At 38.3% G+C, this 66,019-nt stretch overlaps 1 protein-coding gene and 1 pseudogene across 1 annotated transcript; one reads left to right on the top strand and one right to left on the bottom strand.

Annotated features, from left to right (window-relative positions):
* Nucleotides 1-20,580: 20,580 nt before the first annotated feature.
* LOC149836087 (U2 spliceosomal RNA) lies at nt 20,581-20,677 on the top strand (annotated as a pseudogene).
* A 25-nt stretch (nt 20,678-20,702) lies between these two features.
* On the bottom strand, nt 20,703-52,270 carry LOC149836088 (SPX domain-containing membrane protein OsI_21475-like). The gene is made up of 11 exons (XM_090008967.1): nt 52,105-52,270; nt 44,106-44,180; nt 43,778-43,898; nt 43,283-43,594; nt 43,043-43,147; nt 42,402-42,859; nt 35,063-35,364; nt 34,773-34,963; nt 30,648-30,838; nt 29,885-30,018; nt 20,703-21,175 (listed from the first exon to the last, which is right to left on the bottom strand). Exons 2-11 carry the CDS (start codon nt 44,156-44,158, stop codon nt 20,937-20,939), a joined length of 2,106 nt encoding a protein of 701 aa, XP_089865093.1. The 5' UTR covers nt 44,159-44,180; nt 52,105-52,270; the 3' UTR covers nt 20,703-20,936.
* Nucleotides 52,271-66,019: the final 13,749 nt, after the last annotated feature.

Raw genomic sequence — 66,019 nt, forward strand, 5'->3', positions numbered from 1 at the left:
TTAACCTCAAACGACATCGGACACAATGCTGAGCTTTGGATTTGCGCAAAAAAACAGTACTTTCACAAAAAAAAAACACGCTATCTGCTGCCATCAATGCATGATCAGCCAGCTGCGGATAGAAGTCCGATAACTATATTACTGGATCATCAGCTTTTATTTATACAAGAAAGAGAAACGTTAAGGAGAAACGAAGCATGAGGAGACCAAGAGAGAAAAGATCATTACGCATCTCAGAGTAGCAGAAGCCATGGAAGCAGAAAATCCCCAGAAGAGCAGAGAGGGTCAACCTCCATAAGGAAGCCATGATTGCATTGAACGGACACTCTTGTGGACTTAGTGATAGGCGGTGTTGGAGTTGAGAGGTGGTGCTTAAATATATGGAAGGAAGGGACCGACGGTAGGGGCGGAGTTGCATGCAGTTGGGATGGGCCTACAAGAGTGGAAATATTGTAGCCAGCACCAACGCTCATTTAAAGATTCAACTCCCAAGTCTTTGATGAAATGCATGTGGTGTGATACCAAAAATTAAAGGACAAAAGGCAGTTCAGGAAGGAAAATAACAGCAATATGGAAGGTTTAGAAGTAACTCCATAAGAGCAATGGAAAATTAAAATTATCTGATGTCACCATCGTATTTAAAGCAGTCTTCTTAGTTGTTTCAATTATTTATATGTTTTAGATAGACCATTAAAACTCACCGAAGAAGTGTTTTTTCAGGGCTGCCTTTTTCCAGTCTCGAAGGGTCGTCTCCTTTTAGATACAAAATGAAACAAAGGATAATTTAGGTGTAGGGGACTGTACATATTAGGTTTAGTAGCATTCACGTCTCAAATATTTAAAGAAGATGTGTCAGCTTTTTCAGAATTAATTGCTTGGTTTGGTTGGCTATCCTTTAAAATTACGCATTTGCCCTTAACTTAGTTAAAAAGTACATTTAAAGTGCATTCGATAGGTCTGTAAAAAAACTCTGCTTACCAACCGGTGGTGGCTCCAGGAGCAGTTACTACAAGTCACCTTGTGTTGGAATGTTGCAACTTCGAATCACAATGGTATGGTTTTATATGGAAAAAAGAAACTCAGCTTGAAGATTTTCCATTTTTTTGTGAGCCCTACATGTGCAACAGAATGCTCCTTACCCATTTTCTCCTAAAAAAACAGAAAAAAAAAAAATCAAACGAGCCTCCACAAAAACTTTACGGTGGTTACGACCACCCCATTAATAATTTAAAGAAAAAAAGAGCTAAAACTGTTATTTTGACTTGGTAATTATAGTTTTTTGTTGATAGAGAAAACTGAGGTTAGGCATACCCCCTATCAGTTATACAACTATACCCTTTGAGGTTCCAACTTGCAATGTCCCGAGATAGAACAAGCGAAGCCCCCAGTTGGTAGGTAACTATAGTTAGATGTACAAGTAAATCAAGGGATCATCTGTGTCATAGGCCTATTTTCTTCAATTGATTAGCACAACGTGACAGTCATTTCTCACCACCGCAAGCTTACTTATCGTTTGCTTGCCAATCGTGAAAGCTTGTAATCAGAGTGCAAGAAAACAATAAAGAATAGAGGAAGAATAATTGCAATCACATGAAGCAATTACAACGAGGGTGAACAAAAGAAAACTCAATGCATTTGATTCATTCACAATTTTAGCCCATATGCAATGTCCTGAGATAGGACAAGCGAAGCCCCAGTTGGTAGGTAACTATAGTTAGATGTATAAGTAAATCAATGGATCATCTGTGTCATAGGCCTATTTCCTTCAATAGATTAGCGCAGCGTGATGGTCCTTCCCCACCACCACAAGCTTACTTATCACTCGCTTACCAATCGTGAAAGCTTGTAATCAGAGTGCAAGAAAACAATAGAGAATAGAGGGAGAATAATTGCAATCACAAGAAGCAATTACAACGAGGGTGAACAAAAGAAAGCTCAATGCATTTGATTCATTCACAATTTTAGCCCGTAGGCCTCTTATAGTTTAAGTATACGAGCTACTCCTTCGCGGTATTGATTAACCTGAACTGGGCAACTTACATTAGAGTCAACAAAAGCAAAAAAGACTCTAAACACAACTTTACAATATAAGTCATAAGGGAACATGCTCCCATCTTCAAATCATGCACTGTCCTCAGTGCCATCTGTTTCATGGTGAGCCCTGACTTCAGCCGGGTAGCAGCTATTCATCCAAAAAACTGGCTTCCACGTAGGTTCTGTTATTTTATCCCACTGCACTAAGTATTTCTTCACTTCACCCAAGTAGTTGATCTTGTGGCGAAGGATCTGACTGAGGTGCTTCTCGCCTCGTTGTGTTGCTAAGGCCCTCTGCATGATGGGAGCGCATTGTGGCGTGCTACGTTCTGGATCTTCATCATCTGTATAGAACTATTTGAGGTTGCACACGTGGAACACCGAGTGCACCTTAAAATCTGGGGGCAACTCCAGCTTGTACGACAGTTTGCTCACCTTCTTTGTGATGGTGAATGGTCCTTCATATTTTTTGATCAGTCTGTGGTGTCCCCCTTCAAAAGATGCATGTGCGATCAGGATAAAACTTCACTAAAACTTGGTCTCTACTTAGAACTCAGTGAGTCGATGCTGCCTGTCCACACACTTCTTCATTCTCTTTGCCGTCTTGTATAAGGATGCTTTTGCCAAGTCATTCTGCTTGTGCTAGTCTCGAACAAACTGATAGGCGAAGGATGACTTTCCTTTTTCTTGTGTGGCAAGAGTATGCAGGGTCAGCGGCTACTGCCCCGTGGTTATTTTAAATAGGTTGTAGCCTAAAGACTCGCTTTTCTATAAATTGTAACAGAATTGTGCCACATCAAGGTGCTTCACCCAATTTTTTTGATTGACACTAACAAAGTGCCCAAGGTACTGCTCAAGTATCCCGTTGATGCACTTTGTTTGCCCATCGGTCTACGAATGAAAGCTTGTTAAAAACAACAAATCAGAGCCAAATAGCTGAAATACTTCATACCAAAACTTTTTCGTGAAACGAGCATCGCGATCACTCACAATGCTCTTTGGTATGCCCGAGTGCTTCACCACATGCTTTATAAACAACTCTGCAGGGCACTCCTTAAAGCTGAGATGAATGTGGCATATTTTGAGAAATGATCAACCATCACAAGGATGGAGCTGGTGCCATTTACCTTTGACAGACTAAGAATGAAGTCTATAGAGATGCTTTCCCAAAGACGTTCTAGAATCGGTAGAGGCTCAAGGAGACCGGTTATCTTCTGATTGGTTCTCTTATCTTACTGACAAATGAGGCATGCTTGCGCATACCCCCTCCACATCGTCTCTCATCTGCAACCAATAGTAGCCACACTCAAGGAGTGCTAAGGTTCGCTCCTGACCAGGATGGTCGACCCATAATGTATCATGGAATTCCTTAAGCAATTTTTGATGGAGGCTTCCCCACCGTGGCGTAAAGATACGTCTCCCTTTTGTCAAAAGGATGTCATTTTGTAGCCAAAATCATCGAGTCTTCCCTGCCTATACCAGAGAAACAAGGTGTTAAACCGCCAGATCTTGTTGCGTACCTTCACGAATGTGGCTTAGCAAAGTGCCCTCTAAATGCACTTCAAAAGGTTCCGCACACGCAGCAGCCAATTCAGCCCTGCGGCTCAAGGCGTCCACCATAACATTGGTCTTCCCAACCTTGTACTCTAAGGCAAAGTCAAACTCAGACAAAAACATATGCCACCGAGCTTGCTTAGGCGTCAGCTTCTTCTGTGTCTAAAAATAGTTTGTGACAACATTATTCATCTTAACAACAAACTAGGAACCCAGAAGATAGTGTCATCAAGTCCTGAGGTAATATGCAATGGCTATCATCTCATGTTCATGCATCATATAACGCCTCTTTGTATCTTTTAGCTTACGACTCTCATATGCAATCAGATGATCATCCTGCATTATAACTCTGCCAATGACAAAGCTTGAGGTGTCTGTGTGGACCTCAAAGAGTCTCGAGTGATCAGGCAATCACAACACTGGCTCTGTCACTAAGTCTTTCTTCAAGTCGTCGAAGGCATCTTGGCATGCTCCTATCTAGAGCCATACCTGATTCTTCTTTAAGAGGTCAGTGAGGGGCACAACAATGAGGGAATAACCTTCAATGAATCACCAATAATAATTTGTCAAACTAATGAATGACCGCAACTCTGAGACTTTGCTTGGCGGAACCCATTTCTGGATGGCTCTTATCTTTTACCCATCCATGCGTAGCACACCATACCCCACAACGTAGCTGAGACAACTGATCTCTTCCTAACCGAAGAGACACTTCTCTCGTTTAACATAGAGGTCATTCACCTTTAGTACCTGAAATACTGTTCGTAAATGCTCGACATGTTTCTCTATATTGTTGCTATAGATCACCATGTCATGCAAGTAGACTACCATGAACTTGACTAAGTAAGGGTAGAAAATCTAATTCATTAAGGTCGTGAACATGGCTAGAGCATTCGTCAACCCGAATGACATTACTAAGAATTCATAAGCATCATAGCGGGTGATGCAAGTTGTCTTTGGTTCATTGTCATATGCAATCCTCACCTGTCAGTAATCTGATCTCAAGTCTAGCTTTAAAAAAACTCAAGCACTACCCAACTGATCGAACAAGTTTGCTATTAGTGGCAATGAGTATTTGTTCTTTACCGTGACCTTCTTTAGCGCACAATAATCCACACACAATCACTTGGAGCCATCATGTTTCATCTGAAATAGGATTGGTGTGCCAAATGGGGCTTTTGATAGATGAACAATGTCTGTATCCAACATCTTGTCCAACTGCTCTTTCAGCTCAGCTGGCCCTATGCAATATGCAACCATTATGGAAGGCTTCGCTCTCGGGGTCAACTCAATCTTATGGTTGACCATGCATCTTAGTGGTAGACGCTTAGGAAATTCTTGAGGCATCACCTCCTGAAATTATGCCAACAATGGAGTTAGGGTCGACGACACTGTTGTTTGCACCTTCTATTTTTCTACGTGCATGATAACTAAGAATGTATGCTCTCCACACTTGACACCCTTCTTCAAATGTATTGCTGACAACACGGAAGTCTTGCATTTTTTAGTAAGACACTGAACTCTGTGTGACTATTTTGGCTCCGTAATCGTCAACTAGTTAAACTTTGACAGCATCATCACATTTTGACTATGCAGAAACTCCATACCCAAAATCATCTTAAATCGTCTAGGGGCACAACAGAGAAGTTGGCCTTGTCGGCCTAACTCTCAATTTAGATAGCCACGTCCCTTGCTTCACCAAGGATGGGCTTGGCCTCATAGTTCACCATTTTAATGGTCATCTGCTTTGGCTCAGGCTTCATGCCTAACCACTTCGCCTCTTTCCGCGAGACAAAATTGTGAGTGGCCCCGGAGCCTATAATTGTTGAAGTAAACTTTCCATTCGTAATGATTTTTAGATATATGAGTTCCTTGCTAACCTGTATGTTTTCAGTTGCACAACTTCTAACTGCGTTAATCGATCGCATGACCTCCATCCTTGGTTGCATGGTCTCAGTATCACTGCATTCTGCATGCGCTGCATTGGCTTGCCCATCATCCTTTACAAGACGTTTCAGATACTGCCTGACGATATGCCTATCATCACAGAACCAACAAGTAACAACTGTTTCCTTGTTGTTATTGTTGTCATACTTCTTGAAGTTTTATTTCTTATCAAATTGGTGGGTTGTCGATGCCTCACCTTTGTTGTTGCGTCACTGATCCTTCTTGTCTCCGTGGTTAGGCTTCTTTCCGACCTTAGTCGATGGGGTGAAGGGCTTGTACTGAGTGTCAACTAAGTGCTCGGTCATCATGTATGCATCTTCCAAAATATTGGGATTGCTCATTTCTACTTCAGTTTGTGCCCATGGCTGAAGTTCCACAATAAACCAGTTGAGTTTGTCTTCATCTAACATGTTAGGCACCTCAAGCATAAGCTTCTGAAATATTTTGACATAGTCTTGCAATAAACCAATATGTTTAAGATCTAACACCATCATGTAGAGCTGTTTTTGCATATTCCTCGACATGAAGTAGTTGTTCAGTTTTATTTTGAGGTCGTCAAAGGTGTCTATCATGCATTGATCCCTCTTCATGTCACTGCGATTTCGCCTCCACCAAGCAATAGCATCTCCATCCAGTAGAGTTGTTGTAGCCTTAATCCTGAGATCTTCAAGCGTCACATTCTAAATATCCAAGTAGTCTTCTACTTGAAACAAGAAGTTCTCAATGGCTTTGCTATCGTGAGAACGATTGAACTTTGTTGGTCTTGGCACATCAATCCTTGATGGCCTCTTACAATTTCTCCCATTTAGGGTAACTGTCCGCTGCAGTGTGTGGTTCTTTAATTGAAGCTCTCTTACTTCAATTTGCAAGTCGACCACTGTTGTCGACAACAAAGTGACCTATTCCACTAGTAAGATCACTTTCTCTTGTAGGCTCGCCACTATATCATTCAGTCCACTGAATGATTCAACTGCGCGTGAAATCGCTTCTTTGTGCGAAGTCAAATCTTCCACCAACTTGTTGACAGTTATAGTCATCTGCTCTTGGCCTCGAGGAACCCATCTCCTCAGCTTTGACAACTGTCGTGCCTTTGGTGTTACACAAGTTTTAATAGGGCACCACAATGTCTTACTCATAAACCGTAGTCTGTTGGCGCATCTATCGACACTGACTCCGGAGTCTCTTTCTTAGCACGAGAACGAGCTCTGGTACCACTTGTCGTGGACTTATTTTCTTCAATAGGCCAGTGTGGCGTGATGGTCCTTTCTCACCGCCGTAAGCCTACTACTTATCGCTCGCTTGCCAATCGCGAAAGCTTGTAATCATAGTGCAAGATAGCAAGAGAAGAATTGCAATCACAACGAGGGAGAACAAAAGGAAACTCAACACATTTGATTCATTCACAATTTTATCCCATAGGCCTCTTACAGTTCAAGTATATGGACTGCCCCTTCAGGGTATTGATTAACTTGAACTGGGCAGTTTACATCAGACTCAACGAAAGCAAAATAGACTCTAAACGCAACTTTACAATGTAAGTCACAAGGGAACAATCTGAGAAATTTCTTAAAATACTATCTTAAGCGTTTGAAACATAAAACAACAAAACATAAATTTAACATATGTAGGTGCCTATATGTACATTATCATAAAACAAAAGAGACTTTCCAAGAGTATCGCTTTTTCTTTGTCTTTTCTAAGGCCCATCTTATGTGTGCAACAATTTTGATCACTATTGTCTCAAAACTGAAATACACTGGCCCCTACTAGGGTTCCCCTTAGTTGGGCAGAACATCTTATAAGTCTTCTGCCCCGAACATGGATCCACTTTCCCTTATGACATAGACAAACTAGGGCCCCCCAGTTGCCCTTTTTTTTATTGGGAGGTAGCCACTATGTGGCTCTCCCTAGTTGGGTAGAACATTTTATAAGTCTTCTGCCCGACATAGACAACCTAGGAATGCCAACCAAGAACCATTGATCTCTTATGTGTTCACAGCCAATTAACCACATGGTTAGGAGCGGATCGGGTGAGGGGTACCCCTTACGTTAATCTGTCAAAGGCCCCTCTTATGCCGTTCATCCATGTGGCGAGCAGCATTCCAATCACCATATGTAAACTGCTTATTTCTTGGTTGGGTCCCACAAAATTTTCAGGTTCGTCGATGCTCTAGAGATGGCCGCCATCTAGAGCATGCATAATGGATGGTTGAAAACAAAAATAAGCTATAGGGGTCTGCTTGTCTGACAGGAGCAGTTAGTTCACGTCACCGGACGTTGCAAGTTCGAATCCCAATGGTATGGTTGTATAACTGGTAGGGGGTTTGCCTAACCCCACCTTTCTCTGTCGAAAAACAAAAGGTGAGCACCGTCAAAGAGACTCGTGATGGATTGCCATCAAGGGTTCCCCTGACCTGATCCGCTCTCTATTGCTTAGCATTTTGAATAGGGGTCTGCATTATGCTGCTGCTCTCGGGGGGGCATGGAATGCTGCCATGTAATTGGATACGCACAGATAGGGGATGACTGAGTCAATGACTAAACAACTACTACTAATACCAATGATGACCAAGCAACTACTAGATGACTGAGTCAATGACTAATCAACTAATACTAATACTAAAGTTGACTAAGCAACTACTACTCATACTATAATAAGTAATTATCGTCATCGTTAATGTTGTCACCAACGTTTCAGTATCAGTAGCAGCAACGGATGAAATACTGGCAGCATTTTGAAAATATTAATTGTGTTTTTATCATGAAATTATTGACTAAACAACTGCTTCTGATATTGTAATAATGAGTAATAATTAATTATCGCCAACATTTATGTCATAGTTAATGTTGGCATCAATGTTTCATCCATTACTGCTATTATCAGCATGAGCAGAGGCGTAGCTAGGGGGGGGCCTGCCTCCCGAAACAGTTAATTTTTTTTAAAAGCTCAGTCCTAGCCCAGCCCTGATTCCATATGAAATAGATTTTTATCCATTTTTTAGCCCAGCCCTGACTGCAGCAAATAGTTTGATTTGTCCATATGAAATAGATTTTTATTAATAATTGTAGCCATTTTTTATTTTATCTCAAATTTTTTTTTTGGGGGCACTGCCCCGGAACCCCCAACTATCACACAATTTTTTTTTCTACACCCCTGTTTGCCCCCCCCCCCACCTCGCATGAATCCTAGCTACGCCCCTGAGCATGAGGAAGCATACGCCTTTGAATTTATACCCCCGGAATGAAGACCTGGTCGCTATGGCTCAGCCTGTCATACCTATGGTCGTCGTGTCGGCAGCATAAAACTCCGAGGCTAGAACCCCTGCCCCCAGGGTGTATGATATGCTTTGGATTGCGCAGAGAGGTGATGCCCATGAGAATTGAACCTTGACTGTGTATCCAGCAGCCAAGGCCCCACCCCACTTCGCCAACCCCCCTTAGGCAGAGGAAGCAAACGTGTGTAACAAATACTGGCAGCATTTTGAAAACATTAATTGTGTTTTATCATGAAATTTTCAAAATGAGGATGTATTCCAATAAGATGTCAATGGTTCAGATTCGATTAGGATATGGATCTCTGGTTGAATCCAAGTCCATAAAGTTGGATTCGGCAAGCAAATGATCAGGCGAGGGGATGGAGTTCCCTCAAACCATGACAAAGCAAGTAAACCCCAAATAAATCGTATAGATAGAGACTCCTCACCCAATTCAGTTCCACTCATCCCCGATGGTCTTCCCTATCGTCATACCCCAACTTGAGAACTTATAGTTGCAAGTTGTTTTGATCAAATTTGATCCTTTAGATGTGATCTGGATGGTTCATTTAGTGAATATTAGGGTTTAAATTGCCAGAATCCAACCTATGTGCCGGGCCATTAAAAAAACAACAGTTGTAAGTTGAGTACAAGGTCAGATCTGATCAAAACAACTTGCAATGAGAATCTAGATGCATGGGTATGACGATAGGGGATATTGCTCCAAATCCCTGATATTGTAGGGTCAATGATTTGACTCCCAACCAAATATCCTAATTAATTTTGGAAGATGATAGCTCTCTAGTGAATCCGTATAATGTTGGCACCTTGTTTTTGATACTTCAGAAATTATTGAAGTTGATCTGCAGTTAATTGCCCCAATAATATGCCAAGAGTTATTTTTTAACTTTTTTTTTGGTTGAACTCCAAACATTTTAGAAAATGCTAAGAACCCCTCAATTTTAAATGCAAGAATTATGCAAGAGCCATTGAAAGTCAATAAAATCGTTATTTAAGTATCTAGTGAAGACGGTCATGATTTAGCAATCGATCGACAAGAATGCTCTTGTATCCTTTAAAAAAAATACTAGAATGGTCTTGTATCTACGAATAGATTATGATAATTTGCTAGTGTTGCAAACATACAAATATACAAAACAGTAAATGTGCAAAGTAGGGATTTGTAGATGTATTCACCATGGTTCATTTGTTAGGAATGAACATTTGGATCTTGTTTTTCTGACGAACTATAAATTCATGAGGCTTAAATATTTTACAAAAGTTTTAGATTATTGATTTTTTAAACCTTATAAAAACCTACCAATGTATCATAATTGAAGGATCCAAAAACATACTCCTACAAAATCAAGCATGAAAAAAATATCTATGAGGTCGGATTATAAAAAGAACTCCAAAAATCTATTCTTATGGGAGTCAGTAGAATTTAAGTAAGGGAGACTGCATCTCTTAATACAAGGATGAGGGTCAATAGCAGCGACTTTTCTCGCCCCTATTGCCTATTTATCGCAGCTATAACTCTATAACAGCAACAAAAAAAGATCATCAATTTTTGTCCTCAGTTGAGTAATAATGGCGACATTTAGAGGTCGTCCTTAATGTTTGACTCAACACCGGTGAAAAATCTTGCCAAAATTGGGAACACGAGTAGTGACGACAACCTATAATGGCAACATACCTATAACAAAGATATTTTTGTGTTGCCTTTATAGCTTTTAACAGGAAGAATTAACTTGTTGTTATAGTCGATAACAACAAAAAGTAAGTCACTGTTATAGGCTATGAAGGCAACAATTAAGTCACCATTATAGGTTGTAATGATGATATAGGGTTAAGGGCGATAACGATGATATAGGAATGTCACCATTATAAGCCTTAAACCTATAAAAATAAAATTTTATATTTGTTAATATTTTTTTATATTATATTAAACAAAACGAAAAATATAATTCAAATATATACTTTAAACATCCTCAAACATACTTTCATTCAAATATAAACATACACTTCAAACATCAATTTAAATATAAGCATATACTTCAAACATCAATTCAAATATAAACATACACTAGTATGTATACAAAACATACATTCAAATATAAACATACAATAATATTTATATGAAACATACATTCAAATATAAATATACATTTCTCCAAACTCCTCAAACATTCATCCTCTCAAACCCCCTCAAACATACATTCATTCAAATATAAACATACATTTCAAACATCAATTCAAATATAAATATACAATAGTGTTTATACATCATGAAATATACATTCAAATATAAACATACACTTCTCCAACCTCCTCAAACATTCATAATCTATAACCCCCTCAAACATTCAACTTCAAACATACATTCAAATATAAATATGCACTTCAAAAAATAAACATACTTCAAAAAACAAATATACATCCTCTTCAACTCTCTCCCATACATCATCTCCAAACCTGCAATAAACACACTTCAAGAACGAGTACAATTTGGCAATTCAAAAAAAACTTATAAAAAAAATAATTATGACAATGTTAATGATGATAATAGTAGTATGGAAATTCAGTTTGATAACTTACAATTTTTTTAATCACATTATGATTGAAGGCTCGATAATGCTTTCGCCTTTTCTTGCACTTTCATGAGAATTTGTAAAAGTATAAAGATAACATTAACACAACATCTTTTCACATTTAAGAGGATATCAACTTCAATTTATGTATATTTAAAATAAGTTTCAGACTAACTACAACATCTCATTACCAAACAAAAAAAAGATATAAACAAACATGTATCCTTAAAACATAACCATGACATATTCATCCAACAAATAGACATTTGACAGTCTTATCTATGAGAAAATAAGAGAGATCTAGGATGAGAGGTTTTGTTTGAGAAAATCTATAAAGGTCTGCATTTGCTCTTTGCGACTCCTAGTTTTTTTTTCTCACTCTCGGCATTCTCTTTCTCACTCCAGTTGCTGAAGGAGTCGCTCTCGTTATTCTCTCTCTCTCGCTCCTATTGAACTCAGTTCATCCTTTGTTCTTCTCTTAATTATTGGAACTCTGACTATGTCACCTTCAGCTGAAAAGATAGCTCCAAAATATAGGCTTTGCCTTTAGATGGAATGACAAATGCACCCATTCCTCTCACATGTCCAGACCGCTCTTCGAGGACCTTGGCAAAGACATCTCACTGCAATATCGATGGGTCTTCTTGTGAAGCAAGTGTTTCATCACTTTCAATTTTCACAAAGTACAACCTATTCTGCATGATGTTAATATTTGGATATTAGTAACTAATGATAATATATAAAATAGAATGAATGAATATAACTTATATTTCACTGCTACAAAATGTGAGTTCCCTACACGGATGAGGGTCAATAATGATGACTCTTTAACAATGATATAAAAAGTCACCGTTATTGACTAAGCAATAATGATGACTTTGGATATCTCCGTAAATACCTTGGCCCCGAACAAATTTTGCCATTATGAACATGTCTATAACGATGCCCTAAGATATCGTTGTTATAAGTATGTTTATAATGACAACATTATTTGGTCGTTAACTATGTTGTCGTCATAAACACACCTATATCAGTGGCATTAGCTATTGTTGTTAGAGGTATGTTTATAATGGTGACATTATATGGCTACTACGAAGATAAGGGTTAATAGCGACGATAATAAAAGTCACCGTGATTGATCAACTACGACACACATGTCGCCATTATAAATATACCTATAACAATGACTTTATATATCTGGTTAAAGATACATCTTTAATGACAACATTATTTGGTCATTAAATATTCATTTATTGTCTTTTGCATAACTTTTCCTTACCTTGGGGAGTTGTGAGGCTGCATGCACCTACGAGCATAGGTAACGATGATCTCAGACCATGGGGCACGCATGAGCTCTGTTATGCAAACTATGAAAGTACACATGTCAACATGTAACCAACAAAAGGAAAAAGAAAAAGGAGCAAAGGTATACACCTGACGATCCAAGAAACGAAAAAGAGGCTTTGCCCCTACAAGACGAAAACTGAGAGGCAAGGCGACAACCCTGCCTGTTAAATGGCATAAAACAACAAGAGCTTTGCCCCTGTCCGAGCAGGCTACGAGGAGGTAGAGGCAGAGGGTGAACCCCCGTCTGTCGAGGAAACAAGAGGGGCAGGGGCTAGGACCCCTGCCAAAAATCTTAACAGCGGCAGGGGCTCAACCCCTGCCCCACATAACATAAGAGGAAGGCAGGGGCACTGCCCCTGCCTGTCAGGAAAAACAGAGACAGGGGACATACCCCCTGTTTGATGGGAAAAACTGAGAGAGGGGCAACGACATTGCCCCTACCGAAAAAGCCAAAGGCGGCAGGGGCATTGCCCCTACCCGACTGGAGAAACACAATGGTAGAGGGCGAAGCCCCTTGCTGGGAAGGTAGAGACGATAGGGGCTTCACCCCTACCTGTCCAAAAAAGGAGGGCTGACAGGTCTCGCTTGCCGGCAAAGAAGAAGGCAGGTGGGGGTGGGCTCGGCTGTCAGGCCGGCCCAACCCTGCCTATCAAACAGAAAGGAGCAGAGAGAGGCCGAGCCCCTCCTCTGCAAGCAGAGGGTGCAAGGAGGGAGGCAAGCCCCTTCACCGCTACCAGAGGGTACAGGGAGGGGGCCGAGCCCCTCCACTGCAACCTCTACCCAGAGCGAGAGAGGGGAAGGGCATGGTGCCCTCTCTTTATGCCACAGATGGGGAAAAGAAGATAGGATGAGACAATGAGAGGGATATATATATATATATATATATATATATATATATACCTAAGAGGAGGCCATAATGAGGGCGAGACAGGAGTGGGAGGTGCTCGTCGGGCTGCGGGTTGTTAGAGAACGAGACAGGGAGGGCGAACAGGAGGGAAAGAGAGTTGGACGGGGGTCTGTCGGCACCGGGTCCCCAGGAAATGCGAGAGGAAAGAGAGGGTCGAGGGACGGTGGCAGAGGGTCACCGACGACGGTGGTCTGTCGGATCTCACAACAAAGAGGGAGAGGGGGCGCTGCGGCAGTCACACAGAGGGGGAGCTCAGTGAAGGAGGTCAGCGAGGTTGCGCCAACCAGATCATTGGGGAACGGAGGTCGTCGACCGATGGGCTGCCATAGAATGAGGGCGGCGGTAGCTAGAGGTCAGACGGGAGGGGTTAGGTAGATGGGAGTCGAAGGGGGGTTAGGGTTTCTCGAATGAGAAACTCTATCCCTCTTCCTGTCTTAAAAAGGCATGAGGTGGGCGGTAAGGTCCGACCCAAAAGTCTTTTTTTCCTGGGTTTTACACTAGTTGTAAGTCCAAGTTGCATCTTGCTCTCGAACTGCATCATTAAGGGCATGTTTATATTTAGATTTTAGTTGAATGGGTACATTCTAAATGAAACTTGCTAAATGGGTTTTTCTGCTCTTTTGGTATTTTTTTCGCAGTTTCAACCCTATAAAGGTGTTGGGCATAGTCTATTTACGTGGAATCCACACCTAGATCAAGTGTTTTTAATAAAAAAATGATATTTGGAGCCTAAAAATTTTACTAAGATCTTGAACCGCTGATTTTTTTAACGTTATAAAAACTCACCCATGTGTCGGAATTGAACACTTCAAGAGTTGATCCCTATAAAATCAACAATATGGATCACATCTGTGAGGTCAGAATTTAAAAATAAAATGAATAAAACTTGAAAATTTTATTTAGCACGTACTCATTATTCTCTCTCTCTCTCTCTCTCTCTCTCTATATATATATATATATATATTCACTAGAACATGAGAACTAAAAATATAAGAACTAATGTGTGAATCATGATTTTCATGAATTTTTTATTCTTTTCTCTTGAATCTAATCATAAGGATGTGATCTACATGCTTGGTTTTATAAGAACCTGCTCTTGAATCATCCAATTTTGATGCATAAACGAGATTTTTTTAAGGCTTTAAAATCAACAGCTCAAAATCATCATAAATATTTAAGCATTCAAAAATCACATTTTTCACCAAAAATCCATGATCCAACAATTGATTCCTAGCAAATTCACCATGCCAAGCACATCCACATAGTTGGATTTACAAAAAAAATGTTGGCAATGCCCATATTTCTAGTTCTCATATTCCAAGAGAGAATTTTTGAAGTTGTATTGGTTATGGACAGTTTTTTTTATTCTTAGTGTATTTTATAATAGATTAACATAGATTAACATGCTAGTTTCTAGATTGTAGTGTAGATCTTTGCAATCTCCTTTAGTTCCCTGCATCAATTGGTTAATATGACCTTATATAATAAATATTGCAATAAAGAAACTTTTCCTCTGACAATCACCAAGGAGCACTTTAGGGGTTCGCTTTGTGGTCCTTTGAAGTAGGCAGCTTTGAGGAATTCATGGAAGAAGCATTATTGTTAGCATAATCACGTGCTCTTCAACTTTGGAACTTGCCCTCAGTCAGCAGCAGTAGCTGAAGACCTTAATGCCTGCTTCCCAATCTGTGGCTAACAATTCTTTGGGATGATCATATTAATACTTCTCAAAGATCCAAATTCTTGAATATGGCTACCGGTTTAAAGACACAAGGTGACCTTGTTGGGGGTAGAGAAAATGCCCTGAGCCAATGTACCAGTACCATGCACTATGATGCTGAAATATAGATCAGACATTACTATGTATGGTATGAACTACCTAAACAATAATTCTGGTTAAAGGCAACCAGCTTTTTCAAAAGGTTGGCACCCACTAGCTTAATTGAAACTCCTACTACGCTAACCATAGTGATAGAGACGTGCATGTCGATCTTCATCTCTTAGCTATTTGGCAATTAGCATTAATGGAGTCATCTCCTTTGGCATGTGCACAACGCCCTTCTTGATCCATCAGATACCTACCACTTTACCACTGTGTCTGCAAATATTGGGAATGTGAATAGCAAAAGCTAAGCAACCACACACCTAAGATCTCTCCTCATCCTCTCCCTCTCAGTCCTTTCTTTTCAGCAGGCAAAACCACTGTCCTATATAAATGCAGGCAAAAGTGTCTCGCCCATTAATGTGTGCCATTCATTAATCATTCAGTGACTCCCAGTTTTCCTACTCATCTTTATGATACAAGACATTCCTACAGTTGAGAAGTAAATGCCCAAAGAATGGGGCCTCTAGCATTGGTCACCATACCCTCATCTTCCTTCAATCTTTTGGTAATGAAGTTGTTTTTTTTTTTGACCAAATAAAACCCTCACCTACAACCAGGTTACTTAATGTGCCCGCCTCTCTGTTAAGTAAAACTCCAGGTTGAAGACAAGACCACCCAGTCTTGTGTGCCCCAATCATGATAAAAACAAAGACTGCCCCATGTACCAGCAGGATTCGATCCCTAGGCCTTCAGCTTGACATAGGATCCCGCTGACCACATGGGTAACCACAATTCATAGTTTTCTTTTAGTTGATAAGTGCACAAGATGCAAATGACCCAAGGGGTTTCCCGTAGTGGATGGGGCCTAGGCCGTATGACGGGCAGACTAGGTTCAAATCCCATGGGCATCACCCCCTGCGTAAGTCAAAGCTTGGTGACTCTATGGGGTCGAGGGGTAAGTCCTCGGAGTTTTACACTGACAGGACAAAGACAGGCTGAGCTAGCACGGCTAGGTCTCTGTGCTTGACACAACATGCAAAATGATTTGAAAACCGAGGCACAAATTATCCCGTTTGTTTTTAATTTTCATGAAAGGGAAGGGTTCTTTCATAGAAAAGGACATGGATTTCTAAAAACTCATTTAGCTCAGGCTTCCCATGAAAGTTCGTTCATTTGAAGAGTGGCACCAAGGGTTCTTATTTTTATTGAAGCAATCCCTTTGGATATCTTCTGCATAGTTTATTTAGTGCAAAATATATTTTGGTTTATACAATCAGATTGTGTAAGTATAATTAAAGAGCTTTAAAAACTGTCCGTTTAAAATGCACCAAAAATTTAATGAGAAAAAAACTCATGTTTTTACTAAAAAAACACTCAATCTAATATATAATTCCTGATAAGTGAACTATATCATACTCATCTTTGGGGTGATATTGATCAGACAAAAGCTTGCGACACTACTTTCTACTAGAGAGTTCAGTAAAGTGCACCAAATGTGTCACTTTTCTGCCAAAGTTCTTAATTAACATTTCTCAGTTTCATCTAACTGGTGGCAGCATGGGGCCGGGGGCAGGGACAGGGGTTGAGGCAAAGTCTCCACCCCTGCCCTGTCTCAAAATCCGGACCTCCATGTCCGTCTCCATTCCCGCACGGGTTTGAATTTTAACCTCCATTCCCGTTTCATGTCCTCCATCCTCGGTCCAAATAGGGCGAGGCGGGGAAGGGCTCTGTTTCCCCTCAGTCCATTGCCATCCTTAAGGATTGGGGACGGGGCGGGTCAGGGCAAGGCAGGGATCAAAGTGGGGCAGGGGAAAGCATAAGTCCATTCTCGCACGGGTTTTGATTTTAACCTTCATCCCTGCCTTCACCCTCATTTCATGTCCAAGTCCAAATGGGGCTAGGCGGAGCAGGGCCCGTTTCCCCCTGATCCACTGCCATCCCTAATGGGACTCTCGTATTCACTTAGGGTGCGCTTGATGGCAGAGTAAACTTCTCCAAAAAGGAGAAACTTTACCTTTTTGGATGGGTTCCACTCACCCCCATCAAACACGAGCCTTTTTTCTCCTGGGTTTTTGCTTTTTGAGTATATTTCCTCAAAAGGTGGGGAAAAAAGTAGCCCACCTACTCCCAGTGGCTTTTTCTCTTTGGTAAATTTATCTAGACCATGTATGCAGACACACCCTTAGAATTATAATATTAAACTATGTATGCAAACAATTGTGCTGTTTATCGAGTATGACTACCATTAGCTTTTTTCTTTTTCTTTTCATTTTTTCATATAAATTGCCGCGATAGCCTTATCTTCTTCTTCAGGTATGTCTTTTTAGATTCTTGATTCGAAGATCTTCTTTCATATGACACTTCATGAGAACGGTCTATCCGATTTATGCGCTAACTTGAAAATTATGTATGTTTCAACTGTTGATGAAACATCTTTGCAAATTAAAAGTATTATAACTTTAAATCCTTCTCAAAGTTTTTTCCTGTCAAAAATGATCAACTAAATTTAAACCTTTTTATTTCTCAAAATTGTTATCATGAATGTGAAATCTCCTTTTCATCTCAGAATTGCTCTATATAAGATCTTTGATCCGAAAAGCAGATTGGGCAAAGGCCATAAGATGAAAAATCTCTATTTTATGAACTATTTGAATCTTTCTTTAAAATCATTTTGTAATGGTGTCCAAAACAAGGATATAGAAACTTGGTATAAAAGATTGGTCATTCAAGCTATTCAAAAATGTATCTTTTTATTTTAACTTGCAAAAATTCTCATTTTCTAAATGTACTTTTGTTTCTAAACGACCCATTGCCCACCCCTAGTTGTTAGCCTCTTAGTTGCACCATTATTGCAGTTAATAATGAGGTAAAATAGATGAATATAAGATTTATCCAGGTAAATGAGGTAAAAAATTTGAAACATCAAAAATTTAAAAACCTACCATAATCCTGTGATTCAAGGAGTTGTAAGTACCTCTTTTTTATTAGAGAAATTAAAATATGAAATCTTTGGTATTTGGAGTTGGCCGACTCCCAACCAATATTTATGCTTCCCTCTACTTCTTCTCCCAAAACACACTTCATGTAATTGTCTCTAACACCCTCCCAACTTCTCATAACACTTTTCCCAAATAGAGCCTATTTGCAATTCTGTGCAAACTCAAATCACGTATATGAATCGCTCAATATCCTAAATGTACTTGTCAATGAGATCCAAGAAGCTTCTGCATTTCCTGATCGTTCACCTAAATCTCGATCCCTTTTTGGGCAGTACACCCCGAAATTATTCATCATCTTCGCTGGGAAACAAAATTAATTCTTAGTTTCTTTGTCCTTTGTAAGATTTATCCTGTACAGGCACCTGATCCTGACTGTCGCAAAAGAAAAACCACCTCTACAGTACCACATTCAGGTCTTTACAATACTAATAGATGCAACTTTCCATTCGATAAGCGGTTATTTCCCCCAATTTTTCCTTTTTGTTTTACCCCCTCTCATTGGCTTAAAAAATAGTCTGGGATCCACAGAGGACAGTGTGACTGTCGCGAGCACACCCTTTTTTTTTACCCTCTCTCTCTCTAAATGCCTGAGAGAGAGAGATTACCGGACACACACGATCTCTGATCCTGTGGTGTCGCCGGCAAGGCAAATCCGGCAGTGGCAAAGCAAATTCGACAGTTGCAGAGTGGAGGGAAATTGTAGAAAAGTACATGTCAAAATAGGTGGTAAATGGTGAAGTTAAATGACGGGAGTAAAATGGTAAATTTGTATCTTTTTTTTATGACAAGGAACCCTCACCCAAGCAAGGAAAACCCCGAGTGGGGGCCCCAAGACCACCCCGCCTTACGTGGCCCACCTCTGGTAACTTTGTGTGTCACTTGACGGTTTCCGTCACTCACCGTCGATAGAGCGGTTATTTGAGAGATACGTCCACAACAACACAAGCATACAAACGCAATTTTTTAAAGGATGTGTGTGTATTTGTAAATAAGTCAAAAGTTGAGCACCTTTTTGTAAAATTTTCAACTTTTTCCCTGATAAATTAGGGTTTATCAAGCCTCCAACAATAAAAAGCATTGATTTGTTCGTTTTCATCGGGTACATCGTTGATCTAAAAAATATATATTTGCTGCAATCAATTGGACCAACAATGAACTTAGCAAAACTCTTTATTTTATTTTATTTTTGGTAAATCTAACTTCATAGACGTGAACTACAGGTATTGTTTAGTAGGGATCAGCTTTTAGATTGCATATGCACGTGCTTTACCAGTGATGCAAAAAATCAACAGACATAAACATATCAAATTTTCCAACTAAAAAAATCATGTTTTTAAGTTGAAAAATTTAAACACTATCCAAGGGTTGAACCTGATATAGGGAGTCAAAAAAAAATTGCATCATCAGATCCCAAGTAGATTGTACATAAAAGCAACTGCAGTAAGTTTTTCTTTTTTTGATATTTATTAAGAAAAAAAAAAAACGGTGCTGGTGGTGGGGCCCAGGAAAGATTGACACTGCTGTATGACTCACCCCCGGCCGGACAGTTGAAACCCTTAGGCAGCCTCCCTTGCCCACCAAAGAGCCTCTGTTTTGGCCATAAAGGCAAGGGATGCACACCTCACGTATAGAAATGGTGACATCCTTGAACTTGAATGCCTTAAACCGACCCACCTAGCCAGATGTGCGGAGCCCTTATGGGCATATTAAATATATTCCCTTAATATAATAATATTAATAACGATAATAAGAATCACCTAGACTATGAAAGTTTGACACAAAGTAGAAACACGACCTCAAGCCAACCATGTGCAGATGAAACAAGGCTTAACCACAATGGCGATAATGAAGCTCAGGCAAGCACGATTCTTTAAATAGCACATGTTAGTGCGAGCCCAACTTTGCGGCCGGTTTTATCTTTGGATCCTGCTTAATTAACAAGCTGTTAATCCAGGCCTTGTCCGGAGTCGAAACCAGATCGTTTTTTCAATTCGGTCTGTCTGTCAATTCTTTACAGAACAATGCATTAAAGCTTTCAAATTACTTGTGTGTTTATTGCATTAATCAAAAGCCATGACACCATGGGATATGGAAAAGATGGAACGTGTCTAACGACCTCAATATACCTTTCTGGGCCTTTTGGCTAAGATCAAGTGTAGTATCTGTTCTTGTCTAACGACCAGAATGAATTACAAAACATGTTACAAAAAGAACACATTCTTATTCTCCAACATCGTAGAGCTAACAAAAAGAACACATTCTTATTCTCCAACATCGTAGAGCTAATATTCATTGAAGGAATACAAATGAGACAGATGAAAATGCAAGCTCATGACCCTCCCAAGAGAGAGAAAACAATGCGCCTTTTCTCTCTTATCATGTCCCTTTGGACAATCCCGAATAAATGATAAATGTCCTACTTGCATGTGAAAGAAATGGATAAGTTCTACCATATACACATCGATACATCGCAAATTATCAATAAAGAGAATTGTACGTGAGAAATGTGGCTACGAGGGAGGCAACACATATCAATAATGACGGAAGAAGCGTAACATTTAGAAACATTTTCTCACCCAAGTAACCAGCCAAAGTGATTGTGCCATCTGCAATCACTCGAGCCAATGTTCCCGCTTCAGTTGAGAGTAAACCACCATTGTATGTACCCCTGGCTAGCCTCGATGACATAACTTGAGAGAGTAGTGATAGATTCACACCTGAGGGCAAGGACAGTCAAACACAAATAAGAAACAAGCTCAAGCAGTGAAGGCTCCAGGAAATGAATAAATTCAGTGACTATATATATATATATCATAGTCACAAATATCGGTATCGGCTATATCTTGGCAAGGCCATTTCTCGCGATATTATCGGTTTGGTGATAAATCTCGGGAAAATAGCGGGGAAATCTCAGGACTTAAAAAATAAAAAATAACAAAAATAAGTAAGAAAATTTCATGTTTAGATAAAAAAGTGCATAAATAATCAAAGAAATAAGTAAAATATGTACAAGAAAGAAGAAAAACATAATTAAAATGTAAAAAATAAATAAAAAGCAAAACTAATTGATACTATCATGATAATATTGCAATAATATCACAATATATAAATTTTCTATATTTTGGAAATATCTCGATATTTTATCTTTAATATCGTTTTTCCATCATATATGATAATATCATGATATTTTTGAAATATCGCTGATATCCTAGACTATATATATATATATATATATATAATGTACACCTTCAGCAAAAATAGCCTGTTGATGTCATTTAATCAGACTGCATTTTCATACAAAGCAATCAGATAGAGCTTGAATCCCACTCCGGGCAATCGGTAGCTTGAGAAACAAAAAGAAAGGATAAGGTTGATCAATATCCATATAAAAGAAGGAAGCACTAACTACATTTCTTACAAAGCTAGACTTCTCTATGGACAAACTTCAAAATGGAAGGAGTGAAGCAGATTTTGAGGAAATAACTTTCAATCATACAGGTGGTTAATGTTTAAAGCGGAGTAGAAAAATCACATTCTAGGTAACCTACTTAACCGTTATTCAATCTTTTCTAATTTTCCCCTCAACTAAAATCAATACATAGTCACTAGCCCTCCCTTTTCTAAAAATAGCCCTATGCACCATCATCATCATCACATGCGACAACCACAAGATGCAGCATAACCATTAATATCATATTATCTCAGACACCAACCACAGAAAACATCATGTCTCACCATATCTGTAATCATCATAATGCACATCCTAGCATCAGCAGCATATTACCACCATCCCCTGCCACCACCACCATCATAAGCCCGGACAGCACCACACTTTTAGCATGTTGACCATTCTCATGGTCAGTCCCAGTTGCTACTCTCAACTCCTAAAGAGCCAAGACTGCAAAAATTGCTCAAGAGCACCTAAGGGGCTAAGTGCAGCAAGAGAGTTTCCAGTGCATCTCAGATGACTTTTGTAGTCTGTACCCACTTCCTAACAGCCTATGTTCTGGTGAAAGTACTATCAATAAATGCTGTCTAGGCCTTCTAATAGTTGAGGATGTCACTAAGGCTATGTTTGGGAACACCGAATCCATGGGTTTGGTGTTGCATTGTGGTTTTCACTGCACGGCTGGGGTGTTTGGGAGGTGTTGTGTTGACAAAACCATGCATTGGGGCTGGAGTTGGCAACACAACTCCATCCCCAACACAATATTTCAACTCCTTCCCAGATAGGTAGTCATTGACAATGCAATGATCTGATGCAGCCTCAACACTGCACACTGCTCTCAAGCACTTCCAGAACTCAGGTATGGCCTCTCACTATCTCACCCTAAAAAAATCTAACCAATTGATTCTTCTTCTTCTTCCTCATCATCTTCTTCTTGGCTTGTATAGACGTTTTGCTGGTTTTCCTTTTCTTCTTCCTAGCTTGCATAGACAGTGTGTGGTTTGCCTCTGTCAAAATATGAATGCACACCTGTTTTGGAGCCAACACCAATTCATGGAAATGTTGACACCACTTGAAATCTACAAAGAGCCCCCAAACATCTTGTGGAGTTGGCAATACCATGAATTTCAACTCCTTGTTTTGGAAACACATGGAAACCATGTTTCCGTCCCAACACATGGCTCCCAAACATAAATTCTACTACATAGCATTTTTAATGGATGCACTTCATGCCCGATCAGAGCAGCAGGATGGGGTTGTACAAGGTTTGGACTGGTCTTCTATTTTTGAGGCTGTTAAGGACCAGGATCTGCTCTGCTAGGCTGTAGAAGGTGCCCGTCCACCATTTCCTTCTTTCTCTGCTTCTATATGTATTTCCAACCAGCACCAAGAGGAAGCGATATTACTGGTGGTTGGGTTTGGTAGTATTAGTGCTGTAGAGCTCACATGTTTTTGATGGGTATGCAGGCTTTGCTGCTTTCTCCCTGCCTTTTGCTTGAGCTGGTACCTCCACTTATGCCTCTCCCCTTAATGGCAAGACAGCAATGAAACAGTTCAGAAATCCCAGGTAGTCCTTGAACCTACACATCACATGAAGGGTGAACTTGCAGCCCCATGACATGAAGACTGGCCATATCTTGAGTCACCTTCTCACAGGCACAGTGCCAACAGGTGCTTTTCTATAGGTCTTATGTGCACTCAACCTACAGAAAAGAAGATTCATTTTTACACAATTGTGTGTAGAATGTGGATAATTCATCATCCCCTAAGCGCAGGTCATCTGTGTGCCCCCAACCAAACAATCATAACCAACCTCATGGGTCTTTCGTCTTTGAGATTGAAGCAGTTAGATTTTTATGCATGGGAAACTTACAGATATCATTGCTGTATTTCAAGATGGATGTACTTACATTCAGTTCATATTGCACCAATAAAGTATTCACCATCCTGGCATTCCCGTACTCTAAGACATTAAGGCTATGTTTGGGAGCCTTGCATTGAGATGGAAACACCATTCCAATGTGTTGCCAAAATGTGGTGTTGAGGATGGAGTTGCCAAGAGCCATCCTCTTGTGAATGGTGTTGGGTCTGAAAACACCATCCCTAATACAGTGCCTTCGCTACACCATTGTTCCCAAACAGCAGAGAGATGAGAGCACTGGGGGAAACCACAATACTGTTAAATTATGTAATTAATCATGTAATGTAATATATATATATATATATATATATATATATATATTTTTTATATATATAAGGTAATACATATACATATATTAATATATATGTATATGTATCTACTTTTTATATATATAAAATATATATTTCTATTTGTTTAGCCGTAGGGGTAGTTTAGTTTTTTCCATTGTTTTACGCACATTCACTTTTATGAATGTGATTGTAAATTTATTTTATTTCTTTTTATTTCTTTCTTTCTTTTTATTTTTTATTTCTTTTTTCAAAGTACCAAAAGGTACCTTGGGGGGCCCACTCACATAGACGTTGGGCCCTCTCCAACGGTCACATTTGTGACCGTTGGAGGGGCTCCATCGTCTATGAGTGGAGCCCCTCCAAGGCTCCCTTTTTGTTGTTATAAACAGGGGCTCTCCCCTTTGTATTTCCTTATGGCTTTGAGTCAAAGCCCAAGTGCTCAATAAAGTGATTCCAATATTTTTCACGCCTTTGTGCATTTGTGAGTTTTTGTGAGTTGTGCTTTTATGCACAAGTGTTCTAAAGTGTTCTTATTGTGCATGTGTGCCGGATTGATTATCAAGAATATTAAGGTCATGATCTTAGTATCTTGTTGGGAGATACTTTTACATGGTATCAGAGCCTCGTTGAAGAAGGAGGATCGTGCATCTCTTCTCTTTTGAAGTACCTCGATAAACGTGCCTTCAAGTTATCGAAGTTTTGAAGTGAATCATCTCCTTCGGGCAATATTTTAGAAGCATCTTTTGCCAAGAAAGATTTGAAAATCATCAGAGGTACATGTTATTTTCTATCTTCTTCCCTCTCTAATGGGTGAAAAAGACTCCCACTTCTCCCTTGGTTTTAAACTTAGCGGTTCGAACTATCATGTTTGGGCCGGCAATATGAAAGCCCATATCAAAGGGAAAGGTCTTTGAGGGTACATTCAAGGTTCAATATCGGAACCCGAACCCAAACTTACAATCATAGAAAAATGGGATATTAAGATTCTTGAAGGTGAAGATAGACAAAAAGCCCTATAAGATTATTCTAAAAGGCATGATGAGTGAGAAATGAAGAACTTCAAAATCTTGTCATGGATTTTTTCATCAGTTGAAACCAAAATCAACGCCAACATTATAAAGTTCAAAAAGGCCTCCGAAGCTTGGTTATACCTTGAAAAAATGTATACTTCAAGGGACTTATCTCACAAATATTACCTCCAAAAGAGAACATTGACCCTTCAACAAAACGATTTGTCTATTCGGGAATATTTTGCCGAATTATCATCTATTTGGGACAAGCTTGCTATGCTTGAACCAAAATGGAGCGGAGAAGCAATCGAGTTAAGACACAAACAACTAGAGGAAGATCGATTCTTCAATTTTCTAAATGGACTTAGACCCGAATTTGAGCAAATTCGGTCCTCTCTTCTATCCGCCTTTACATCTCCCTCTATTGAAGATGTTATCACTAAGCTAAGTGGTGAAGAAACCCGTATGGGGATTGGTAAAAATAATCCTAGCATCCTTGCTACACCTTCTCAAAATGATTATGAAGCGGTTAATGCTATGTCAAGACCCGGGAATAATATGAAGGCCTACAAACCTCCTCATTTCAAAAATCAAGGTCAAGGAGGAAATGATCGATATGGCAAAAGAGACCATAGCAAATTAACTTGCCATTTTTGTAAAGAACCCGGGCATATCAAACCCATTTGCCCCAAATGGAAGAAAATCCTTGCCGCGGATATGGCATCCCAACCAGAGGAACGACCTTCTTCATCAAATGAGCATCTTTCCCTTCAACAAATTGTGGATGCTCTTCAACCTCTTCTCAAATGAGGCATTTTCGGAGCCGCTATGTCATCCTCCTCATCTCTCGGTAAGACATCTTGGCTCCTAGATTCAGGTGCATCATTTCACATGACTCCAAGTTCTTGTTTTCTTTCTGATTTTTTAAAAAATCATCTTCCATCCTTTGTCTCAACGGCGGATGGAACACCTCTTGAAATTAAAGGAATGGGCAGTTTTGAAAAGCAAGACTTCTTTATTCCAAAAATTTGTCTTATACCAAAACTAAACTTAAATTTACTCTCGGTTTCTCAACTCTCGGACTATGGTTGCGATATAAAATTCTCTTCTAATAAATGTTGGATACAAGATCGTCAGTCCAGGAAGTTGATTGGGGAAGGCTCTAGGAGAGGAGACCTCTACTATGTTGATTTTCTCAAAATTCCCAAGAACCAATTTTGTAATGTTGCTCAAAACAAAGATATTCATGTATGGCATAAGAGATTGGGTCATCCCAACATTGTTAAAATCTCTTATTTGCCTTTTATTAAGCATCTTTATAATGAAAATTTTGTATGTAATGAATGTATTCTTGGGAAAATGAAAAGTCTTCCTTTTTCTCAAATATCCATGTTTACAACAAAATCTTTTGAAATTGTTCACTCCGATGTATGGGGTCCGGCTCCGGTGATATCTAAAGGAGGTTTCTCATACTATGTCATCTTTGTGGACGATTACACTAGATTTAGTTGGATATATTTTCTTAAACATAAACATGACGTTTTCTCGATTTTTAAAACATTTCATATGATGATTTTAAATCAATTCAATGGAAGTTTAAAAATTCTTAGAACCGATTTGGGTGGAGAATATCTTTCCAATGAATTCAAAAGTTATCTTGAAAATTATGGTATTCTTCATCAAAAATCTTGTCCTAAAACCCCACAACAAAATGGGTTGGCTGAACGAAAACATAGGCATATCATTGAAACAACACGAACTTTGCTCATTTCACAAAATATTCCGAAAAGACTCTGGGCTGAGGCAGCCCTTACATCAGTCTATCTCATAAATAGACTCCCATAAAAAAACTTGAACAAAGTTTCCCCATTTGAAAAATTATACGAAAAAGAACCTGATTATAGCAGGTTAAGGGTTTTTTGATGTAAATGTTTTGTCCTTACTGATAAAAATGACAAATTTCCCCCCAAGGTCATTCCTTGTGCCTTCCTTGGTTATTCCAAAACTCAAAAAGGTTTTCGTTGTTATGATATTAAAAATGATAAACTATATGTTTCCAGAAATGTAAGTTTTTTGAAAAATATTAGTGGTTTCGAAAAACTTGAACCTAATGACGAGAATATTGGCTATTCTTTTCTGTTTAATTTATTGACTGAAGATGATGATACTAGTGATTATGAGTCAAATCAGAATGACTCAAGTAATAATGAAACCAATTTTGTGCGCCCAACGGTTCATCAACATGTCAATGAAGAAACACATAGAGATCCCATAACCTACACTCATAGAGATAGAAATTCTTTCAAAAGTGCCCTCGAAAGATATGATGATGCTGGTGGGGCTACTCCTCAAAGTGAAGAAAACCTTCGTAGGACCGAAAGACAGAGAAAACCCCCTTCTAGGTTCATCTCGTATGAGTCTTTTTCACCTAAATATAGAGCCTGTCTAAGCGTCATTCACTCTTACATATAACCTAGAAACTTCGAGGAAGCACGAAAATGTCCTGAATGGATAGTTGTTATGAATAATGAACTTGAAGCTCTAAGGAGAGCAAAGACATGGGAATTTCAAGACCTTCCTAAAGATAAGAAAGCAATAGGGTGTAGATGGGTGTTTAAGGTTAAGACTAAGAGTGATGGGACCCTCGAGAGATACAAAGCTCGTTTAGTTGCAAAAGGATATAGTCAAGAATATGGGATTGATTATGAAGAGACCTTTGCCCCGGTAGCTCGAATGGTCACCGTCCGATGTCTTATAACCGTTGTCTCAATCAACAAGTGGAGCATCTATCAAATGGATGTTAAGAATGTTTTTTTAAACGGATACCTAAACGAAGAAGTGTATATGGATACTCCTCCTGGAATGGAGTCTCTTAAAGGAAAAGTGCTTCGCCTTCGAAAAGCACTTTATGGTTTGAAACAAGCCCCCAAGGCTTGGTATGATAGGTTTAACTCAGTAATGTTAGAAAATGGTTTTTCATCCTGTTTTACTGACACTGCTTTGTTAGTTAGAAAATCTAATGCAGGGATTGTTATTTTACTTCTATATGTGGATGACATGCTTATAACCAGAAGCGATTCTAAAGGGATTAAAAACATAAAGTCTATTTTAAAGGATAAGTTTGAAATGTCTGACTTGGGATTTTTAACTTATTTTTTGGGTATTGAGGTAGCATACTCTCATAGAGAGTATTTTTTGTCTTAAACTAAACTTACATCTGAGATTATTGACAGGTCAGGTATTACAGATTATAAAGTTTGTGAAACTCCTGCTATAGTAGGAGCTAAAATGAAGATTGATGATGGTGTTTTTCTCTCCGATCCTACTCCCTACAGGCAACTTGTAGGATCGTTGATGTATCTGAGTATTACCAGACCAGATATCTCACATGCAGTGCATACGGTAAGTCAATTTCAGCATGTACCAACTTCTGTTCATATGAGTGTCATCTTACGTGTCGTAAGATACCTAAAGCGTACTCTTAATAAGGGAGTCTTTCTGCCATCCTCTTCTGAGTTAAAATTAATTGCTTATACTGACTCTGATTGGGGAGGTGACCCAAATAACCGTCACTTCCCACTGGTTTTTGTGTATTTTTAGGTGATTCTTTAATCTCATGGAGATGTAAGAAGCAACAAAAAGTTTCTCTATCTTCAACTGAAGCTGAATATCATGCCATGGCAGCTACTACCATGGAAATTGTATGGATTCATCAATTACTGGAAGACATGGGGATCACAATTGAAGGGCCTACCAAGCTATGCTGTGACAACAAAAGTTCGATTTATATTGCTAAGAATCACACTTTTCATGAGCGGACCAAACACATAGAGATGAATTGTCACTATGTTCGGGAGGCGTACCTCAAAGGCGTCATTGGCCTTCCATATGTCACGTCAGAATATCAGTTGGCGGATTTCTTCACTAAAGCCTTGTGTTCTCCGCGCTTCAACTTCCTTCTTAGCAAACTCTCGGTCATCCTGCCCTAAGTTTGAGGGGGGATGTTAAATTATGTAATTAATCACGTAATGTAATATATATATTATATATATAAGGTAATACATATACATATATTAATATATATGTATATGTATCTACTTTTTATATATATAAAATATATATTTCTATTTGTTTAGCCGTAGGGGTAGTTTAGTCTTTTCCATTGTTTTACGCACATTCACTTTTATGAATGTGATTGTAAATTTATTTTATTTCTTTTTATTTCTTTCTTTCTTTTTATTTTTTATTTCTTTTTTCAAAGTACCAAAAGGTACCTTGGGGGGCCCACTCACATAGACGTTGGGCCCTCTCCAACGGTCACATTTGTGACCGTTGGAGGGGCTCCATCGTCTATGAGTGGAGCCCCTCCAAGGCTCCCTTTTTGTTGTTATAAATAGGGGCTCTCCCCTTTGTATTTCCTTATGGCTTTGAGTCAAAGCCCAAGTGCTCAATAAAGTGATTCCAATATTTTTCACGCCTTTGTGCATTTGTGAGTTTTTGTGAGTTGTGCTTTTATGCACAAGTGTTCTAAAGTGTTCTTATTGTGCATGTGTGCCGGATTGATTATCAAGAATATTAAGGTCTTGATCTTAGTATCTTGTTTGGAGATACTTTTACAAATACACCTCCGACTCAAGGCTCTCAAACAAAGTCTAAAGGTCACATTGTTTCTTTCAGATTTTGGAGAAGCAAAATAATCGTAAGTTTAAAGAGAGTATCAAAGTCATTTCAATAGTAAGCATATAATCAAAGATTACCTTCCAGGACTTCTGCAGAAACGAAAGTGATAAGTGCAGATGAAACATATTGAGGGACAGAATATGGGATTATAACATGGAAGCTCATGATGATGCCGATGCACACAAAAATTTCTGAAGCCAATAAAATTTGCCTGCCACACATTTGCACCAAAACGAAAAAGTTAGAAAAAGAAAAAAAAGGACATCAGCAAATAAGCATGCATGCAGATTCATACAACATTGAATAAGAACATAAGGTGCATCTGGATCTCCACGTATTGTTCACATGCACCAGAGAACGACAGAAGCTTTACTACTTATGGAATTAATACAGTTTGTGTGAAGGGTCTGAGACCACAAGGTCATTACCAAGATTATGGTGTTCTGTATATATGCAAATAATAATAATGATGATGATGAAAGGACATCTAGATGCAAATGAACAGACTCACAGTAGTTGGATACCAGACTTAAAAACATGGCATACAAAATAAAGTGTGATGATGTAATAATCCAATAGTGTGTTCAAGGCTCAATGAAATAGCATATATATCCATGAACAACATATTCATTTTTCTTTGCAAATGAGATTCAAAGTAGATGGATAGCAGACTTAAAATTTGGCATACAAAAGGAAGTGTGATGATGCAAATAATGTGTTCTAGGCTCAATGAAATAGAATATTTCTCCATGATCAACATATTCATTTTTCTTCTTGATCCACAATACTTGTTGCAAGTACATGAAACAACTGCTACATAGAAAGCTAGACCACTTTTACCTTTCCTGGTACATATTGCTAAGGTAGGTGCCGACGATTATATTAACTGGTAATACAGTGAGACCAAGGGATGCAAGGAATATGGCCACATTGGTTGTCGTCCAATTGAAGTAGAGTGATGTAATGACACTTGATTCAGACAATACGATCTCCATTGCATACTTGAGCATAAAATAAATCAATAATTGTACCTGCAACATGAAATAGAAGATTTACCGAAGTTCTAATGCATTAGCATTAATACCAAGAGATTGATAAAGTATGAGGAGCATCGATCAAATGCAAATATTATGTCAAAGAACCTCTCTTTAACCATTCATCAAGACATATATATATATAATGGGTCAATATTTGGTGCTACAGAAAGCACAGAACTATTGAGTATAAATTGTTAAAATGTATTGTGAATATGCCATACATATATAGTTCACTATGTATGTAAACTGAAATACCCAGTCATTTCATGTTGTAATAAGAGTCGGTCCACTAGGGACTGACGAGTTTTCTGTTTTCAGTTTTTTGTTTTTTACTTCTTTTTTATTCTGACAGCTAACAGGCTGCAGCTGCAGATGACATCTGATTGGGAGCTGGTAAAAAATGGCTAGAAATCTAGCCGTTGGGGCTGGCCCAACAGCTAGTTGGGCTAGCCCCCTTATGTATGGGAGTGCGAGCTGGTCCAAAATGGCTAGAAATCTAGCCGTTGGGGCTGGCCCAACAGCTAGTTGGGCTAGCCCCTTTATGTATGGGAGTTCCTATATAAAGGCACTCCCTCTCTTGTATTATTTAGGCTTGTTGCCAAGCTGTTCAATAAAATCCTTAATATTTTTTATGTTCTTGCACTCTTTTGAGAGTTTGTGTGATTAGCCCTTAGTGGCTCTTTGTATTTGGCTCATTAGTAGCTCTTGTTCTTGTGAGTGTGCACCTTTGTAGCCACATTGTGGCATTGTATTTGTACACTTGTTGTTTCATTACATAAATCACCTACTTTTCATATTTTTATACTTTTTTGTACACTGGACCTTATAGGTGTGATCTACATCGTTCGCTTAGTAGAAAATGAGTTTTGAATCGTGATTGTGACATGTAAGCACGTTTTTTAAGGGCTTAAAAAAATCAACGACCCACAATGCATTAAAATTTCATGACCTAAAATAATAGTTTTAGACTGTCACAGGGACTCGACAAACTGGGTGTCGCACCCCATCAACGCGATGCGATGCAGGTGCGAGTGCGGCACCCGGTGCTGTCAACCGAAACCTGGGTGCGTTGACCGCACCCAGGGTCATTTGTGTCCACTTTTTAGACTTAAAAAAAATCCCGATGAAATATGCCGTGGAGGAGAGTTTTGCCCTAATCCTCTACTCCCGACCTCGCCTCCTGAAGCCGTCGCCAATCAACCTCTGCCGGACCCCGATGCCGCCTGACCCCGCCGCCGACCGCTCCGCCGGACCTCTCCTCCTCAAGTACGCTCTCTCCTCTACGACCCCCTCTGCTCTCCTCCTCTCCTCTCTGACTCCCTCTGCTCTCCTCTTCGACCCCTCCCCTGCACAAAGAGGGCGCAGAGAGGGGGCTCGGCCCCTCTCCTGCCAACAGGGAGCGCAGGGAGGGGGCTCGGCCCCTACCCTGCACAAAGAGAGCGCAGGGAGGGGGCTCGACCCCTCCCCTGCCAACAGAGAGTGCAGGGAGGGGGCTCGGCCCCTCCCCTGCACAAAGAGGGAGGACAGGGAGGGGGCTGAGCCCCTCCCCTGCACACAGAGAGCGCAGGGAGGGGCTCGGCCCCTCCCCTACACACAGGGAGTGCATAAGGGGGCTTGAGCCCTCCCCTGCACAAAGAGGGCGCAGGGAGGGGGCTCGGCCCTTCCCTTGCCAACAGAGAGTGCAAGGCTTGCGCTCGACGATAGAAAATTGGCATCGGCGGGGGATTCTCCGCCGATGGCGTTTGGTTTCTTCGATGATGAGATCAGCGTGGAGTTGCATCGGCAGGAGGCAGAAGTCGAGCAGTTGCTGAAAATACAGGTATTTGCTTTGTTTGCATTCTTATCCATCATTTTTGCATTTGTTATGATGGCGTTTAGGATTGGATTGCTTCAGACTCATGTTGGGCTGGTGAAATTTTTAGACATTGAGAATGGAACTCGATCAGGAAGGGTTCCTTTTTGCATCTTTTTGGTTTCTTGGTCGATCGATTGTGTGTGTTCGGTTTTCAGAATTTCTTTGGGTTCAAATTCAAAGGAAAATGCTTCCAATTTGGGAGGAAATCTTTGGTTATTTCCTTTAAAACATTGGATTATATGCTGAAAAGAATTCTTTATTCTTCTTTTACTATTATTGTGACACTGCTTAGCATGAATATTCGTGAGAAAATTATGCAAACAATGAGGTAGTGACCATTTTTTGCTTCTTCACTTTCAACGTGGCTGAAGGTTTAGTCTGATCGGTTTCAAGGCATTTGATAATAATGCCTCTTTGGTGTAATCTTTTGTTGGATTGTGTGTTGTTTAGTGTTGGTGCTCGTGGTGCCATTTTCATTGCTGATGCTGTCACCCAACAATTAAAGAGTCCAAGCAAAGCAAGCAACCAAGCAATGGTCGCTTGTTGATTCTGTATTTGTGTTAGTTTAAGAGTGATTCAGGTTGAGTTTCTTGATTATTTAAATTTCCTGTCAATAACAAATCTCAAACTCACTTCAATGAATGTTTCTACTGCTGGGCAACAATGATCAACGTGAACAGAATGTTGGAAGCAAGTGTGCATTTTCACTCTTTTCTACCACTTTCTGATAAGTTTAGTGTTTAGTTCAATGGTTTTGGGGTGATGGGTGAGGGAAAAAAATGTATGCTTGGTCGGGCCTTTCATTGCTTAATGAAAAATAATAAAGAAAACAAAAACTGAATTTAATGTTGATAAGGAATTTTGATGAATCACTATTTCTTTTCATTGTCTGGCAATACTAACCGATGCTTAGGGTGAATTTTGCATGCATGATGAATGCTATTACGACAATGTTAACTGTTAAATTATGACAATGTTAATTGTTAAAACTTCAAAATTATATATATATATATACTTTTTTACATTTTTGCCACGCCGCACCCCCGCACCCAAGGTTTTTTAAAGTGCCGCATCCTAGCACCCGCACCCATGTGACATAGGTTTTAGATTGAAATAACACGATCTAAGGTTTGATCCTTAGCCAACAAACTATGCTAAACACATCTATGTGTTCAGATTGAGACGATACAGCTTGAACATATGATTTCCAGCCTATGTCACATGGGTGCGGGTGCGGGCGCGGGTGCGGGCGCGGGGATTCGGCACTTCCAAAAAACCCGGGTGCGGGGGTGCGGCAGGGGCAAAAATGTAATAAGTAATATATATATATATATATATATATATATATATATATATATATATAAAAAGGGGGTTGGGGAATAGGCGGGGTTTTTTTTTAAAAAGGGGGTTGGGGAATAGGCGGGGTTTTTTTTTTAAACTTTGCAGCTGACAGACAGCTGCTGCAGCTGTCAGCAGCTGTGCTGACAGCTGCTGTCAGCAGCTGTGCGTGAAAACTGAAAAACTTACTTTATGCTAGTCTGTCAGCAGCTGACAGACTAGCATAAAGTTTTTTAAAAAAAAATTCGAAGCCCATTTGGGCAATTTTTTTTTTAAAAATGGACATTAATGATCCTGGGTGTGGTCAACGCACCCAGGATCGAGTTGACCGCACCCGGTGCGGCACCCGCACCCGCGTCGAGTCGCGTCGACGCGGGTGCGGCACCCTCCTAGCCGAATCCCTGTGACATAGTTTCCAGCTCAATAGCACCAAATATTAACCCTATATATATCCATAAATGGTATATGCTTCTCACTTTTGAAATCTTTGAGTAAATAATAAAGGCTAAGATGAAATAAGGTACAGCATGTTAGAAGAGAAAGAGGCCCTTGAATGGCTAGACCCTTAAATCACAAAATTTGGGATCGTGCTTTTAACTTATCTTGAACAAAATAAAGAATGGAAGCCAAACAATTCAGACTCCCAATTTTTTTGAAGAGGTTTGGCAGAAGAAAGTAAGGAAAATAAGTCAAGCCTCTATAATGGAAGGTATGACAGATAATGTAACTCCATACCTTCAATGATGGAGTAAGTAATCTGTATGCAGATGCAATAGTGGTAGCAGGCTTGTATGATTCTTCTGATGCTTCTTCACTGCCATCAAATTCTTGATCTGCATCTTCATCCTCCAACTTCTCTTCTCCAGTTGATAGGAGAAGGGGTTGTGCAAGTCCATTTTCAAGTGACTGAGTATCAACTGTGCCTCCTGTCAGATGCATGTTGCTGGTTAGAAATGCACACAAATCATGGAAAATTGTAGACAAGGGCACTTCATGAAAATCCGGCAAAAATGATAAAATATTACCAGCACTAGCATCATTAGCTGAATTGTTCTGTTGGGCTTCAAGAACAGGCTCTTTAAATGATATCCACAACCAAAGCAGATAGATCAACCATGCCAGAGCCATAACCCACCCTGGTAAAGTGTTTTCATTGATTGTGAGTATAGAAAACCTAAAATTAATCTGAAGCACTCCTGCAAGAGCAGGACCACATGCCATTCCAAGAGCACTGGCACTAACAAATGCTGCTGATGCTTGCATTCGAATTTTGGCAGGCACACAATCACTAATATATCGCCGATTAACAGCTCGAGCAGACCCCAATCTGCAGTTTAACCAAGATTGCCACACACACAGTCATGCAATGAATATACATTATCCATGAAAAAGCTGTTAAAATATGTATCTCAATCTTGTAATCCGATACATATTTTATATATATAAAAGGTACTACATATACATATATTATACATATATACTTTTTATATATATAAAATATGCATTTCCTCATTATTAGCCATAGGGGTAGTTTAGGTATTTACTGTATTTGTGCGCATATTCACATTACGAATATGCATGTAATTTTTACACTTTATTCTTTTTATTTTTACTTTTTTTCTTTCTTTTTCTTTTTCTTTTTGACTTTTTGACCAACCTTGGGGGCCCAACCATATAGACGTTGGGCCCTTCCAACGGTCACAATTGTGACCGTTGGACGGGCTCCAACGTCTACATGTTGGCCCCTCCAAGGCCTCTTGATGTGTATAAATAGGGGCTCTCTCCTTTGTAAAATGTATAGCTTTGGGACTAAGCCCAAGCTAGTTTTTATTAATGTTTATGATTCATTTGTATGCCTTTGTGCATTTGTGAGTTTTGTATTGTGCTTTTGTGCACAAGTGTTTCAAGTGTTTTTTATTGTGCATGTGTGCACGTGTTCATTATCAAGAATATTGTTATTTTGATCCTAGCATCTTGTTGAAGATACTTTTACATGGTATCAGAGCGAGGTTGAAGAAGGAGGATCGCGTGTTTTTTCACTTTTTTAGTGCCTTCAAGCTAGTAGATTTTGGAGTGGATCATCTTTTTCAGGCAATATTTTAGAAATCTCCTTTGTCAAGAACGAGTTGAAAATCCTTTGAGGTACGTGTTATTTTTCAACTTCTATCCTCTCTAATGGGAGTAAAGGACTCCCACTTCTCTCTTGGATTTAAACTCAATGGTTCAAACTATCATGTTTGGGCTGGTAATATGGAAGCCCATATTAAAAGAAAGGGGCTTTGGGGGTATGTTCAAGGTTCGATACCGAAACCCGAACCAAAAATTACTATCATTGAAAAGGGGAATATTAAGATTCTTGAAGGAAAAGAAAGACAAAGGGCTCTTGAAGATTATTCAAGAAAGCATGATGAATAGGAGATGAAAAAATTCAAGATCTTGTCTTGAATTTTTTCATCCGTTGAAACCAAGATCAACGCCAACATTATCAAGTTCAAAAAAGCTTCCGAAGTTTGCGCTTATCTTGAAAAAATGTATACTTTAAGATATTTGTCACACAAATATCATCTCCAAAAGAGGGCATTGACCATCCAACAAAATGAGATAACTATTCGAGAACATTTTGTCGAATTATCTTCCATTTGGGACAAGCTAGTCATGCTTGAACCAAAGTGGAGTGGTGAAGCGATCGAATTAAGACATAAACAACTGGAGGAAGATCGTTTCTTCAATTTCCTAAATGGGCTTAGACCCAAATTTGAACAAATTCGGTCCTCTCTTCTCTCCGCTTTCACATCTCTCAAAATTGAAGATGTTATCACTAAACTAAGTGGGGAGGAAACCCGTATGTGAATTAGTAAGAGTAATCCTAGCATACTTGCTACCTTTTCTACTCAAGGAGATTGTGAAAGGGTAAATGTCGTGTCAAGACCGAGGAATAATGTGAAGACCTACAAACCTCCTCATTTTAAGAATCAAGGTCAAGGAGGAAATGATCAATATGAAAAAAGAGACTATAGCAAGTTAAATTGTCATTTTTGTAAGGAACCGGGGCATATGAAACCCATCTGCCCTAAATGGAAGAAATTCCTTGCAATGGCTATAACATCTCAACCGAAGAAACGACCATCTTCATCAAATGGGTCTCTTTCTCTTCAACAAATTGTAGAAGCTTTACAACCTCTTCTCAAAGGAGGCATTTCTGGAGTCGCTATGTCAACTTCCTCTCCTCCAGGTAAGACATCTTGGCTTTTAGATTCCGACGCATCTTTTCATATGACCCCAAGTGCTTGTTCCTTTTCTGAATTTTCTGAAAACTCTCTTTCATCTTTTGTCTCAACGTCGGATGGAACACCTCTTGAAATTAAAGGAATAGGCAATTTTGAAAGACAAGACTTTTTTATACCAAAACTAAATCTAAATTTACTTTCGGTCTCCCAACTCTCGGACCATGGTTGCGATATAAAATTCCCTTCTAATAAATGTTGGATACAAGATCGTCGGTCCGGAAGGTTCATTAGGGAAGGCTCTAGGTTTGTAATATGGTTCAAGGGAATAAGAGCATTAGGGAATATTACAATAGCTTGTCCGAGTTATGGGAAGAATTATCCCTCCTTGAACCAAAGTGGCATTGTCCATATGATATAGAGCTTCGCCAAAATCAAGTGAATGCGGAGCATTTCTTCCAATTTATCAATGGTTTGAGATCAAAATTTGAGTCAACCAAATCCGCTCTTCTCCATCGAGGTAAAGTCCCTTCCATCGAAGATACAATAGAAGAATTGAGCATGGAAGAGAACAGACTCAAGAAAAGAATTTTCAAAAGTGATGATGATTCGGTCTTAGCAGTATCTAGATCGGGAAATCATGTTCGCCCATATAAACCTCCACATGTTGGGAGGACTAATGATGAAAAATACGGAAGCGAGTTTGAAAGAAGAAACGTCATTTGATATTATTGCCGTGAACCAGGACACGTCAAGACGTACTGTCCAAAATTAAAAAGACCTTATGAAAAGAAAGCTGCTACAGTTGAATCTTCGCAAGAATCAAGTGAGACATCCATTGGGAATGTCTCTAACTCAATTGGTGGAGGCGTTTCAACCTCTTCTAAAAGGAGCTTCTTTATCTATTGAAGTCGTTGTCTCTTCCGTCGGCATCTCTGATCCTGGTAAATCTCTTTGCCTCTTGACTCCGGAGCTTCTTTTTATGTGACACCCAACATAAAATTGCTATCACAATGTCATAACTCAAGTGGATCAAATGTTTTTACTGCAGACAGAACATCCCTTGAGATTAAGGGAATATGATGTTTTGAAAATACTTCTCAAAATTCAAAAGGATTTTGTATTCCAAAAATTAGATATATTCCAAAACATAATCTAAATCTTTTATCAGTTTATCAATTAACTAACCATGGGTGTAACATTTCCTTCTCTTCTCGTGATTGTCGAGTACAGGACCACCAGTCAAGGAAGCTGATTGGGGAAGGCCATAGGGAAGAAGACTTGTACTATATGGATTTTTTGGAAATACCCAAGAATACACTATGTTGGAATGTTCAAAAGTTAGATTTGGATCTTTGGCACAAAAGATTTGGGCATCCTTGTATATCTAAGATTCAGTTTTTTCCAAACATGATTTTTTTTTTGTAATTTTGAAGCTTTTACATGTGAAAAATGTATTCTTGAAAAAATAAAAAGACTACTTTTTCAAGAAAGAACCTTTGTTTCTATACGACCACTTGAGTTGATACATTCTGATGTTTGGGGTCCCGCACCTGTTATATCAAAGGTGGCTTTATGTATTATGTGATTTTTTTAGACGACTTTGCACAGTACACTTGGATTTATTTTCTTAAACATAAATCCAAAGTTTTCTCTTATTTTCAAATATTTCACAATATGATCAAAAATCAGTTTAAAGAGGATATTCCAATATTTCGCACTGATTCAGGGAGAGAATTTTTATCAAAAGAATTTAAAGATTATTTGAACCTATATGAGATTTCACATAAAAAATCATGTCCTTACACCTCTCAACAAAATGGTTTAGCTCAAAGAAAGCATAGGCACATTATAAAAACAATAAGGACATTTTTCATTACACATCAAGTATCAAAAATTTTGGGGCTGAAGCAATTTTAATTGTTGTTTATCTTATCAATAGGATGCCTTCTTTCTCAATAAAAAATATTTCTCGAACTGAAAAACTTTATAAGCAAACTCCAGATTACTCTAGGTTGAGGGTATTCGGGTGCAAATGTTTTGTGTTCACAGATAAGAATGATAAATTCTCTCCACGTGCTATTTTTTGTGCCTTTTTAGGTTATGCAAATCATCAAAAAGGTTACAGATGTTTCGATTTTAAAAATAACAAACTATATGTCTCAAGAAATGTATCTTTTCTGGAAAACGAAAGTCCCTCTGAAAATAAAGATTCTACGAAAATAGATGAGTACTCTTTTTTATTGGACCTAGTTCCAAGGAGTAATGAAAGTGATATCGATCAAGATGATGAAAATGATATCACTAACACATAACCAGTTAATAGCAACCAAGATTGTATTCAATATTGTAGACGAGAAAACTTGGAAAGACCATGTGCCTTTGAAAAATACACAAAGGAACAAGACCCTGTGTCTTCAACTAGAAAGTCCACTAGAATATCAAAAGTCCCTGGAAAATTTGTATCATATGAGTCTTTTTCACCAAAGTATCAAGCCTACGTCGCCTTAATTCATTCTTATGAAGAACCTTCCAGTTATGCTACAGCCAAGGATCAACCTGAATGGGTTAAACCTTGGAAATTGAATTAGAAGCTTTAGAAAAAGCAAACACCTGGACCATTCAAGATATCCCACCCAACAAAAAACCTATTGGTTGTAGGTGGGTGTACAAAGTTAAGACCACGAGTAATGGCACTCTTGAGAGATTTAAAGTTCAGTTAGTTGCCAAAGGCTATTCCCAAGAATATGGAATAGACTATGAAGAAACCTTTGCCCCAGTAGCTAAAATGACCACTGTTAGAATCTTGATAGCTCTTGCTTCTATAAAGAAATGACATATTTTTCAAATGGACGTTAAGAATGCGTTTCTAAATGAAAGTTTAGCTGAAGAAGTATACATGGATCCACCACCAGGAATTAATATCCCTAAAGGAAAAACTCCTCGCTTAAATAAGGCTTTGTATGGTCTCAAACAAGCTCCGAAAGCTTGGTATGATAAGTTTAGTACGGTTATGCTTGATTTTGGTTTTCAATCTTGTCTTACTGACACAACTTTGTTTGTTAAGAATTCTGATGTAGGTATTATTATTATTATTCTCTATGTTGACGACATGATCATCACCGAAAGTGATAAACAGGGAGTTTATAATATTAAAAAGTTTCTTAAAACACATTTTGAAATGAGTGATTTAGGTTTTTTGAAATACTTTCTTGGTATAGAAGTTGCATACTCTTCTAGAGGATATTTACTAACTCAATCTAAGTTTGCCTTAGATATTGTTGACACTCCTGAAGTTGTAAATGTCAAAATGAAGATTGACGATGGAAAACCGCTCGAGAATCCAACTCCTTATAGACAACTCGTCGGGGCACTATCGTATCTTTCTATTACAAGACCTGACATTGCACAAGTTGTCCATATAGCAAGTCCATTCCAGCATGCTCTAAGTTCTGTTTATATGGGAGCAGTTTTGCGTATTATTAGATATATTAAAAACTCTATTTTTCGAGGACTTTTTTTGTTTGCTTCTTCTAACCTATAACTAATTGCTTATACTGATGCAGATTGGGGAGGTGATTCCAATGACCACCACTCAACTACTGGTTTTTATGTCTTCTTAAGTGAATCTTTGGTCTCATGGCGATGCAAGAAGCAACAAAAAGTCTCGCTCTCATCAACAGAGGCTGAATACAGAGCAATGACTACAACCACTATGGAAATAGTCTGGCTTCGATGCCTACTCTCCGATATGGGAGTCGAAAGTACAGGAGCATTAAATCTCTGCTGTGACAACAAAAGCTCTATCTATATTGCCAGCAATCGAACGTTCCACGAACGCACAAAGCATATAGAGATGGATTGTCACTACGTACGGGAGGAATTTCTATGCAGCACCATTAATCTTCCCTACTTCCCTACGTCTCATCAGAATATCAATTGGCAGACTTCTTTACCAAACCTCTCATTGCCCCTCGATTTCACGTTCTCTTAGACAAACTTTCGGTTATCCAACCGTAAGTTTGAGGGGGAGTGTTAAAATATGTAATCTCATATGTAATTCTATCTCATATCTCATATATAATCTTTTTTCTTTTCCTTTCCCTTAACTAGCTTTAGTTAGCCTTAGTTAGGATTTAATTGAAAATTAGGTTTTAGTTTAGATTTTGGACCTTTTTTAGCCATCTTCTTTTTGACTAGTCAAAAAACACTTTTTGACCAAAGTCAAAAAGCACTTTTTGAGAGAGTCGAGAGCTGTTGGGAGTCCAACAACTCCCTTGATGGCTCCTTCCTCTTCCTCTATAAATATGGGGTATCGTCCCCTTGTAAAGCATTCAAGTGTGTGGGATTTTCTCATAAGTTAATGAAGTTTATTTTTCCTATTCATTTTGTATACCCTTTTTTTGGGTATCGTGTATGAACCCTAGAGGTTCTTGTGCTTGAGCTCTCTTTATGAACCCTTATGGTTCTTGTAATCTCTTTGTGAGCATTTCTTGAGAGATATTTTGGTTGTGGGTTACATTTTCTCACACAGACTTCATAATAGTTTTCAAATTTTCAATCAAGAGGAAAAGATGTCAGTTTTCCTTGCCTACAGAATAAGGAAACAGAGTCTGCACCCATGACTCATAACCACAAAGAAGGCTGATTTACATTATCAAATCACGGATGAAATATGAACTTAGCTTAGCAAGATCCATTTGTTTGAACAGTAAACCAACCCCAAAAGCCCAATGAAGGGATAAATTTTAATTTAGATCTCCTTTACAGTCAGCTAATTTGAAAAGTAAGAACCATTTTATGTGAAATAGTAAATACTTAAAAAGTGTTCCACATTTAATGTGTTACTTAAGAGACGCCAAATGCATTCTTGAGAGTTGTTTTACAGTCAACAAAGTCCTTTAAATTCTATTTCTTGAAATGAAACTTGAATCTCAGTTCAAGGTTAATCTCACAAGTGTTTCACATTTAGTTTGTTCCTTAAAAGACAATAATGTGTTCTTGAGCCTCATTTGAAGCTAAACTTACTCATCATTTTGCCAAATAGAGACACACACAAAAAAAAAGGAATGCACACAAAAATCAAGAATTATATGTTGTCCTACATTGAAAGAGATAAATAATATAAAAGGGCACCTACCCACAAAAAATGCGACCAATTAAAAGTATGCTTATTGAGTTAAGATCGTAAGCCAAGGCGTACAATGTATTGCCCAAGAGAAGAACAATACTACTAAAAACAAGTGGCCTGAAGTATGATTTGTTTGACCATGCACTGAAATATACAGAAGAGAACACCTGAGCAACAGCCATTGACCCAATTATTACACCACATACTGTTGGCGCAGCTCCAAGGCTCATTGAGTAGTCATCTGCAGTAGGGACGATTATATAGGTGTTAACCATATAAAGGAAGGCATTTGCCAAGTTCAAGACCAATGACATGAAATGGTATCTCTCTTCATCAACAGGTTCCTCAGATGGTGGTGGTGGCAACTCATCTTGAATGATAAGTGCATGCCGCCCTAAAAATTTGAGGAAGTTCGTTGAGTGTGTCAGCCTGTCCACAGCTGCATTAATTGAGTCAATAACAGGATCCTGTGGATTACAAGGATAGGCATGGAAATTTAGCAACTATAGGACACAAAAAAATATAAACAAAAAACAGAAAGCAACAACGGCACAAATTCAGCATCTAACAACAGATACAAGATTCTTACACAGAAAATGATCCACAAATTCATCTAGAAAGAAGTAATCATAAAGCAGGATTCTATAAACCTGCAGAGCAGCTGCTGGCTGGTCGTAAATAGATAAATAGCTCCCTTGATGGTCTTTGAGATCAGCAAGATTACGAGATAATGCACCCACTACAGCCCCAATACCCTGTTCATATAATCATTGCCCAAGCTGATGAATCTAGCATGAGACCTTGACTTTCAACAGAAATTCATTAAAATTGTCATTGAGTTTTCCTATTTGTAATATTTTGAAAGATTACGATTAATTTGGACACATTACCACATGCTTGAACACTTGCTGAAGTTGGGAATAAGGATGATTTGCACGAGTTGTCACATAGATATCAGTAAATCTATAACCAAACCGTTTGTCAAATTTCTTCAGTATCTTTCTCAGGCCAATAGCATTGATCTCAACAAAGTATAGAAGCCTCAAAAGATCTTTCCCTACAGCTTTATATGCTTCCCGAAGTTCACATATTTGAGCAATTTCAGGCTGCTGCAACAGAATCTCGCGTTTCTCTCCTAACTTTTCTATGCGACTTGCAAGAATCCCTTGTTGTTCCAGTAGAAACAAGACAATCTTCTCAATCTGAAAGCAGAAAGATCAAAGACAAAACTGAATGTTGAATATGTAAAAACACCACAAACATGAACTTAACAATATGTTCCATCAGGACAAATCATTTTTAGTGTAGATCAAGACTCAAGGAATGAAGATTCCTGATCTAGACGCAAAGATTCATATAACTCAATACAACCATGGTTTACAAACCTGGTGATCTAACATCCTTGAAAACTCTTTCATAACATGACGACGATCTTGTGCCCCAACCTGAATCTGGTGCATGTACTGCCTAACCTTTTTCTTCATTAGCTTGTAGTTGATATAGTACCTGACAGAGTTACATGTACAAAATACATCATCCTCACGTACAAAATCATGGCATTGAACCAGAGGAAGTGAACAGAAAGGACTCTTGTCAAACAGGGAAAAAACCAAGTCTTTCTATAGTGTAAGGCTTTAACTACAAAGAATAACTTAGAATTAGCAAGGCACAACAAAATCGGAATACTTTACAAGACTATATCGCAAAATATACCTTTCCCATTCTGGAAACTGGTACTCCTTTAACTTTTTACCGAAGGCTACCATTTTGTTGTCAAAAAAGGATGAACTGCATTACAACAGATAATAGATAACAAAGGCTCAGTGAGAAAGGCTGCCTAAGCCAGGAGATAAGATCCAAATTGTAGTATATGCAAATCAATACCAACAGACTTTTGATTAACCATGATTGACAATAAGTTCAACCATATACAAAGAGCAATGGTTGAAGACAGAGCCAACAGGGAAAGAGTTTCTTAAGACATAAATTTAAAAAGTTTGATGAAACCCTCAAACTTCACAAACATAAGCATGGATCTGCTACTCATAGCAAAAACAAAATCCCTTCACCCTCCAAATGCTCACATGAAAATATAATTTCACCTAATAGCACAAAAAGAATGCATGGTTATTAAAAGATATATTCTCACATAAATGGTATTCAAAGAAAAAGGATACCAGTGCATATCCAACACACAAAATATTTATTGAATAGAAAGTGAGGCAGAACACAGAAAATTATGACATAATTAAAACCACACATGTAAAAGCAAAAGCTTAAAATTTTGATCATAGAAAAGACTAAATTACTCAGTGAAACTTTAAAGGTTCATAACATAAGCATGTCCAAACTCCGCCTGTGTAGTTATACACTGCCGGTCCCAAGCCCGGATAAAGGAGGAGGGTTGCGGTAGGCCTGTGACAGCCAGCATAAAAACTTTGTCATATCCTATGAAAATGAACCAATATGAGAATTTCGTTGGGGCGTTCCCTACTGAGCGACGCGCTGTACTCTCTAGGCCCGGAGGCAGTGATAAATGTGCAAGGGTTGCTAGGTCGTCGCCCAGAAGCGACGCGTCGCACCGGCGCCCGGGTGTGGTGTCAAATAGGCAAGGGTTCCCTCACTTTGTTGGACGGGTGGGGGTAAAGAAGTTAGTCCAAGACCATAAAATTAGGTTAGCCACTTGGAACATAGGGTCTTTAACTGGTAAGTTGGTAGAGTTAGTAGATGTTATGTGGAGGAGAAAGATTGATATTTTATGTCTGCAAGAGACCAAATGGGTAGGTGAGAAAGCTAAAGTGATAGAACCTTGGGGATATAAGATTTGGTATACAGGAATAAATAGGAATAGGAATGGAGTAGGGATTGTTATGAGTCGTCAGTTTATAGATAATGTAGTTGAGGTCCGTAGGAAGGGTGATAGAATTTTACTTATTAAATTAGTATTAGGTACGGATATTATTAATATTATTAGTGTTTATGCACCTCAAGTAGGTTTAGATGATTCCATTAAGCATCAATTTTGGGAAGATTTAGATGGAGTAGTACAAGAGACATCTTATGGAGAAAAGCTTTTCATCGGCGGTGACCTTAATGGACATGTAGGCATTAGTAGGGATGGATTTGAGAATATCCATGGAGGCTATGATATAGGAGAAAGAAATGAAAGTGGAGAAAGGATTTTAGATTTTTGTTTGTCCTATGATATGATCTTAGCAAACACTTGGTTTAGGAAGAGGGAGTCTCACCTAGTAACATTTAAAAGTGGGGTTAATACGAGTCAGATAGATTTTTTCCTACTTAGAAAGAGAGATAGGGGTTGTTGCATCGATTGTAAGGTTATACCAGGAGAAAGTGTAGCTACACAACATAGAGTCTTAATTTTAGATCTTAGAATTAGACAATGCCGCAAAAGGGATAGACATAGGATAGATCCTAGAATTAAGTGGTGGGCACTGAAAAGAGCTAAACAAGGAATGTTTGTAGAGCAGGTAGTTAAGGAAGTTGATTGGTGTCTCGAGGAGGATTCAGAATCAATGTGGAATAAGATAGCGGGTGGTATGAGAAAAGTAGCTAAGGAGGTATTGGGTGAGTCTAAAGGCGGTGCACCACTAGGTAAGGATACATCATGGTGGAACGAGGATGTCAAATTAGCTATTAAGGTTAAAAGAGAGTGTTATAGAAATCTAAGTAAGAGTCGTGATAATGAGAATTTGGAGAAGTATATGATAGCAAAGAAGGAAGCTAAAAAAGTTGTTCGAAATGCGAGGGCTAAGGTATATAAGGAGGTTTATGACAAGTTGGATACCAAAGAAGGCGAGAAGGATATTTATAGGCTTGCAAAGATGAGAGATAGGAAATCGAAGGATTTGGGTATGGTTAGATGTATCAAAGATGAAACGCAAAGGGTTTTAGTCAAAGATGAGGAGATTAAGGAGAGATGGAAAGATTATTTTGATAAGCTATTTAATGATAGTCATGCTCAAGATCTTGGAGACTTCTCCATTCCTTTTCATGAGATAAATCGTGACTTCATGCGCAAGATTCAAAAGAAAGAAATTGCAGAGGCTTTGAAGAAAATGAAATCAAGAAGGGCAGTTGGCCCAGATGGTATACCTATCGAGGCTTGGAAATGCTTGGGAGAGAAAGGTTTAGAATGGTTGACAAATCTTTTTAACTTGATTTGGCGAACAAATAAGATGCCTAATGAGTGGAGGAAGAGTACTTTGGTGCCTTTATATAAGAATAAGGGTGATATACAAGATTGCACAAACTATCGTGGTATAAAACTCATGAGTCATACTATGAAACTTTGGGAGAGGGTGATTGAGTCTAGGTTGAGGAAGGTTGTCATGATATCGGAGAATCAATTTGGTTTTATGCCTGGAAGATCAACTATGGAAGCTATACATCTTCTTAGACAACTTATTGAAAGATATAGAGAGAGGAACAAAGATTTGCATATGGTTTTTATTGATTTAGAGAAGGCATACGATAGAGTACCTAGGGACGTTCTCTGGTGGACAATGATGAAGAAAGGTGTTTCTCTCAAGTACATTAGTATAATTAAAGATATGTATGAAGGAGTAGTAACCAATGTCCGCACTTGTGGAGGGGTGATAACCAATTTTCCGATAACGGTTGGGTTACATCAAGGATCTGCTTTAAGCCCTTTCCTATTTGCGATAGTGATGGATGAGCTTACGAGATCAATTCAAGAAAATGTATCGTGGTGTATGTTGTTTGCTGATGATATTGTTTTGATTGATGAGTCTAGAGCTGGGGTTAATGCTAAGTTAGAATTATGGAGACAGACATTGGAAGCTAGAGGTTTTAAGTTGAGTAAGAGTAAGACTGAATATATGGAATGTCGGTTTAGTAAGCAACGAAGTAGTGATGGGAGTGTAGTGAAGCTTGGTGAGCAAGATATACCGGTGAATGATTATTTCAAATATTTGGGATCCATCATTCAAAAGTATGGAGAAATTGATGGAGATGTAAATCATAGGATAAAGGTTGGGTGGATGAAATGGAAAAGTGCTACTGGAGTGCTGTGCGATCGTAGAATGCCATTGCGGTTGAAGGGAAAGTTTTATAGGACGACTATTAGACCCGCTTTACTATATGGTACGGAATGTTGGGCTGCCAAGAGACATCATATTCAAAAAATGAGTGTAGCTGAGATGCGGATGCTTAGATGGATGTGTGGAAATACAATAAAAGATAAGATTCGGAATGAAGAGATACGTAAGAAGGTAGGTGTTGCACCCATTGAAAATAAGATGCGAGAGAATCGTTTACGGTGGTTTGGACATATTCGGCGAAGGCCTAATGATGCTCCAGTTAGAAGGTTGGAGAAATGGGAAAATATATTAGTTAAAAGAGGTCGGGGTAGGCCTAGGAAGACTTGGATGGAGATGATAGGAAAGGATATGAATGCTTTGAACCTCACCAAGGACATGGCGTTGGATAGAAATGATTGGAGGAAAAGGATTCATGTGGAAGACCCAAAATGAATTTCTTTTTTGGTTCATATCGCTGACCCCAATTGTTTTGGGATGAAGGCGTAGTTGTTGTTGTTTGTTGTTAACATAAGCATGTCCAGATAGTCCAGACTGTTAACATATAGATATCTATATGTATACATATATACTTGTGCATATATTATATATATAATATTCATATATTTTTCTATATGTAAACTGAAATATCCATCAGGGGTATTTTAGTCAATTCACAGGTGTAATAGGATCAGCCTAGTAGGGGATGCTTTGTAATTTAATCTTTAGTTTTTTAGATTTTTATTTTTATATTTTTGTGTTTTTGAAGCCATTAGGGATAGTGGCGAGTCCAACGACTAGTTGGACTAGCCCTTTGTGGCTTCCTTTGCCTATTTAAAGGGGGTTCTTCCCCCATTGTTTTGTAATGCTTCTCTAAGCACTTTATGAATAAATACCATCTGATATTTTTTATGTTGTTGCTCTCTAAAGGTTCTTGTGTGTGGTTTCTCCATTGTGAGGTTGTATTAGGTCCATAGTGACCCTTTTGATTATGCTTGTATATCTCTTTTGAGAGATTGTAATTGACCCATAAGTGGTCTCTTTGTGTTTGTGCATTCTTGTAACCTTTAGAGACAACCTTTGTATTATTTTTGGTTTCATTAAACAGACCCCCAAAATAGTAGGATGATGCCACAAACCTTTTTCCAATAGCAGCAGACACCTACTAGTTCACCAATAACCAACAAAAGTACATCCTTTGCTTTCTTGAACATGTAAATCTAAGTAGTTTGGTTTTCATCCCAAATATGACTGGATCCAATACAACCAAGAAAGCCAAGCACATAAGCAACGCAATCATAATTCTTGACATTTCATACACCCCGACTCTATGTCACATGGATACGGATGCAGATACGAGGATACAGCCATTTTTATGAAGTTTTCAATAATGACTAGTATATAAGAGGATATGGAACAGAAGCCAAAATGGAATATCTGTGTGACATAGGCCTGACTCATTGCCGGGTGCCAAAATCAAGTCTAGCAAGGAGCATAGTGTTACTTAAACATGTATAGAATAAAATATTCAAAGAAACACAAGGTAATATACAAGGTTGACTAAAAATTACCTTGGTACAAAATGATTACAACAATTAAAGAAAAAGCAGAACACAGGAAACTACAGTAGAAAAATAGAAGAAAAAAGCATCATTCAAAGTTATACATTAGTTCAAAAAAAGTTCCTTTCTTTTTTATACAGGAGGATCTCAACAAATTCTATGAAAGGGAAATTAGGAATAACGAGACAGAGAGTAGATGTCTTTGTAATAATAGAAGTGTTAGAAATATATCAAATAATTAGAAAAACATTATATATCTTATTAAAATTGATTTTTTTCCTTCCCATAATATTGAGACATATTGGATACTGTCAACATTTTCACCATATCATGACAGAGTGTCACTACTACTGTTTCACGATAATTTCACAATAATATAAAGATATTTTCAGAATATCAGAGATGCTTGTGATTATGGTTAAGATAAAATTGTTACTCAATAGAAAAGCCCCATAAGAAACAACATTCATTTGATGTCATTGAATATCTTCAATGTAACTTGACCAAGCAGCAACTTGTGAAGCAGTCAAGCATGTAAGTTTCAAGAGAAGCACCTTGACAAGTAAACCACAAGCTAAGATTGCTAACAATAGACACCCACTGTTGAGTGGTTCACCATGCACAGAAGGCATCAATGAGATTAATGAACAGAGTGCATATGGATGAAGCATCTATAAGCACTAAAGTTGGCAACTCTAACTAGGAAACACCTGAATGATGCATGGGAAAAGAACATCATTATCCATGAAAAACATGGAATTTATTCTGAAGTCAAATATGTACAAAAAGGAAGGGACTATATTCGCGCAACAGGACATTCCAGACAAGAGAAAGATAATCTTATTAAGGACATTTGTGGCCTAATCAAGCTTATTGCCGTAGGATGAGGATAATTCAAAGTCACTAATAATTGCATTACTATGAGAAATTTGAGAAAAAATGGGTCACTTTAAACAATTAAAGGGCACCCAGAATAGGACACATGATGATGCAAGGGTCATCTACCAGTTGACCTTCCACATTAGAGATTCCAAAACTGATTTACATCTGAGTGTGGCCCTTTACTGTGTTAATCAAGTCAGTTATAGGCCAATCTGTTCTGTAATGAATGTTGTTCTCAAACAAAAGATCAGAAGAATGAATTCATAACTCTTGCATTTTTTTTAAGGAAGATTCATATTCATCACTGGAAAAAGCTCAGACTTTAAGATCTGGAAAACTTCCAAAAGCAAGAAAAGGCAAAATTCAGGCATGCACAGCTCATTCAATTTATGCTATTACGGACACCCTGTGCTTAGCTAATGCTAAGTATTGAAGCCTCTTAGATGACCATCAAGAAGCACAGAAAAGAGTCCGATATTTTTTACCAGATCTGCCCAAGATATAGCTCAAAATATGAGATGATCTGGAAAAGGAAGCAAATGGAGAAAGAAAGGCCAAGAATTTCACGTGAACTGCAATCTACCAGTGAAAACTCAAAACTGAACTGACCTTCCTATTGGATATAACAAACATATCGTTCCAGGGACACAAGCCTTAAAAGAATAGCACATTTAAACAAAATGTGGCAGAATCAGCATCTATGAACGGAAAGCACTTGAAAGGATTCTATATAATTCTCAAAGATTCATTTCTCCACAGAAAGAGAAAAATGAAAACAGTTCTTTGACATTTCTTCGTAATTTACTAAGCATAAGAAGAAAGCACGACCTGCTCAAATGACAACAAATCCAAATGAATAGATTCATGGGCAAAAAGAACAAAACGAGAATCAGAACACTGAAAATTTTAAAAGTTTCAGAGGACAGGCTAGAATTTGTCAAAATAAGAAGAGAATTTCAGAAAGCAATCGAAATAAATGGCTCATTGAATAAAAAAAGAACAAAAAGAGATCAAGAATGCTGAACATTTTTAGATTTTCAGAAGAAAGAAAGGCTAAAATTTGTCAAAATAAGAAGAGAACTTCAGAAAGCAATCGAAATAAATGGCTCACTGAATAAAAAAAGATTCAGAACGCTGAAAATTTTTAGATTTTCAGAAGAAAGGCTAAAATTTGTCAAAATAAGAAGAGAACTCCAAAGAGTATTCAAAATAAACGACTCACTGAAGCCTTAAGCTTTACCGAGGAAGTCCGGTTTCACAAATAAATCTGTAGGATGAGGAATTAGGCAATTAGCCTAATGACAGACGAAGGAGAAGATTACGGTGACAAAACCAAAAACTGATTCCGCTTTTCAGGTTTCAGCAAACAAGCCGGACATTTTTTTCAAAGACACGGAAAAGAATGACATGCTCGGACCAAAAGCAAGCTTTGAACGGCATGTTCCATTGCCTCCAGAAGAGATGTAACATAATTAGGTCGATCCCCGAATTTTGAGCGTGATCTCTCTACCAGAACCGGAAAATCAAGTCACTTTCTCATGATTTAGAAATATTTACGCTCCGAATTCATTTTCTCAAGAAACTTCGGAGTTTTAAAGATACTTGATGCTCTAATATTAGGTTAATCCACGAATAACAGAAAGATTTTTAAGCAAAACATATCATGAAAAATCAACGAACCGAGAATCCGTCCGCATGCAAAAGAAAGCCCTGTCCGTATTCAAACGACGTTCCAAAATAAAATCCCTAGGCATCTTCTACCGCTAAAAGATTCGTTACGATCAGAACACAATCAGTTTCAACGAAAAAGAATGGTTTGCAAGTAGAAATTCCCACAAGAGTCCAAAAAACTCAAATTCTTGACACCTGCTGCATGGAAGATAAGATAAAATCGGAAGGCCGTTCAAACTCAAAAGAAACTCCTAACCAATTTCAAGCTCGAAATTTTCGCTCGTTCCATCTAAAACTAAAGATCTCGCTACTCGGAGCTCCCGCAACAGAACAACACGCCGAAATTTACAAGTCTCCAACAGAAACAGAGCCGAGAGAGCCCGTTCTTTTCATAAGAAAGCCAAAAAATCTTGAATTCATGCAAGATATCTCGACGAACTTCTAGGGTTTAAGGGACGCCTACGCCGGAAAAACTTAGGACAAAAGGAAAAGAATCGATCAAATTCCGGAGAGACGAGAGAGCGTCTTTCTCTGCACCTGATAAGGCTCGCTCCCACCTGCTTTCTCCGGCGCTCTCCCTGGGCGACGTATTAACCGATTCGGCGACAGCCTTCTCAGAGAGGAGAGAGACAGACAGACAGAAACGAAGTTCGGCAAGCTCCTCTTCCTTCTCTCGAAATCGCGAGCAGACGCTAAGCCAGCTTACGATAAGCGTCACGTGAATGTATACTACCGCTTATCGGCTTTGGGGAAAGAAAATTTTAGCATTTATGAATAGCAAACGGGAAAGGATAAAAAACAATAATTAATATTATTTTAAATTATCCTGTTCTGGATATTCTGGGAATATCTCGGAAATTTCAGAATGCCGGCAACGTGTTATTACGAAAATAACCTTCACATTTGGGAAGGTTAACGAGAAAACCACGAGTTCAAACTTCAAAGTTAATCAAAAATCTTTATCAGGCGGCGTGAAAGCGCGACAGCTGGCGACAAGTCTGTTACCCAAGGCTGTAAACGGATCGGAACCATCATTGTCTTGTGGATCTGGTCTTGGATCCGAATCTGTGTGCCATTTTACAGAGTCCGGGCCCATGTTTTCGAGGCCTGTCATAGGCAGATCCGCGTCTGAGTCCATCTGGTTTATGAGCCAATTGTGAAGCTATTATGTTGGACTCGGGTCGGATCTAAACCTGGATAAATCAGCTAGGAATGGTTCTGTACTGTCCTAGTTGCATAAGATTATAGGACCCCCATTTAAGACCTAAATTTGGATCCACAGATCGCGTCAGAAAACCTGAGGTCTCAAATCCGAGATGACCTAGGAATGTGTATATAAGAAGTCCTTCTTGGATCTCAGACTTGATGTTTGGACAAAGCCAAAGATTTGGTGTGGGCCAATTCTAATTCTTAGATATGAGATCTGAGGCATTCAAACTTAACCCAGATAGAAAAATGGTAACAATCGGTTCAAGACCAGGTTGGTTTAAAGGGATCCATTTTTGCGTGCAGAGAACTGGATTGGTTGGGTTTTGAGTCCAATATCCATGACCTAATCAGGCCTAATGCAATTTTTAGGAAAATTTAAAGAAAAAAAATGCACCTAAAGTTTGGACATTAATAATAAACACACCTAAGTTTTGAATTTTTTCTAAAGAGGCACCCAAATTTTTGGACCATTGAAAAAAAACCCAAGATGAGTTAATTTACTAGTTAACCTTTCAAGTGTTTTTTCTTAAATATGATGTTGAGGGTAAAATAATAATTCTACATGCCTTGGACTGTTTAATTAACCACGATATATTTTAGGTGCCTTTTTTAATTTTTATAAAATTAAGTGCCTTTTTTATTAATTCCCAAAATTTAGGTGCCCTTTTGAAAATTTTAAAAAGAATTTTTTATATAAGATCCACACCTATAACAGTCTCAATGGGCCTAATCTGATCCACCAACCAAGCCTGGCCTTATGGGAAAAACCTCTTGTTTGTTTGATAGATCCATTGATGGCACATGTTCGTTTTTTTAGATAATTAATTAGTGTGAAAATAAAAACATTCTTTCTTATGTGTTTGTAAATCATTATTTTGGGTTTGATTATTGTAAGTAATGACACAAGTATTAAAGTCCCTGGACGCTTTTATCGGTCAGTCTCCCAAGTCCTAAGTCATTGGGGTTGGTGGCACCCTGTTCCTGTTCCTGTTCTCATTCTTGTTTAGTATTAAGAATATATATGAGTTATATATAATTTTATAAAATAAATAAGGGTATTTTAATTATTTTACTAATGAAGATTGAGGACAAGGCAGGACAGGAAAAAGAGTAAGTTCATCCCCACTTTCATCCTGGCACAGGTTTTTTATTTTCACCTCCATCTCTGGTTCATTCATTGTTTCATGTCACAGGCCTCAAATGGGATGGGTTCAGATGGATCCTGGCTTTCCCCTATCCACTCTCATCTCTACCAGCAACATATTTTAGTTGATCTGCATGCACACATAAAGACACACACATATGTGCCTACCTTAATTTGGATTTGTGGTTTGGCCCTTGTTTGTGGATTACTTGAGGTTTTACTTTATAAGGTGAGCCTTTAGTGACAACAACAACAACAACAACAACAACTACTACTACTACGCCTTCATCCCAAAACAATTGGGGTCGACGATATGAACCAACAAAGAAAATCATTCTGGGTCTTCCACATGAATCCTTCTCCTCCAATCATTTCTATCCAATGACATGTCATCGGTGAGGTTCAAAGCATTCATATCATTTCTTATTATCTCCATCCAAGTCTTCCTAGGCTTACCCCGATCTCTTTTAACTAATATATTTTCTCATTTCTCCATCCTTCTAATTGGAGCATCATTAGGCCTTCGCCGAATATGTCCAAACCACCGTAAATGATTCGCTCTCATCTTATTTTCAATGGGTGCAACGCCTACCTTCTTACGTATCTCCTCGTTCCGAATCTTATCTTTTATTGTATTTCCACACATCCATCTAAGCATACGCATCTCAGCTACACTTATTTTTTGAATATGATGTCTCTTGGCAGCCCAACATTCTGTACCATATAGTAAAGCGGGCCTAATAGTCGTCCTATAAAACTTTCCCTTCAACCGCAATGGCATTCTACGATCGCACAACACTCCAGTTGCACTTTTTCATTTCATCCACCCAACCTTTATCCTATGATTTACATCTCCATCAATTTCTCCATCCTTCTGAATGATAGATCTCAAATATTTGAAACAGTCATCCACTGGTATTTCTTGCTCACCAAGCTTCACTACACTCCCATCACTACTTCGTTGTTTACTAAACCGACATTTCATATATTCTGTCTTACTCTTACTCAACTTAAAACCTCTTGCTTCCAAAGTTTGTCTCCATAATTCTAACTTAGCATTGACCCCAACTCTAGACTCATCAATCAAAACAATATCATCAACAAACAACATACACCACGACACATTTTCTTGAATTGATTTCGTAAGCTCATCCACCACTATAGCAAATAGGAAAGGGCTTAAAGCAGATCCTTGATGTAACCCAACTGTTATTGGAAAATTGGTTGTCACCCCTCCACAAGTGCAAACATTGGTTACTACTCCTTCATACATATCCTTAATTATACTAATGTACTTAAGAGAAACACCTTTCTTCATCATTGTCCACCAGAGAACGTCCCTAGGTACTCTATCGTATGCCTTCTCCAAATCAATAAAAACCATATGCAAATCTTTGTTCATCTCTCTATTTCTCTCAATAAGTTGTCTAATAAGATGTATAGCTTTCATAGTTGATCTTCCAGGCATAAAAACAAATTGATTCTCCGATATCATGACAACCTTTCTCAACCTAGACTCAATCACCCTCTCTCAAAGTTTCATAGTATGACTCATGAGTTTTATACCACGATAGTTTATGCAATCTTGTATATCACCCTTATTCTTATATAGAGGCACCAAAGTACTCTTCCTCCACTCATTAGGCATCTTATTTGTCCGTCAAATCTTGTTAAAAATATTTGTCAACCATTCTAAACATTTCTCTCCCAAGCATTTCCAAGCCTCGATAGGTATACTATTTAGGCAAACTGCCCTTCTTGATTTCATTTTCTTCAAAGCCTCTGCAATTTCTTTCTTTTGAATCTTGCGCATAAAGTCTCGATTCATCTCATGAAAAGGAATTGACAAGTCTCCAAGATCTTGAGCATGACTTTCATTAAATAGCTTATCAAAATAATCTTTTCATCTCTCCTTAATCTCCTTATCTTTGACTAAAACCCTCTGTGTTTCATCTTTGATACATCTAATCATACCCAGATCCCTCAATTTCCTATCTCTCATCTTTGCAAGCTTATAAATATCCTTCTCGCCCTCTTTGGTATCCAACTTGTCATAAACCTCCTTATATACCTTATCCCTCGTGTTTCGAATTACTTTTTTAGCTTCCTTCTTTGCTATCATATACTTCTTCAAATTCTCATTATCACGACTCTTACTTAGATTTCTATAACACTCTCTTTTAACCTTAGTAGCTAATTTGATATCCTCGTTCCACCATGATGTATCCTTACCTAGCGGTGCACTGCCTTTAGACTCACCCAATACCTCCTTAGCCACCTTTCTCATGCCACTCGCTATCTTATTCCACATTGAGTCTGAATCCTCCTCGAGACACCAATCAACTTCATTAACTACCTGCTCTACAAACATTCTTTGTTTAGCTCCTTTCAGTGCCCACCACTTAATTCTAGGATCTATCCTATGTCTATCCCTTTTGCGACATTGTCTAATTCTAAGGTCTAAAATTAAGACTCTATGTTGTGTAGCTACACTTTCTCCCGGTATAACCTTACAATCGATGCAACAACCCCTATCTCTCTTTCTAAGTAGGAAAAAAACTATATGGCTCGTATTAACCCCACTTTTAAATGTTACTAGGTGAGACTCCCTCTTCCTAAACCAAGTGTTTGCTAAGATCATGTCATAGGATAAACCAAAATCTAAAATCATTTCTCCACTTTCGTTTCTTTCTTCTATACCATAGCCTCCATGGATATTCTCAAATTCATCCCTACTAATGCCTACATGTCCATTAAGGTCACCGCCGATGAAAAGCTTTTCACCATAAGATATCCCCTGTACTACTCCATCTAAATCTTCCCAAAATTGATGCTTAATGGAATCATCTAAACCTACTTGGGGTGCATAAACACTAATAATATTAATAATATTCATACCTAATACTAATTTAATAAGTAAAATCCTATCACCCTTCCTACAGACCTCAACTACCTTATCTATAAACTCACGACACATAACAATCCCTACTCCATTCCTATTTCTATTTATTCCTGTATACCAAATCTTATATCTCTGAGGTTCTATCACTTTTGCCTTCTCACATATCCATTTGGTCTCTTGTAGACATAAAATATCATTCTTTCTTCTACACATAACATCTACTAACTCTACCAACTTACCAGTTAAAATCTCAATGTGAAAAAATTTAGACCTCAAACTCTCAGATTTGTAGTCAGATGTGTGGGAACCCAACTCAAATACAATAGAGTTGAGGCAACTATGGTCAAAACCATTATATTGCTACTAAAATGATAATATCATGAAATTTTGAAAATATCATGATATTTCAAACTTTTGGTAAAATATTATGTCATTTAGGGAACACCATAGAGCACACGTATAATACCTACATGCTTAGCTCATTAATTTAAGATGGCCATTATAAACACTATTGTTACAATTAAAATAGCATTGCAGAGAAAGAGAGAGGTCATATTTCTAATCTGATCATCTTTTTTAGAGGTTGGAAATACCTTAATAGAGATCCAATCGAACTCGACTGCAACAAATCCGCGAAACTGTTGACTGTGGTAGATCATCATGATGCCTCAATTCCCGAGTCCCGACTAGACGGTGTCAGCTAACAATCAACCATCGTGGATATGTCATACTAAATTGAGACACACAACACACACACGGATATAAAAAAGTTGTTTTTTCTTCACATTATTATGACTCCACTCTCTCTCTCTCTCATATCCATCCCCTTACCACGAATTACCTGCAGGTGCTCCAAATCCTCCTTTTTCAGAGAAAGACATGCTCCAATTCTTATGCTTACCCTAAAAACTAAAGAATATAAGCTTGAAACTAAAAAACCAAGCAACAAAGAAAACAAAAAGACAAAGGACCATCTTCCAAAGTAGAGGAATATCAGGACAGAAACCATAAAGCTGAAAGCCAGATCCTACCAATTAAGCAGTCAGTTTGGTTAATATGTAGCTTTGCTCATCTAGGTTTAGTTATAGCACTAATCCGTTTAAAGTTGGTTCATCCTTTAAGAGAGAGAGAGAGAGAGAGAGAGAGAGAGAGAGAGAGAGAGAGAGAGAGTCTAACCCCTCCTTTGATCTCAACTCATCTATAAACACCTACACCTACCTTTTATCTCTCTCTCTGTTTTAATTCTTTCTTTCTCTCTAAAAAAAGGAAAATCATTCCTCTCTCGTTTTTATAATATTCCGTCCATTCTGTCCCCCTCCTCCCCAATTTACCTGAATCCACCCGTAGGCCTCCTATGTTTCTCCCGTTTCACCACCACCCATCAAAACCCTAGAAAACCAAAACACCAAGAAATCACCCACGAGGAAGAGAAGTACACCCACACTCCAAAATTCAATTCCCCCATTCAAACCCTAGGAAGATTTTAGGATATGGGTATTGGCAAAAACTGCAAGGGATCCATCACCAAGACCTCCTCCTCCCCTCCCGTTACCACATTTGGGTGTTTGCAAGATGTTCATATGAAATAGCAAGATAACACATGAAAGAGAACTGAAGAAAGAAAAAGAAGAAGAAGAAGAAGAAGGGGAAGAGAGAGAGAGATACTGACCTGCTTTAAGCCTTCAACTGGCGGTCTGACGTTCCGGCATGACGGCAGACGACAGTGCTTCACGTCGGCACCAGTGGTGGAGCCAGGGGTGGGCATGGGTGAAGTAGCAACACAAATGAAACAGTGAACAATCCCTAATTTTTTGAAAGGTCCCGACTACTGACTCGGTGGGCACCGAGTCGAGTTGACTCAGCCGAGTCCCAAGCCGACTCGGTTTCTAATTCTGGGGTGGGCGACCGCCCACCCATGCCCACCCCTGGAGTCCATCTCGGGTCCAAATGGGGTGAGGGGAGGTGAGGCTCCATTTTACTGTTGCTGCCTTCCGTTGTTATAGAAAGAATACGAGAGAAATGGGAGCTCACACAACTCGTTAGAAAAAAAAAGAGATGAGAGATTCGAGAAAGCGTTTAATGTTAGGGTTAAGAATATATATATATATATATATATAAGAGTATAATAGTAATTTCCTTAACATCGGAGATAGGGCGAGAGGGAGTAAGTCCATTCCAACCTCCATCCCTGCACTGGTTTTGATTTTAACCTCTATCCCCGGTCTATTTCCCGTTTCATGTCCTCCATCTCCGATCCAAACATGCCAAGGGAGGGCAGGGCCCCATTTTTCCTGGTCCACTACCATTCCTACCCATGTGGTGTCAAGTTGAAGGCCCACGATCAAATCCCTTTGCCACATGGAGCGGCCTTTATTCTGGTAGGGGTCTGCCTAACCCTAGCTTGCCTTTCAAAAAAAAAAAAAAAAAGCACCTCACATTTTAAATACCAGTTCATATAGATATTAAATGTTTCATGAGTAAAAAAAAACTTTAAATAAAGTATACTACATACATATTAATTGCAATTGTAACTCTCTCAATGTGATGAGAGGGAGAGAGCTAGAGTCAATCGTGTAGGTAACAATTTTTTTGAGGGACGCCTCTAGCTAGGGATGCACAACCGGCCCAATGGGCCAAGCCGACCGGGCCCGTCATGGGTCGGGTTTGGGCCATAATTTTAGGCTCGGGCCTGTTAGGTACGAGGCCGAAACCCAGCCCATTATATAAGTGGGCTGGGTCCAGGCCGATCGGATAGGCCTGTGTTTTTAATTAATTTTTTTAATAATATAAATTTTTTATAAATAAATTATTATATTTAATTTATTTTTTGTTAATTTTAAGAATGATTTATTATTACTAATTATTAATTATATATTTTTTTATTTAATTCATTTTTTTGTATTCTAAGAATTATTGTATTAATTTTATTAAAAAATAACCTATAAATGTGTTTGGATTGGGTCGGATTGAGTCAGACCCAACCCGCTTCACATTGGCCAGTTGGGCTAATGGGCCAGGCCACGGGCTTCTCTTCAAACCCAAGCCTGTTAAGAACTAGGCCAGCCTGATGCCCACCCCTAGTTCTAGCTAGGGATGTCAATGGGTCGGGTTTGGTTTGGACTCAGGTGGAACCAGATTTGGATTTAATTTTTGGGTACAATGTCAGGTCCGAACCTGGGTCCAATTGGGTCTACTATAAGAAAAACCATACCTGGACCCGACAAGAACTACATTTTTACATTAAAAATTTGTGGGTCTTAATCAAAACTTGGGTCGGGTTCGGGTCTGGTATAAAATTTCACAAATTATACCCGGGTTCATCTATTAATCAGACCGAAGGTCCAGACCCAGGTCTTAATCTGGTTTTATTATTTATCACTGTACCTGAACCTTATAGGGTGCGGTTCAGGTTGAGTCTCGGTAAAATTGACCCGTTGACTGTAGGTACGACGCAATCAGTTCTTCATGCGGACGTGGTTTCTTCGAGTTATAAATAAAAAAAATACATGATAAAATTTATTTTTTTGGCACGGATTACCTTTGTTTTAGCTTTTATATTATTTATTATATGATATGACATGAAAGAGAATTGCTACCTTTTTCTAAAAAACAAAAAAAAAAAGGTTACAAGTTGGATGGGTCTTCTTATCCGATTTTGAACCGACAAAAGAAAATTTGGGCGGATACAGTCCATAAATGTAGATTTCATTTTATAAATAGATCCGATACGATCAAATGATTTTCGGTTCCGTCAGAATCAAATCCAAGGCTCCAACCCGTTTTATATATCTTATAGGAAGATATATATATTGGGTCTGTTTTTCTGTGGATCCAGTACCAAAGTGGGTTGAATCACGTGTGCGTTTAAAACTCTGTCATGTTCGGAGCCAGATCCGGATCTGGAACCTGACCATTAATGAAAAGTCAGATCCAGTATGTTTTCAACCCAGACCTAGCCCGTTTGCAACCCTAGAATTAGCAAAATCAAATCTTTGATGGTCCACTTCTCAAGTTGTGTGCTTTGTTTCTCAATGATTGGAAGATGACAATTTTTCAAAGGAAGTCGGTGTTAAACTGTTAATGACAAAGCCTTTTCCAAATTACGGGTCTCATCAGTCTTCCTCCAAAACTTGTGGTCTCGGTGCATGATGTGTGGATACTGGGTCCAAAAATCAATGTCTCACAGCCGTTTCATACCTTCTCATCCGATGGGGCCTGAACTGGATCCAGATCATGTTATACGGCATCACTTCAGGACCTATCATAACCACATCCTGTCTCATAAAAGTGTAGTAAACCAGATGGGTCCCAACAAGTGTTGAGAATCCAAATTTATGTTTGGTTTGGGTCCATTGGATCACACTGACGTTGTTGGATATCGACAATCAGCAGAATTCTGATGTTTGGTATGGACATTGACCTTATGCAATTAAATGGCCTCCAAAATGGACCAAGCCAAGGGCCCATGAGATGTCCATAATTCTGACACCAATTGGCATGTCAAATCATGCCTGTTAGGCATCTAATTTGACCTGAAGACACTTGTAGCAAAGAGAGGTTTAATCATAATATTGGCAACTTGATCAACAACAAATATATATTTGACCTGAAGACACTTGTTGGTCCTATGATCCCATATAAAAATGGATATCAATCTCAATATGCTTCGTGTGACTGTGCATAATAGGATTTGCAACAAGATACGTGGCTTCAATGTTGTTACACCATAATGTGGGTTAGGACAAAATAAGAACATGCAGATCACAAAGAGAAGCCAAAGAACCTATGCAAAAGTGTTAGATAATGATTGATATTCAGCTTCAGTACTTGAGTATGCGTACTGTTTACGAGCAGACAGAGCCGTACCTGTGTTTATGGGGCCTGAGGCTGAGGGAAAAAATGGGCTCCCGATTAATAGTAGGAGTTCGGGGGCAGCGCCTGCGATTTTTTTTTTAAAGAATCAAAATAACAATAAAATTTGCATTCACATTAAATAAATATAATATTCCAAATATTTATATTATATTAAATAAAAATAGGAGAGCTCGGGCTTTAAAAATGGGCCCCTAAAATTTTGTTGGGCCCGGGGGCCCTGAGGCCCAAGCCTCATTGGCCTCTTTACAGGTCCGGCTCTGCGAGCAGACCTATATATATATAGGGGTTTTCTAAAAAAACAACAAAGCCACCGGTAGACTTACGATCATCGATATTTTCTTCTCAATCAATATCAGAGAAAGCAGAAATATGTAAATCTGAATTCTTAAGAATAAGAAGACCAAACTGCAAAATATATTGGACATAGCAAAGAATCCGCTTGACTGACGTCCAATGAGTAGTAGATGGTTTGTGTATAAACTATGACACTTTATTTACAACAAAAGCAAGATCAGACTTGGTAAGAGTCAAATATTCTAATGCACCAACCACCTAACGATAGTCTAGAAGAGGATGCCATAGGTGTGGTAACTGGTTTGATATTTGACATATGTGTCTGATCCAATAAATTCAACATATATTTTTGTTGAGACAAAAATAAACCAGATTCACTAATCATAATATCATCAACATAAATAAGAATAAGCATAGTGAATTGATCACTGTGATAAATAACGAGACAGGTGTCTAGGAGAGAGACATCAAATTCAATGCTCAATAGGTAATGACTAAGCTACTAGTACCATGCTCACGGAGCCATTTTTGAGACCATAGAAGGCCTTAGATAACTTACAAACAAAATCAGGATAACAAGAATATGTAAAACCTTGTGGTTGAGTTACGTAAACCCCTTTCAATAAAATACCATGAAAAAAGCATTATGAACATCTAAGTGCTTAATAGGTCAATCCTTAACAATAACAATAGTGAGAACAGTTTTAACCATAAGAGGCTTCACAACGAGACTAAAAGTCTCAAAATATTCAATGCCCTCATCCTGACTATAGCCCTTGGCAACCAACCTAACCTTGTACCTTTCAAGAGAACCATTTATCTATCATTTTATTTTATAAATCTACTTGAAGCTAATGACAATAATATGCGGTTTAGGTAGAACAAGAGTCCAAGTACCATTTTTTAGAAGAGCATTAAACTTATCTTTCATGGCATTACGACAGTGAGGCTCTTTATTAGCTTGAAAGAAACAAGTCGGCCCACTGTCTCTAGGAAGCTCAATAAGGAGAACTAAGAGAATGAGATATCGAGAGATTAACGATTTTGGGTTTAAAAGATCCACTTTGAGAATGGGTGACCATAGAGTTTGGATGAGAGGGGGCATATGAAGAAATTCATGGGTGACACGATTATAGAACAACCAGGAGAAGAGGAGCAGGGGGTGATGTAGAGGTGGGCTCCATAGCAGTTGGGTCTGACACAAACTGCAGTATAAGGGTAAAAGACAGGAAGGGATGTAGACTTGTATGGGGTGGGTCAAAGGGAGATAGTGATTCAGGTAAGAAAACAGGAATAGGTAAAGGGATAAGAGATGTGATAGAGAATGGATTAGGTAAGGCATTTCTCTTTTCAAATGAAAGTCATATTCGTTGAACTGAACATTCCTGCTAATAAAGGCTTTCCCTGTGACATAGTCAAGGCAAAAATATCCTTTGTGTTTGGTGCTATAACCCAAAGCACACATTTAGTACTGCGAAAGTAAAGTTTATGGGCATTAAAAGAGTGCAAACAAGGATAACAAATACATCAAAATACTTTTAAAAACATATAGTCAGGAAGAGACAAACAATATTTAAAATGAGAATTTGTGATGAGTGACAATAAAAGGAATTATGTTTATCAAATAAAGCATAATAACAAAGGCATAATCTCAATAAACAAATTCTAAAGAGCGAGTGGAGAGGTTCAAGACTAGACTTGTTTCAAAGAGATTCACTCAAAAGGACATTAATTATAATAAAATCTTTTTTTATATCTCAACTAATGAATCGTTGAGAATAATCATGGCCTTGGTAACTTATTTTGATTTAGAATTATATCAAATGGATGTGAAAATGACTTTCCTGAATAAGGAGGTATATATGCAACAACTTCTTAGTTTCAGTGTAGATAACTCAAATAATTTAGTTTGCAAATTAAAGAAATCAATCTATAAACTTGAACAAGCCTTCCATAAGTGGTATAAAAAGTTCTATAATTTTGAATTTTAGATTCACTAAAAATATTGTTGATCAATGCATATACCTTTAAGGCTAGTGAGAGTAAGTTCATAATTTTGGTTTTATATGTTGATGATATTCTTCTTGCAACTAATGATTTGAAACATTTACATGAGAAAATTTTTTTTTTTCCTCTCATTTTGATATGAAGGACATGGGTGAGACAGTTTATGGCTTTGAAATTGAGATATGTCATGATAGAACTAAGAGTGTATTCAGTCTTTCTAAAAAATTCTATATTCTTAAAGTTCTTAAAATATATGGGATGAAAATTTGATTTCCTGTATCTGCACCCATAGTAAAGGAGATAAATTGAACCTAAAGAATTGTCCTTAGGTTGATAATGAAAAGGCTCAAATGACAAGTGTCTCATATGCTTCAGTAGTTTGAAGTTTGCAATACGTGCAAACCTACACACGACCAGATATCACATTTACTGTTGGAATGCTTGGTAAATAGTAGTCTAATTTAGGCATTATGCATTGAAAGGTGATGAATAAGGTCATGCACTATTTAAAAGGAATGAAGGATTATATGTTGACCTACAAAAAGCTTGACTACCAAAAAGTCATTGGATACTTTAATGCAGATTTAAGAAGATATTTTGATAATAGAAAGTCTACTATTGGATACGTTTTTCTATTAGCAGGTGAAGTTGTCTCATAAAGAAGCAAAAAACAGCCTACAACTGCAACTTACACTATAAAGGTAGAATTTATCGCTCTATACGAGACTTTGTTTCAAGCTATATAAATTTAAAACTTCATTATGGGTCTTGATATAGTGAACTCTATTGAGAGGCAACTAAAGATCGTATGTAATAATGAAGTTGTCATGTCCTTCTCGAATAACAATAAGAGCTCCACCTTATGTTGACATGTGTAGTTAAAGTACTTTATTGTTAAAGAAAAAACTGAGAATTATTTATTGTGTATTAATACAATCAGTACGAAGAAAATGATTGCAATCTTTCTACTAAAGAGCTAGCATTGAGATTATATTCACATGTAATGAGGATGTGTTTATTTGATTCTTTCTGATGTATGACAATACATTATGGTTATATGTGATCATATTTATAAAACTAAATTGATTCTCTATGGTTTTTATGCATTTTTGATTTGGTGTAAAGTGTCTCTTGTTTTAAAGAGAGAATAGTATAATAACAATATTAAAATGACTAATAGAATGTGTTAGAGACTAATCTGTTCATAAATGTATTCTTAACGTACTAAACACTGAAAATGAATAATATTGTAGTACATAAAAATATAACATCTCATATAGAGATGTTCATTTACATGACTCATACAATTCATTCTTGTGATATAGGCTAACATGTGAACTCGCATGAAAATTGAATCGAGATAACTTTAATAAACCTCGATAAAGTGCTTCTCTATGTCAATGGGTCAAGTGAGAGAATGTTGGATTTTAGATCGGATCAGATCCAACCTAGATGTAACCTATATTGACATGGACGCATCAAGGGGCATACATGGGAGAGACTCTTGGGTTTTGGGAGTTACAAGATAGTTATGATGCCTCATAACTGTTCATGTATGCCTATTATAGACCTCCATCAGTGCCCATTATGAACTCATTATGGACCCATCATGGACCTCCACAAAATCTCCCTATAAATAATTGACTTGTAATGGTGTGATCAGTGCCATCTACGTATTGTTCGTTTCTCTTAATATTTCTGGGTTCAAAGGGTCCTGCTCACCTTTCAACATTCTGGCCCAACCTCATTGTGTGCATCGATTGGCTGAGGAGAACGTCGACCACCCACCTCCACCAAAATATCGTTCAAATCATACATAACCTCATCTGGTAAGTGACTCTTCTACGATCCATTTTATGCTAACATGTTGACCTTATGCAATTAAATGGCCACAAAAATGGACCAAACCAAGGGCCCATAAGAGTACATAATTGGTTTAGACCTCATGGAAATCAAACCTATACCCATATCCAGGCACACTTGTTTAGATTTGTTTTTAAAAAGGCAAGCTGGGGTTAGTC

This window comes from Nuphar pumila, chromosome 6, assembly GCF_984573655.1.
Source record: "Nuphar pumila chromosome 6, dmNupPumi1.hap1.1, whole genome shotgun sequence".
In the NCBI taxonomy this organism is placed as follows: Eukaryota; Viridiplantae; Streptophyta; class Magnoliopsida; order Nymphaeales; family Nymphaeaceae; genus Nuphar; species Nuphar pumila.

Bases quoted from the DNA above. Each gene is read 5' to 3' on its own strand.
- LOC149836088 (XM_090008967.1), bottom strand. From the start codon at position 44,158: ATGGTAGCCTTCGGTAAAAAGTTAAAGGAGTACCAGTTTCCAGAATGG. The intron at 34,964-35,062 runs GTAATATTTTAT...TGCATCTGACAG, and splicing joins AGCTAATGATGCTAGTGCTG to GAGGCACAGTTGATACTCAG. The intron at 21,176-29,884 runs GTAATCTTTGAT...CCTTGCCCTCAG, and splicing joins TTCTGCAGAAGTCCTGGAAG to GTGTGAATCTATCACTACTC.